Source organism: Fundulus heteroclitus, chromosome 9 (assembly GCF_011125445.2).
Source record: "Fundulus heteroclitus isolate FHET01 chromosome 9, MU-UCD_Fhet_4.1, whole genome shotgun sequence".
NCBI classification, from domain to species: domain Eukaryota; kingdom Metazoa; phylum Chordata; class Actinopteri; order Cyprinodontiformes; family Fundulidae; genus Fundulus; species Fundulus heteroclitus.
The window spans coordinates 26,995,258-27,067,346 of record NC_046369.1 but is presented as its reverse complement, the minus strand read 5'-3'; the positions used below and the strand labels follow the sequence as shown (position 1 = coordinate 27,067,346).

The 72,089-nt window shown below is 40.9% G+C and overlaps 2 protein-coding genes across 4 annotated transcripts; one reads left to right on the top strand and one right to left on the bottom strand.

The window, feature by feature from the left end:
* Positions 1 to 15,713: 15,713 nt before the first annotated feature.
* On the bottom strand, positions 15,714 to 26,947 carry atp5f1d (ATP synthase F1 subunit delta). The gene is made up of 5 exons (XM_036141368.1): positions 26,704 to 26,947; positions 24,049 to 24,202; positions 19,642 to 19,730; positions 15,934 to 16,063; positions 15,714 to 15,837 (listed from the first exon to the last, which is right to left on the bottom strand). Exons 1-4 carry the CDS (start codon positions 26,818 to 26,820, stop codon positions 15,941 to 15,943), a joined length of 483 nt encoding a protein of 160 aa, XP_035997261.1. The 5' UTR covers positions 26,821 to 26,947; the 3' UTR covers positions 15,714 to 15,837; positions 15,934 to 15,940.
* A 2,969-nt stretch (positions 26,948 to 29,916) lies between these two features.
* Positions 29,917 to 56,104, top strand: cbarpb (CACN subunit beta associated regulatory protein b). 3 transcript variants are annotated; one of them, XM_036141366.1, is made up of 11 exons: positions 29,917 to 30,142; positions 32,014 to 32,464; positions 32,995 to 33,068; positions 40,403 to 40,551; positions 44,781 to 44,839; positions 45,744 to 45,906; positions 47,750 to 47,921; positions 48,052 to 48,204; positions 48,832 to 49,075; positions 49,560 to 49,749; positions 51,248 to 56,104. In XM_036141366.1, the coding sequence occupies exons 3-11, from the start codon at positions 33,021 to 33,023 to the stop codon at positions 52,761 to 52,763; spliced, it is 2,694 nt and encodes an 897-aa protein (XP_035997259.1). In that variant the 5' UTR covers positions 29,917 to 30,142; positions 32,014 to 32,464; positions 32,995 to 33,020; the 3' UTR covers positions 52,764 to 56,104. The 3 variants fall into 3 exon arrangements, with proteins under 3 accessions (XP_035997259.1, XP_035997258.1, XP_035997260.1); XM_036141365.1 differs by lacking the exon at positions 32,014 to 32,464; XM_036141367.1 differs by lacking the exons at positions 29,917 to 30,142; positions 32,014 to 32,464; positions 32,995 to 33,068 and having other exon boundaries at positions 40,406 to 40,474.
* Positions 56,105 to 72,089: the final 15,985 nt, after the last annotated feature.

Below are 72,089 nucleotides of genomic sequence, written 5' to 3'. Positions count from 1 at the left end.
GGTGCGACATCATCAACCATCTCAAACTTGTTCCTTGAACAAAATCAAGATTTGACTTTCCTCCAGTAGCTTACATGGTCACATAGCCACGGTACATTGTACCTAATAAAGAGGCAGTTGGGTGTAAATAAATAATCTAGTTTTTTATCAACCTGATTCAAATATGTAATAATAAGCTAAAGCCTTCTGTCATCTCAGGCCCTATTATGCTTTACCTTGGACAAACTGCTTCCGTATCTTTAAATGACATACAGTTTTAGCCCATGAATAGCTGCAGGATGCAGAAGTGATTCTGCTCTGAAATTCTGCGATTTGACCTTTCCAGAGAGTTGTTTACAGTAACACTGTGGCTTGCTATTTGGAGTAATGGAACAAAGTCATCTGGCAACCCACCGCTGGAGAGAAAAACCTTCAGTAACTGCATTCAGAGCATTTCTGACCTGAGCTGAAACAATGGGAAACATGTAACGACAGCTATTTGCCACAAAGACGGTATGCTGCATCATTCCAGCACCCTGCCTTGTATGGTGCTTTGGGAAAGTATTTATACTTGTTCAACTTATCCACATAATCACAATATGTCAGTTCGTCATGTAGGAGTTCTACATGATAAAATGTGCACTTTGTTCTGATGCCACTGAATAAAATTCCCCACAACAAGCGTCCGTCAGAAGTCACCTAATTAGTAAATAGACTCTACAGCACTATTAAGTCCTTTAGCTGACCAAGCAAAGATACGGTCATTCACCTTAAATAATCGGCCTGGAAAAGGGAACCTTATTCACAGAGGACGCCTAGTGGCCAATGCTAGAGGAAATGCAGTGCTCCGCAGCTTAAGTTTGAGGTAAGTCATCATTTCTTCCTCAAATCTGGCCTTTATAGAAGAGACAGAAGGAAAAAGCTATAACAAAAAGTGCTGTTTGCAAACATGCAGGGGGGGTATAGCAACCATCTCAACGTAGATTGGTTCATCTGGTTGGATAATAACAAAATGAAGCCTTTACGGGTACGTGCTAAGTTGTTTTTGTTATGGTTTATTCATCCTGAATAAACCATAACCATGGAAACATGTCAGCTAACATGTGTATGTGGCCCTCATATGGAATTATCTTGAGCTGGATGGGTGCAAAACTGGCCTTGACTTAAAATGGGCTTTTTGGGAGGCCTAATCTGGGTGACTAAATGTGACCCATTTTGGCTAACCCAGTTGGACACCCCATCCCTGTGTTGTCTGGGTCTTAAATTAGCGAGGAACACATTCACCATTTTTACCCCCGGTTGTTTAGCATCAAATCTGTATGGCCCATTGACAGAATACAATGTAACCCATGGACAATCCTATCTCCCGTTTCATAAGCTTTTGGACCTCATACATAAACATGGGGTGGGGCGGTGGTGGCAGCATCATGGTTTGGGATTTGTAATCTTCTGCAGGGATAAGGAAGCTGGTCAGAAGGACACATGGGGGATGCAACAAAAAAATTCAGACTGAATCAGAGATTCACAATCCAGTAGGGCAACAAGCACAAAAATAGTGTCAGAACCACGACGGAGTGATTTAAATCGAAGCACATCCAGGAGTTAGAATGAAATCGAAATCCCTGGCAAGAGGTGAAAAATGATATTCACAGACGCTCTCTATCAAATCTGACTCAGCTTGTGCTATGTCAGACTAAAATTGAAAAAAAAAATGTATATCTCAAGATTTGCCAAACTGTAACAGCATGGAAACTGTGCATCGCTTCCACTTCACATTTTTGAATTGAAGTTTGTCCTGCGACGTGACAAAATGTAAAAAAAAGCTCACGGGGTCTTAATGCTTTTGCAAGGTGGTCTGTAAGTCGGAGGGGAAGAAATGAGTGTTGGATTTCTGTGGAGTAAATTACTCGGCACATAAGCGTATAACGTTGGTTATTCAAGCCTCGGCCCAGTGTCATCCAGTGCTGAGACACTGGAAAATACACGGTGGGAGGGACACTTTAGAGGGTTCGCACAGCGAGACGATGGAGGAAGGTGGAGCTGAAAGAGGAACACAGCAGGGGGACGGTTGGAATCCACTCGCCTGTTTCCTCATTTGAAAGAAAAAAAAATGTCAAAAATGTTCTAAAAGTATTAGAGAAAATTACAGCATTTCAGAAAATTGCACTCCTGTGAAGATAAAGGATTTTTATTTGAACAGTTGCAAAGGTGTAAAACAGTCCCGAAACCAACGTTTTTTTATGCCCTTTTTTCCCCCCCAAGTCCCAGTGCTCTTCTCATTACTGATTTGCCCCTCTAATTATATCCATCTGACGCCACTCAGGGACATCAGCAGTGGAATCCAGGCCAGAGGCAAAGAAGCTATTTCTGCCGGCTTTGGGCGTCCTGGGTGGAAACTAGCTTGTTGGCATATTTTCCAGCGCTGCCCCACCAGAGAGGCTTGTGACCATGAAAGCCACAGAGAGCTCTCAGTCACACTGGGTGCAGGGACAAACGTCACCCTGCACAGAAAGGATTGACTGGAATGGCAAAGGCCAAAATGAGGGGGGTGGGGTTGGGGGGGGGTTATATTTGCAAGCCAGCTGCTTCCGTAAAACACTGAAGGATATGTGAACATGAAATTCTTGACATTCTCTGACCGGAAAGTACTTTGTCGATCGAAAGAGAAAGAGAAGAGAAGACAAAAACTCTGAATGTTTTCTCAGATTCTTTGTTTCTACGTGTATGTTTTTTGCACGATGTGCAAAATTTGAAGAATTTCTCAGTCAGTTGGAAAGTTTCAAAAGAGACCCAGGTGGCTGAAGAGATTCAATGATACAGAGGTTTCAACACAAGAGGAAGGAAGGGAGCCCGGAGGTGCTGCTCTGGAGTAATTCACGCAGCTACCGCGGTTCCCCTTTTTTTTGGCATGACTGGACGCATGTGTGTGAGAAACACACAGCAGAGAGAGGGCCTTCACCTACGAGACGAGGCTTCTGCGCATTGAGTGTGCGTATGTGTGTGTGGGTCATGCGTAAATGTGTGATCTCGTGCCCAGGCACATTCAGTATGTGTTTTGGAAAGAAAAAAAAAAAACACGCGGGGCAGATCAGCCAAAGACAGGCTGCTGGAAAATGCGCGTGAAACAGCCCATAGAGACAGGGAGGGGGGGGGGAGAAAAAGTAAAACATGCCCTGGGCCTGATGCAAAGATCACATGGGACTGAGGGATCTGAACTGAGAAGAGGGAGGGGGGGAAAAAGCATGTGCGTGCGTGCGTCTTTCAGAGAGGAAAACTACATCCAGAGCACGCTTAACTTATCCGGAGCAAACAACTGTTTGGCCTTGTTAGGGCAGAGCCAAGAGTCCGCCCCAGGACCGGTTGTATTTATCCGGTTGCGTTTGCTTTGCTCCGTGAGCGCTCGACCCCCTTACGGCAGGGGCGGCATTGTGACACTTACATAAGCCGACGACGCACGTGGCAAAATGTTCCTCCTGTGTGTTCTGGCAATCAATCACCGTGTGCTGACAAGCCTGCCAGGTCATGTAAAGCATTGTCTCCAGGTTGTTCTTGATCCTCCTAAATCCCTCTCTGCTCACAGAGGCAACCATCGCGGGCTCACCTGGTGTGTGCAATACCTGTTTTTATGTGTGCAGCTGCAGCTGTGTCATTTAAAACGTCCGTCTATTTCAGGAATTCGGTTCAATGAGGGAAATGAAAGATATTCGCTGCGCACAGAGTGACATATATTTTGTTTCTCTTAGTTTTGATTGTTTTGGCTTGCAGCTAACGAAAAACCCCAAAATAATGTTTTTTTTTTTTTATTATATAGCCAAGACTGCTGAGTTAACAAGTTCTTCAGCAGGTTGTCCCTGACACCCCTGCCCACAGAGTGCTGTATCAAAGCACGTTGATGGAAAGTTGAATGGAAGGAAAAAGTGGGCCAGGAAAGGTGGAAAAGTAGCCTTGAGGGGATTTTTTTTTCCAAAGGTCAAACCCACACTGCAAAAACATAACTAAAAATAAGTTAAAATTTTCTTAAAATGAGTGTATTTGTCCTTGATTTGAGCATGTAAACATGATTATCTGCCAATGGAGAGAGTAATTTCTACCCTTAAAATAAGATAATTAGATATGCTGCACTTGAAATAAGTTGATGGAGATGAGTTCTTCCTATTTTAAGTGCAAAAATCTTATTTCATTGGCAGATTATCTTATTTAGCTGCTCAAATGAAGTACAAATACACTCATTTCAAGAACATTTTAACTTATTTTAGTTCTGTTTTTGCAGTGCACACTATACAGATTGCTTACGCACAGAGTGATTTCTCTATTCAAGGGTTAATTTGTAACGACTATGGTTTGCGGTTACTGAAAATGAATGAAAGATTCTGTTTGTGTTTATTTTAGTGCTGCGACTTAATTGTTGAGACCAACAACAAATGGATTATTTACTGAAAAAGATGTACTGTACATCCACTCTATGGCTGTAAGGCAGATTTGTTAAGGGCGGCTGTTCTTCCTCATTCATCTGTGTTCAGACTGTGACTTCCACACTGCAGTCCACACTCTGTGAATCTCTATTAAGCTCTCAAATGGGATTTGCTGCACAATCCATTCGGTTATCACTGCTGCTGCTTATACACATTTTGTTCTAATACACTTTTCCTTCCACTCAACTTTCCATATAAATGCTTGAATACAACACTATGTGAACGGCCTAATTCTCTAACCATGACCATTTCTGATTTGCAATCTTTACGGAGAATGTCAGAGACTGTCCGCCTGGCAACTGCGGGGTTATCAGTATTCTCCTTGAACCATCTCAGGTTCAGGGTCCCGAGAAAGGGTGGTGAAGTGATACCCAGCAGACTATTGTCTATGGAAGTCTCCGGTTATCCCCACACCTCTGGGGGGCGACGGTGCCGGTGTTTCTTGTGTGGGAGAAGATGCTCGCCAGCCTCACCTTTCTGCTGCTTCCGGTCTGTCAGGAAGCTGGCGATCCACTGACAGATGGAGGCCGGTACTGTGAGCTGGGTACCGGCACCATCAATATCTAGGTTGATGGTGTTGAGGGCAGAGCTGAGGTCCACAAACATGGATCCTGGTGTACTTCCCCGGGAGGTAAAAGGTGTTGCAGGATGAAGTGCAGCCCCAGAGTGACTGCATCATCTGTTTGCCCAGGAAACAAACTACAGGGTGTCCAGCACTTGACACCAGTCGCTAAAAGATCATAACATAAGATTTCTGTCTAAAAAAAATCTTATTTCTTTTTTGGTCTTGTTTTTTTTTTTTTTTTTTTACTAGCTGCTAGCCATAATCATCTAAAATAACAGAAGTAAACCTTTGAAACATTCACATTTTGTAATGATTTGCTAGGGTTGAATCCAAAGTTTAGCCGAACACAGAGCTGATGCTAAAAAAGTCTTTATTGACACAGATGATGGGTCCTCCAGGCTGACAAAAAAGGCAAAAGGCTGGGACAGACTCAAAAACAGGACAGATCATGTAGGGCAACAGACAGATAACTTAAACTGAGGCTACAAGGCTCTTACCAGGAGGTTGCGAACAGGGACAAGAAGAGATATTCCGGCAACCAACAGAAAACAAAGGCGGGCTTAAATAGGCGACAGAACAGGAGAGCAGGGCGGGGCTAATTAACAAAAACAGGTGGAGGTGATAAAAGGAGCACACTGACTGATAGACAAAAAAAAACTAAAGTAGAAAACAAGACTAAACAGACATGAGCTGAAATAAAAGCTAATGACACTAACAAGGTAAACCAAAACATTACACCAACTAAACGAGGATCCAGACAAGACAGACCAAAAACAACCAGACAATCAAAGACAGGAGAGAGGAGGAAAACTAAAACTACTAACATAAACCAGAACTAAACTCGGAATATTACACATTTATGTGTAGCAAGTCTAAACAAGTTCACCTTTTGAATTAAATGATTGAAATAAAAAGCTTTTTCAATGACGTTCTAATATATTGAGATGCACCTCTACTATAAAATTATGATTCTTGACGTTCATTCTGCATGAAAGTGACTGCAATGACAGCCTGTGGCGTGCGCCGACATTACGCTTTCTGCTTTGTTGACGATTTTGTGATGTATAATGAGAAACATATAGCCTGAATGGGCCCCTTCGTTGGCCTCACGGCTAAATATAGATCTGTGAATAGTGTCGCTGAGGTCACAGAAGGCCAAGCTTCTCCCTTCTCACTTCCTTGAACAGAACCAATATCCGATGTGTGCGTCGCTGGACCTTTGACACAGTTTCAAAGCGAGGTAAGACCATCCTTACCTTTAGGACCTGGTGCAAATATTCACGCCTCCTAAATTGGCACTGTACATGCTGTACATAGACGACGGGCCCCACCTTGCTGATGTGCACCACTGTAACACCTCCGGCTGGAATGTCAAACAGCCACAATGCTCATCGTCAGGAGCCTCCGGAGGAATAACACTTTGCACATTTGTCCTGGGCAAAGTTAATTCAGCCTCAGTCCAACATACCCTGGACAGGTTTAACACACCATGCAAGGATGTAGATTTAAAGTACCCAGCAAGACTGTTCACACACATTTAGCTTTTTTTCCTTTTTTTTTCTTTTTCTGGTCATGTTTCAAACACATTTTAAGTATTTTATTTCAACAAAAAGTAGCACATAATTGTAAAATGTAAAGAAAACAATATGTGGTTATAGACATTTGTAAAATTAAAATCTAAAAAGTGTGGCTTGCACACATGCCAGTCGAACACATGCACTTATTTTTGTCTCGCCTAATGCTTTGTGTGAAAGCCAAAAAGTACAGTTTCAGCACTCCTTTTTTTTCCAAACGCTATGTCCTCTACATGTTTTGTGGTTTACTGTAACTGGACTTTTTCTGGCTTTCTTTCCTCAGTCTTCATAACGCCGTTTGCTCACTGATGTTCTCTGAGAAACCTCTGAGGCCATCAAAGAAACAGCCAGATATATGCTGAGAATAAATCACACACAGACTGTGTGTGTACTAAATAGTTGACATCTAAAGACAGTTGATCCACCCCTCCCCAACTACTTGAGTACAGGGGGCAGAATAAAAATGTACAACACTTTTTTCTGATTTCCATTTACAAAATACCCATACACACAATTTCAAGTTAGAACTAATTGGTGTTGGTCTAAAAAAAAAATCCCAATAAAATAGCCTGAGATATTGGTTACGGCTCGACAAAGCCCACATGTACAGGAGTCTGAATATGTTTAAAATACCCCGTATGGATCACATGGCTTGAACTTCTGCAGATTTTACTCGCACCGGCTACTCAGAGTAAAGCCCACAAAATGTCAGACTGACTGTATGGGATGCTGCGGGAATAGGACACTGATATGCATCCATAGAGCTATAAAGGCAACACCTTCACACTTTATGTGACATTTTCTTCAGGAAAGAGTGTGTTGGACTTGGCCTTTTTTTTCTGACAGCCATTAAACCACTCGTTCATGTTGTTGAAAAGCTGTGCGCAAAATGTCTCCCGCTTGCTAATTGGAGACTCGAATGAACGACAAAAAAAGCAGGAATAAAAAGTGTGTGTTCTTTATCAGAAATGAGTAACCCAGTTGAGAGCGTGGAGGCACTGCGTAATGAGAAACAGACTAAGGATATGGAAAAACTCTGAGGTCAATTCAAGCAGATGTGTAGCTCTTCCTCGTCTTTCATGTAAATGTACCCCACCTGGGCTGCTTTTACGAAACAGGAGATTGCCTCTAAAGACACGGGAGTTTTACTTCTTCCTCTGTCTTTTTCTGTTTCACGGCTGAACAGATGTATTCTGAGGATACCTTTTTAACTCTCCCCCCCCCCCCCCCCTTTGATGCAGACAGCTTCTGTGCTATAGCGCTGCAACCGGCTACCCATTTGGAGTTCTTTTATAACGGCGCGCGTTTGAGTCGGCTGCTCATTTTCGGAGTGAATATGCCCAGACACTCGCATGGAAAGGACGGAAAAAGCACTTTCCTCCTCTCCCACAGAAGCACTCAGTGCAATGATTACCTGCCTTTCCACTCAGGGGGCCATTTGCTGTTACCACAAAGCTGCTTATCTCGCCCCTACAGCAGGCTGTTTGCGGCTTTGCGATTTTTTTTTTTTTTTTCTCCCAAATGCCCACACTGCTATTTGTGGAGAAATGTTACCTAGCTGGCACAGGTTAAAATCTGTTTGTGTTTCGTGTGGATGTTTGCGTCTGGCTGAGTGTTTTTTTTTTTTTTTTTTTTTTTTGCGGCGCTGCCTGGCTCTTCGTCTTTGGCAGGTGGATGGGTGGGTGTTAATGTGGAATGGAAGGCTGGAAGAATGCAGAGATGGATGACACAAACAGGGCAGAGTGGTGGGAGGCTGGTGTCAGGGCCCCTACTCCCACTGCCAGGCTGGATGCAGTATCTGACAGCTGACTGAGAGTCTGCAGGCCCCATCTTTGCACGGTCTCACCAAAAGGTCAGCACTTCAATCAGCTCCGCTCCCTGGACGCCTCTCTTTCTCTTCTAAAACCTCCTTTCACGCAAACTTGGACGCGCCTGACCGCTTTTTTTTTTTTTTTTACGCGTATAGGAGCGCCGTCCCCGCAACGTGTTTATGCAGCCGGACCACGTGACATCTACGGCGTAATAACATTTCCAAGGCAGATAATTATGCCCAATGTGTAATTTTGGAAGATTCTGGTTTGTGGAAAATTGCAGTCCTCAGAGTCATAACTGGCTCATCGCTGAGAGCATTTAAATTTTCCAGACCTTTAATTTCCTCTCGGTTCCCCTTCTCAGGTCTCTTATTTGCCTTCACACATCAGGCGCTCCTAATATCCTGAAGTTTGCCACCTGCCACGAGAAAATGATGGGCCTAAAAAAGAAAGTACTCTCACCTCTTGATTGATTTCTTCTTTCACGTTTTGTTGCGTTATTGCCAGGCTTTTATTATTTTATTTGTATTTTACATTGATAGAACTGCACATAATTGTGACATGGAAGGAAAAAGACGTGCTTTTTGTGGCACGCATTTGTATCCAACTCTACCGAATCAATATTTTATAGAACCCCATTTCACTGCAGTTACAGCTACAAGTCGATTGTGATATATCAGGTTTACAAACCAAAGATTCTTTTTTTTGGCCAATTCTTCTTTGCTAACTAATTTAAATGCATTCAGATTGGATGAAAAACATTTATTTATGTCTTTCCATACATTTATCTGTTGGACTTAGTTCTGGCTTTATGTTTAGAGTTACCACCTTGCTGGAAGGTGAACTCCTGGCCCAGTCTCAGGTCTTTTGCTGCTTCTAACAGATCTTTTCCATCAATCTCCCCATTAACCCTGAGCAGCTTCCCTGTCCAGGCATGAACAGGCAACCCCTAAGCATGATGCTGCTACACGCACGTCTCCATTGGGACGGTGTCCTAAAGAGTTAGTTTTGCAGCAAACTAGTTGCTCTGGATTTTATTCAAGGGTGAAAGAGCAAAGGGAGCTGTCACACTTTTTTTTGTAAACTATTTATTTACTGTAAACTATTTATTTTTGAAAAGGATATGTCTTTGCTTCCCAGCAAAATATTATACCTTACTTTGTTTTGGTCTAATCACCATGAAGATACCAAGTTTTTTGGGTCCAGCATGGCAAAGCCTGTCATCTTAAACTCCCAGTCAGTGTTGGCAAATGGCTGTTCGCACTGAACCAGGTTCTTCCTGTTAAAAGAAAGGCTTTCATTTTCACCATCTCCACATCCTTGAAAGCAATCGGATGGGCTTCCCATTTACATAATAAACTTAGTTAGACTGCGTCGTATCATAAGTTGGATCAAAAAGACATGAATGATTTGATTGGGTTTCCGTCCGTCTGAATGGACAGAATTAATTACATACTTCTGTATATAAATTGGATCGGGTTGTCTTAAAACTGTGTGGAGATGGCGTTTCTTGTGATGTGGCACTTTTTTTTGAATGCAATACTTTTGTAAGGTATGATATCTTTTCTGCAGAGCGAATATGCAACTCAAACATTATCAACGATGCCAAGACTGGATCGCTGTCTACAAAACAAAGCCTCCAAACAGGACGACCCAGAAAGACAGATGCATCGGCCTAACGTTCTGCTTCCTGGTCATACGCCCCATCAAAACATTACGCGATGAACATCCACTTTGAATGTGCAGCTTGGTTTGGTTTTTTTAATGGTGTTAAGATTTAATACTTGTTCATGAGTCACAGCATGTCAGTTAATGTGTCATCTGTTCCTCCTTCAGTTTTTATTTCCAAATTTTTGTTTTTTTACACTGCTACCCTTCTATTCAGCCGGTGTGAGGTGGGTAGGGTAGCCAATCAGAACGCTGATCAGCGTCCTGGCACATGACTGCAGGTGTGTTTGTAACCGCGAATTGGGTGGATGTGGCTGTTAGGCAATGCGCCCTGAGCGGTCGGCATGACTGGAAAAGAGCCTCATAAATTCTGCTCATTCACCGTTTCACTATTTTTTTTATTCCTTTAATTGTGACTGATAAATGCATGTGTCATCGACCGCCGTCGGCTGCCCTAATTATCGTTGACACCACGAGGGAAATGTCAATGCGTTTGCGCATGAAGCGTGTCCGATGATGTTCAGGACTGTGGCAAAAGCGCGGATATGAATGCGACGAGGTGCGTTTTGGGTTCAAGTATCCATTCAGAGAGTCTGATCTGCAGTTTAAGTCTCAGGAGGTTAAAATCGCTCCGTTCTCCCCAGGTCCATACAGCTGGTGACTAAGCCAGCATAAAAAAATAATAAATAACTCCCAATACACATTGGAAAATATCACACTGGCAACCAGAATGTGTCACGTTGGAGCCTTAGCCCACATATATATATATATATATATATATATATATATATATAGAAAATCTTAGGCCTTTGTTCTACTGGCTTTATGGTGAAATTTGTCATTGCCGCAGTAACGTGTTTGGGCAAAAAGCTCAACCACACTGGTTGCAACACTTGAACTCATTTTCTGTTCTCACTGCTTCAGAGGATGCCATTGCCATGAGAGTGTTAAAGCAAAATGGTAAATCAGACTTACACACATGCAGTGGGAATATGAGTAAACCTTATTACACATCTCAGTATTCAGATGATCACTTAATTTTTTGAGGGGGACAAAAATCCAAACCAACCTGTCCCTGTTTGAAAGGTAATTACCGCTTGTTTAATCTTGAACAACCTTTGATTAACCACATTTTCTGATAGTTTCAATAGCAATATCCATGCCTGATTAAGCCGTCACATAAATAGAGCCTGTGACAATATAAAGTATAGGCTAGAAGAACTTAAAAAAAAGAAAGAAAACTATGACATTCCCAGATTCAAAGACATTAATGAACAGATGAGAAACAATGTTACTGACATCTATCAGTCTGGAAAGGAAAACCTTTTAGTTTCTTTACTATAAACATGTGGAGAAAACAGAACAGACACCTTCCCAGGACTGCCATGCTTACCAAATTTATCCCAACAGTGCTTCACCAGCTCCTCCGGGACGTCTGAAAAGAACCCAGAACTACACGTAAAGCACCGCAGGCCTCGTGTGTCTCAGTTAAGGTCAGTGTTCAAGATTCAACGAGGGGGAAAAAAAAGCGGCCGAGCAAAAATAGCATCTATGGGAGAGTTCCAAGATGGAGATCACTGCTGATCAAAAAGAAAACGAAAACAAAAACCTCTTGATGACTCCCAAGATTCTTTGGAAAATATTCTATGAATTGGTGAAAGTAAAACTGTTTTCCATTACATCTGGTAAACAAAACAAACAAACAAAAAAACTATTTCAGAAAAATAACATTGTACCTACAATCTGTGTTACGCTCTGGTGCAGAATTGCTGCTTCAGGATCAGGACAACTTGACATAGTTGGTGGAACCAGGACTTCTGCTCTCCGTAACCTGGAGGAGAACGTCCGGTTGTTACTTTGTGACCATAAGCTTAAACAAACCTCCACTATGCAACAGGACACGGTTTTGCAGACACTAAAAAGCAAACTGACCAAAGGTTGCCAGATTTTTAAAACAATGTTTTCTACGTTATTCTGCAAGTCTGCGCTTTATGTCAGTATTCAGAAAAATAGGTGTAAGATGTCATTAAAACAACTAAAATAAAGTTCTAGTTCACAATATATTTGACCAAAAATACAATCAAAAGCAAAAATAGCTACCCATTTGTGGCCAAAATATTTAAAGATGATTATGACGTTATTGGTCCACCTCTAACCGTAATACTCAACTTCAAGCATTTCAGATGTAACAACAGAAACTTTGGGTCCCTGCTCAATGCTTTTTTTTATTTTTATGTTTTTTGTTCATTGTGTATCTCAAGGATTTCATTACATCTACCCATATAGATCCGGCAAAGTTGCTGTAACATCTTGGGCTGAAGTTTTGCTAAGGGTGAAGACATTTCTAGAAATTATGCTGTGGACAAGATCTAGAAAAGACAAGACCTAGAAACACTGAAGTGGATGTGTACCCAGATAAAATAAAGCTGTGTGGTTATGGCACCAAAACAAGCTCCAGCTCTGCGGTCCACATCTTCCTAACACTGGTCCAGCCACAGGTCTCTCTCTCTCTCTCAGATAGTGGGGAAAAAAAGTTTATGCAGCAATCCCAATGCAAAAATATGTTCTCTTTAGGACAATACCTATATCCACAATCTTTCTCAACTTGTTTTGCCATGTGGGGGAGTGGGGGGTGGGTTGGTTGGTGGTCAATGGTTGAGATGCAGGGTACACACACCACCACAAGGCAGGACAGAACTTACAGGACAAACAACCATGCACGCACACACAGTCACACCTACCGGCAATTTAGAGTCTGATGCCTGCAACCTGATCTGTTCAGAACCATTTTTACTACAATTAGCATCAAACTGGACTGTATTTTGAAAATGGTTCTTGGTAAACAGCTAAAGGTGATTTTACACCACAGCTGACTTTATTAACCGTTAACTCATTGGGTATGAATGTGGTTATATAGCCGGACTTTATTGGGAGGAATTAGATTCATCTGAATGAAATAGGACTGATTTGGATTTCATATACCTGGATTAATAGGACTTTTAAAATTACTAGATATGTTTTCTATAATCAGCTTTACAATATGAAGTATTTTCAAAAGGATTTAGTTAAGAAGTAGAGATACAAATTAAAACAGCCTGTCAGTCAGACTGATGTTGGCCTGTTTGTCACGTTTTGTAGCAATACTAGAGTCTAACATTGTGCTAGACTCTAGTCACTAGAGTCTAGTGCAATGCTGACAGTAGTAGTGGTAGTTTTCTCCAATTAATGTATTTGTCACAAATCTGAACGTACAACTGTTAAGTAAATATAGCAGCTTCTCACAAACACCAAGTTCAAAATACAAAATTAGCTGTCATCTGTTAAACACAAAATGCACTTTTGGCACTTTGCAGCCCAGTTATTTCCTACGTGAATAATCCTATTTATAAACATTATCTTTTTAGAGTTTGAGTGCATCCTTTTGCCACCAACACTGGTTCTCAGTTCAAATTACTTCCATATATCTAAACAAAGATCTTTGTGCTTGTACAACATTACCTTTTGGCTGATTTGTTTTTTTTTAACCCCACATTACGGCTGAGTTTCTTTGTTAGCCTTGTAAATAGTGGAGTCGAATCAAAATTCCCTACAGTTATCACTAAAAGCAGCCCAAGTGGCACATTTTGGGACCCGCGGACCCAGAGCAAATGTTGTATTACTGTTTTCAATAAGCACAAAACACACATTTTTAAGCCCAAGGGCAATAAAAGAAGAAGGGGGGGGGGGGGGGGGGGGGAAGCGTTTGATGGTTGACATCTTAAACAAAATGACTCACATGGGCTGGGCTCCATTACTCTCCATATGGTTTATTCAATAAAACGTGTTACACTGAGCTTTCCCGAAGCTGTGACTGGCTTTGTGTTAGAGTACCACTCAAAGATGACTCCATGGATTGTCATAGCCTGTATCATGTTATTCACTCCCGGGTGCAGACGGTACAGTCTTTTAATTACAGTACATGGGGTATAGACAGTGACTTATTATCCCAGGCCCTTACTCAACACCAAATGGCTCTTCAGTGAGGGCTCTCACTCAATACTCATCCCCTTTTATCAATGCGCAGCAGTTCTAAAGCGGGATGCTTTTTGCCGCCGTGCAGCACTTAGACACTCAGGTCTGAAATTCATTTCATCCGGATGACTGACTGAGGAAGACCAAAAAATAAAAAAAATAAAAAAATAAAAAGGGGGGGGGGGGCAGCGTCTTCACCTCAAATCTTTTCTTTGCTCTAAAAATACATCCACAGGCAGTCTGAGAAAGAACGGCTTCCTCAATTACAGCATCTTAAGTTTCCACGAACATCCAGCAGAGTTTAACACAAAAAAAAGGTCACTTTGCTGGAAAACACAATGTAATTTTTTATTTTGTCTTGGTTTTTTTGATGAATCAGCAAAAAAAAAAAAGTAACAAAAGAAGTGTCTATCATCCCACATAAATCTGGATCGGTGCTTTCCTGTGAACCGCTAAATCAACCGATGTTCTTTGAAATGTTACGTGTTCACCCTCTTATTGAAAACTGATAAGTGTGCACGCTTCATGAATATCTTTAGTTGGAACAAGGTTTTGATGACAGATTAGAAAGAAGAACAGAGAGAAGGATGTGAAAGGTGTCAATCACTATTATTTTTTTTTTTTTTTAAATCCAATCTTACACACTTGGGTTCCCCACTGTTACTCACCAATTCGGGTAAAAAAAGGATGACTCTATAGTAAAAGCAACTGAGAATGCAGTTTTAAATGACTTTGCAGCAATTGCCCTGTAGACAATGTTTTGCAAGAGGTGCCATACTCTTTGAACTTGTTTACATTTTTGCCACGTCACAGCCTCAACTTTGCATCAGTCTCATTTAGATTTCATCTAACAATCCAAATCATGGTTTCAATTTCTTGCCTTGTTTTGTGTCCAACTCCCTTGACTTGACACCCAAGAAATAAAATCCAGCAAAGGCCAAATTCACTATAAATACCACCTGTGTGTAACTTAATCTCTGCATAAACAGCTTCTTTGTGGGGGACTGAGGTATTTAAGAGAACATTAGGAAACAAAGCACAAAAGACAATCGAGCGCTCTCTCACTTCTTAGGTATGTCTTAGTTTCTAGAAAGCTTTGTGGAGCTGAATCCTGTGGTTACACACACAAAAAAAAGGTGTAAGGCACCGTTTTCCACAGAAAGGACAGTGGAGTAATTTTCCTGACTATGTCACTCATAGGTGCGCATTGCCAACTTTTATTGACACATGATTCTAAGTAATTCTAGCCCACACATTGACCTACTATGGTAAGTGCTGAAGGTTTAACCAAAAAGCTGAAACACGGGGAAACTTCTCACTTTTGGGATTTACTGAAGGTATGGAGAAGTGGTATTATGATACATTTAGTGAGGGATCTTTCTCTGAAATTGCTGCCAGGTAGAACAATTTTTTGGTCGACTTACAGTAAATGTGCTATTAATTGCTCTCTGCCGCCATCAAGTGGTGAAGAGTTGCTGCAAAAGAAAAGTGTTAAATCTGTGACAAGTGACTGTAATTATAGGGCATCGCTGAATTGTTTAAATATATGTGGGAGTCAATCGGATACAACAGCGCACTTTGAGCTTCAAAATAGTCCAGATCAAAAGAATAATAACAAAATAAATAAATCAGAGTAATTCCAAATAAATTTATTGTTAACTTCATCCACTGTACAAAGAAAGAATGGTATTTTCTGCACACCGACAGGTCTGAACTGAAATCCCGAGAGGACAGTTGGTTTTCATCAAACAGGTTATCTGAAACAAAGAGGAGATAAAAACACACAATAAAACGTTCAGCTTTTCCACTCAGTAAAACGAACAGGATCAGACGGAGGCGTCGACAGATCGTACCGCTGGTCTACTCCAGAGCCTTGACAATGGCCTCGTTGGCTTCTATGCTGATCTGAACCTCTGCCCTTGCTGCCTCATCAGCGATGCCGGCCAATTCGGACAGGGCTTTCTCCAGGTTGGCCTTAGCTGCCTGAAAGTGAACAAAAAAATAAAAAGAGAATGGGATGGAGCAATGAAACCACAAGATGAGGATTGCATTCTGGACCAAGTTTTCCAGTTTTTCTCTCAGTACTTCTTACCATATAAATACAAACTATGGAAACACTGAGTTTAAAGCATTTTTCTACAAAAGGTTAGACCTTAACCTGCAAAAACCACAGGACCGGGATGCATGGATGTAAACAAACTGAACACATTCAATATTATTACATCTTTCCAAGGAATTAACTCCAGAAACCCATCTTTCTTCCGTACTCCATTATTTTTTAACTGGAAACACTTTAATTCCACACATTTCCAGACTGCGTCCCCCGACAGGGACGTCCAAGTGGAACTAGTCAGTCTGAGCAGGAGGACAAAGACGAGCGGAGAAAATCCCCACTGTCTCTTTGCTCTGAAAGCTCCATTTGTCACAGTCGCGATTAGAAACGAGAAATGCCAAACATAGCTGGAAGTTAAAGGTCTCCCAGTAGGGACTTGGCACATCTGCTATAACTCGACAGTGACTGACCTTTCCCGCATTATTAACTGTGCGGGCCCATGTGCATTGTTACTATGGAGTGAAAGACAACTTGGAAAGGGGGGGAAAAAAAAGAGAAAATAACTCATTTACTGCGACAGAGTCAAGCTGACAGTCTGCAGCGCTGCCCAAAGCGAGAGACGGACGACTCTACGCCGAGTGGATAATACCACAGGCCTATCAGCGTCATGATGGCCGACATTTAATCCGGGCTTCTCTTGCGGACTGGTCAGATGGTTGGAAAAGCCAACCGTAAGAACGGCCTAGAACAGTGAGACGGTAAAAAGAGTCAACGCTCCCCTACTCGGAGAGTTAGCGGCTAAACGTACTAGACGTGCGCTTTAAGAAGCTGCCGGCTTTGACGGTGTGAACTGATGAAGTACGACGTCGGTCCCGGAGCCGCGAGCCTCCTCCGCAGACACACGCCGTCATATTAATGTCAAAAGGAGACCGGGTCCTCTGTGAAAGTCGAAATCCAAAGTCGGCCGGAGAACGACGACCAGATGGGCTCAGTGTGGCCTCCGTCAGAGGAAAACCGTCTGATTAAACCGGGTCTAGACGGGCAAAACTAAAGCTGGGGTGTATAAACTGAGGCCATTAACATTTGCACAGGCCCGGCGTCTAATAACAGAAATACTGCCGTTATTCCTTGTGAAACAAACGACTTTATGTGAATGAAGCCAGAGCGTTAGGGAGTGGCTTAGGAACAGGGCTCACTGAGGTTTTTAAAAGTTGCAATGGTTACAAGACGGACTAATTTGATCCATTTAGAAATAGTCCCAGCTAGTGAAAACACAGGCAGTCGAGGCGCAGCAGCAACAGGAGCCCCACCAATCACCTTTTATGTTTACTGGAAACATACAACTTAACTGAAGGAGCTTATTTTACCACTTTGCTCAAGTCTCAATATCAAAGAGAGAGAGAGAGAGAGAGACGGCTCTCTTTGGTCGACTACAAAGCGTCGTCTCTCAGAGCCGCGACTTTTGTGCGTGACGCACCACTATCTGCAGACATCTGTTTAAAATCCATCTTTCCGGTCCCAAATTGACATCGGGGTGGAAGGAGGGGGGGGTCAGCTGCTGCAGCAGATGTTTCCTGCTCTGGTGTTGCGGCACCGAGGACGCGCTACTATGGAATACTAAATCAGTTGTGGCGTAAACGCACCGCACGCTCTTCTTTTCCGTTAGGAATAAAACGATCCCACACTTTTTACACTGTCGTTTTTTTTTTTCCGCCTGCGTGGCTGAAGATCAAACCTGGCATCCACCTCCCAGCAGTGTAAGCCATCGTTGCTGGAAATGAGAGAGTTGTGCAAAACAAATGCGCGCCCGGCGGGAACACGGTGCTCTGAGTAGGCTGATTTTATTGAAGCCTGGAGGAATTTTGGTAATCGTGTTATTTGAATGAATCGAGGAATCTTCTCACCTCTAAAAAATGTTTGTGTTTCCAAGCTCTCATATTGTAAGACACTCAAACAGGCCTATGTCTAATTAGGGATTAAAGTTCTGTTTAAAACATGTAAAGAATCAGCGCCTCAGTCACACGGCTCGTCATCAATGCCTGTTTAGAAGAAAAGAAAAAAAAGGAATCATGACTGCAGGATGTAAATTAACTGGTCAAGTTTTTATTTCAGAGCAAGTTTGAGATATTAAACTTTACCCCACTAACTTCATCTGTCCCCTGTGACTGTATTTGTGAAGCAGACCACAATCAAGCCTTTTGTTTTCAGCGCCTCGACTGTGGCGCTGCGAATTCACAGCGAGCCGTAAAGGATATGAAAGCATGTCTAAAGATCAGGCTCTTCCCAAGAGAACAGACGGCGCTTCTGTCCGGGGCAAAACTTTCACCGCTTGGTTTTGCCGCTGCTCATCACCCAGTCCAGTGTGCCGTCAGGCCGTCAGCAGCGCAGTGACGCAGCGCTGCCTCTCAGCACCACAGAGACCAGTCACACTGGTTCAAACTTAATAAACCCAACAAAAAGGTCCTTTAAGAGCAGAGTGCACATGACCGGAGACGGAGGCACAGATAACCTTTTCAGAAAGAAACTCAAGAGAACAACTTAAACTGTTTAGCCCAGACTGCAGCTTCAATAAAACACCTGAGAACATCTAAAAAATGGCAGATCTTAGGCAGGTTCATGGCTCTTTATGTAGTTTCAAATGTGCTAAACATTTGAAACTGCTGCCTGGTTGTTGGGTTTTTAAGTCGGATTCTGGTTTTAGGACAATTAAAACAAAAATATAGACAGTACCGTTCAATCCAGAAGAAAACTAATGGATTACATTAGTAGGGTTTGAGTTTTACTGACCTCAATGGCCAAATAGAAATCAGAGAACATGTAGTTTTTTAATGCGTTTAAGTGTTTAAAAAGTGTTTTTTTTATTCAGCCACTGTACAGGAGAAAAGAAGTTGTGACTGTGCTAAGCCGACCTGCCGATCAGCAGTCAAAGCAGAAAAAGGGAAAATTAGCCCGCTTTCACCACACTCCACCCGATGATAGATCACTGCTATATACTGGAAGTTCACATGAATATCTGAAAAGCTCTTATTCTTGTTACATTTATCTTACAGCTCTGCTGAAATTTGGCAAACAAGCATGTAAAAACAGCCATCTAATAATTCAATTTAATAACCTCAAGCCACAATTTTTTCAGACTTAGGATAGAGTGTTGACGTAAAGACAATCTATTACCTAAATGTTGCCTGGAGAAGACGACAAAAGCCTTAACCCGCAAAATCTTTCACCCCTTAAACATTCAAGCTTTTAATCATAAACTTCCATCTTTTTCCAGTTAACTATTACGGGACACTGCAGTATGGTCGTAACGATTTAACGAGAGATACAAATACAAAACGGTGCAAAAATGAACAAAACTTCCGATGATAGAGGCAAGCAGGCTGGAAGCAACTGAGGGCAATTCCCTACAGCAGAGATAAAAGCTTCATATTTATAATAGTTATCATTTAACACCTTACAGCAATATACGTTGTAGTGTGTAGGTGAGTAATCAGGCAGCGCTTCTACTCACTGCAACGTCCAGCTGGTCCAGGGGAACGGCCTCCTCAGCGAGCAGCTGTACCGATGAATCAGCGTTGACCGTCACCGACCCGCTGCTCACTGCAAACATACACACACAGAAATAGCGTCGCTTGGGAAGAACTTACAAACGCATCCCAATTGATCTGTGGATGACAGGCGAAGTCAAATAACAGTGGGCATCAGAGATGTTAGAGCAGCAGGAATGGCTCTGGCCTATAGGTTCACATACAGGTGGACCTCAACAGGATCCCTGCACACCTTTCCAAGCAGGAACTTCTTGCTTTCCCAAACCCCAACTAGCGGAGGTCTCCGTTCCAAGTAGAGATGCCAAAGATTCACATGGAACTGAGAGCACTTCGCTCTCAGACTGCAGGTCTGCTGGTGGTTCCTAGAGTCTCTTAAAGTAGAATGGGAGGCAGATCCTTTAGTTATCAGGCTCCTCTCCTGTGGAACCAACTCCCAGTTTTGGTCCGTGAGGCAGACACCCTGTCTACTTTTAAGACTAATTTTAAAACTTTCCTTTTTGACAAAGCTTATAGTTAGAGTGGCTCATGTTACTCTGAGCTACCTTTATAGTTTTACTGCTATAGGCTTAGGCTACTGGAGGACATCAGGATCTAATTTTCTCACTCTATTGAGTTCTACTGTTCTTCAATTATGCACTGTGTGTTGTCATTTCAGCTTTTAACTTTTTGCTCTCTCTCTTTTTCTTCATAGTAGGTACACCTGGTCTGGCGTTCTGTTAACTGTGAAATCATCCAGAGAAGACGGCTCACCCGCCACTACCATCTAATGTAGAACAGATTACTAGATCAATGTGTGCTTCTGTGCTTTTTTTGTCTCTCTTGTTGTGTCTCTGCTCTGTCTTCTGTAACCCCCAGTCGGTCGAGGCAGATGACCGTTCATACTGAGCCCGGTTCTGCCGGAGATTTTCCTTCCCGTTAATGGGGAGTTTTTCTCCCCACTGTCGCTTCATGCTTGCTCAGTATGAGGGATTGCAGCAAAGCCATGTACAATGCAGACGACTCTCCCTGTGGCTCTACGCTTCTCCAGGAGGGAATGCTGCTTGTCGGGACTTTGATGCAATCAACTGGTTTCCTTATATAGGACATTTTTGACCAATCTGTATAATCTGACCCAATCTGTATAATATGATTGAACTTGACTTTGTAAAGTGCCTTGAGATGACATGTTTCATGAATTGGTGCTATATAAATAAAATTGAATTGAATTGAAATGGTGAAGATACCATACCGGGGAAAGGTTTTGTGTTTTTGACAAACATCTGTCTGGAACAGGACAACGGACATTTCTAAGGCTTTGAGACGCAGGCAGTCAAGGTCACCGAGGGAGAAAACACGGAACAGTGGGGAACCTTTCCAACAGTGGCAGGCCGACGGTGTGTTCGCTGGAAATGGGAAAAATGGGTGTTTCACCATTCACTCCAAAGAGGAGTGGATGCTGCCAGTCAAGGACTCAATGCAGTCTGCTGGGTTTCCATTTGACCAATCCGTCTGTATTTGGTAGAACTGACTCAGTGAAGTGGATTTAGATGACATTGGATCTATACAAGTAAAATTCTTTTTTTTAATGCTGTTAACTTGTTATATTTAGGAACATATTTATTTGTACTAACCTGTCCATTAGTAATTATTTGCTTAGGGACAAAGTGTTTTTATTATTAATTATGCCATACGGGTTTGATAAACAGTAGACAGAAATTATTTTGCCCTCTTCTGAAATTAATTTTGCTCTCTTCTGAAAAGAAACATCCAACAAAAAAAGGGGACCAGTGGACCCAGACCTTTATACATGCTGTGGCCAGAGACGTTTTATTAGGGGTCCATATACTAACAGAAAAAGATTCTGTTTCTCTAACCTGGTACCTGAAGAAGATGATTTCCTCATAACTCTCACTCTGCTTGGCATCACCATGAGCATCTAGCCTTCCCTCAGCTACAGGGGCCATGCTTATTATGAGTTGCATAATTACACGTTACAAAAAAGCATTAGCACCTCGGCATTCATTTCAACGTAGCTTTGATTTTCCTCGCCGTCCTTTTTCCTGCTTGCATTTAGAGAGCAACAAATGAACAGTAATTTGTTGCTCTCGAGGTCGTTTTGTATTAACCCCCGGCATAAATGTCTTATTTTTAATTCCAAATGTTTTGGCTATAGATGCTGAACTGCTGTAGTTCTCATGTCAAACAGTGGACAGCGCTGCAGATGACAGATTTATACAGCGCATCTCAGCGGCAAGGCGATTCAAAACTAGTACATTGCAGTGGAAGAATAACAGAAAGTAAATAGAAGCTAGATTACAGATGGAAATGAATGTTTCAGTAAATAGTTGAAACAATCAAAGGCTTTTAACTTTTATCTAAAAGAACTCAAGAGTTTCAGCATTTTGTCCGGTTTTCTGAAAGCCTGACCCACATAGTGGAGCATAACAAACAAACAACTAAATGCTCGCCGACTTTCAGTAACTCATCCGTTTGTGGTCCTTATATCTTCTGATTTTAGGAATATGGTGAAAACTGGGTTTTGCCGAACCGTCTGCACGGTTGGTACATCCTTTCACCCAACATGAAATAATCATTGCAAGCTTGGTAAAAAATGAAATGAACATTCCTCTTTAGTCAAACTTACTCAGACGTTTCTAAAGCGATTCTGCCTACCAACATGGTGGTTAGCAACAGAGAGCCCAGATATGTGACGTCGAATGAGATAAAAGCACAGTGAGTTTTTCACAATCCTGCTGAGACAATAGTTCTTTAATCCTCAAAATGTTCTTCAGGCTGACTTTGTAATTTTCTTTATGTGCCAGGTAAGAGTCCATTACTAAACCCTGATGTCAGGCCTGATCAGTGGTTTCTAGCTGTAAGAACCAAAGCTGTGTGTTGACTGTTGATTGCTCTTCCTCTGGTCCAAAAACAGTTACTTCAGTTTTTAATAATATTATGGCACATCCACACGTTGATTTATTCTACGCATCTACTCAACACCTGAATGGGTTCATAGTCACCTGGTGACAGAGCGATGTAGAGCTGGGTACCATCTGCATAGTAATGGTGACCTACCTATTTGATTTTAATAATCTGAGCTAGTAGGAGCAAGTAAATAGCAAATAGGAGGGGACCCAAGATGGAACCTTGAGGTACCTCACATGGGATTTATGTCTATTCTGACAAAATTACCCATTGACAGAAAGAAGTCTCTGACCTTGTAGTAAGACTAAAACGAGTTAATTACTCCAGAAAAAAGTCAAATCCAGTCCTCCAGTCGCTCTAGTAATATACCACGGTCAACAGACGATGTCCCTTTCTTAAAGTCAGCAGATGGAGGGGCTTAACAGATGCATATCTTCTATGATTTTGATGTTGATTTGGTAAAATTGTGTCATTTTTATCAAATTTTTTGATAGGACAAAATATTGGTACTGAAATATTCTCACATTTCTCAGAGAAGAAGTTAGCAAATTCATAGCAGCTTAGGGTAGAGCTGAGTGTAGATGCTACAGACACAGGAGGGTTTGTTAACCTATTGACCTTGGTGAACAAGGCATAAAATGTATAGTTTTTTAATGATTTCAGAAAAGGATTCCCTAGCATTCTTCAGTTCTAAGTGATATCCGTACAATGTCTCTATAGATGTCACAGTAAATGTGAAGTCCAGTCTTTCACCACCTGCGTTCAGGTTTTCAACCCTCCCTTTTACCTCTTTTTATTTCTTACCAGTGGAGCATTTCTCCACAGAGATGATGTTTGACCAGAAACAACCTTCACCTTAATGCAGGGGTGTCCAAACCTTTTGGCTTGTGGGCCAAAGTTGCAAAGTCAAAAGCACTTGAGGGACAAAAAAATGAATAAAAATAAAAGGACATAACCAAAAAGTTGATTTTTTTTTAACCTGCTGTCATTTGAACCATCTGTATTTAGCTAATTGTAATACATAAATTCTAATCAGGTCTTAATGCACCAAAATCTGTATATCAGTAGAAGTCATTAGATAGCTGTGGTCCTATTTACTAGGAAATTAAAAAGAAAAAGTGTTAAAAGTGTGGTTATTAAAAAGACAAATGTTTTGCGTTGCACCTAACATTTAATTTTAAGATTTGAAGTTGTCTGCAATAATGTTGCCCTAGTTAAACATTAAAAAGCTTCCATTTGCATGAGCCACCAGTGCTGGTCAGCCAAATCTTTCCTGAAAATAAAGATTTCCTGCCTTAATGGGAGCAATGGCGGTTATATACTACAGAAGAAATCTGTAAAAAGGATAAATATCATGTTTCACTGGTAACCAATAGTTGAATAAAGTTCCATACTTGTCCAGACTGTGCAGGGACCAGGATGTAGTTGTATATGATACAGGCCACAGTGCTTGTGTTGGAGCTTACCAAAGTATTTGGCGGCGGAGCCATCATCATTAAAGACTGTGACGACACCGGGCCGGAGCACCTGCAGGGTGGGTACGTGGGCCGGGAGGATACCGAATGCACCGGTGAGTGTGGGGACATCGACCTGCTTCACGCTGGCCTCTTTGAAGAACACCTGGGGAGGAAAACATACATACAATGAACATTGTTTTTGTCTTTTTTCAATGATTTCATTATTTATCAGTCATTTCATTGTTTAAGATCTCATATTCAACACTTTTAGAGTCTCTGCTTCATAGATTCTTTTATGTTCACCTCTACTGTCTGTGCTCCTTTAGTCCTGAAAACCAATTTCATATCAGTGACCTTAACCCTTGTCCCCACTGCTTAGCCTTATTAGCCCATTTTTTTGGTTTAAACTTTGCGTCAAGCTCTTTGTGCATGAATTTATAATAAAACACTAGTTGACTGACGAAATAGTTACAGAATTTTCAGGTGAAATTGAGACCAAAAATCAAAGAATTGATATTTGGAATATACTTATAAAGACTTCTTCAATCGGCAAGAGTTTGTTATTTTATATTTTCTTAAAAACATAGAAGCATCCATATTGGACTGCAGATGCTTTTGCTAAATCTAATTAACTTTTTAGACCTTTATGCAAACTTTCGATAAATTAGCTTTAGTCTGGGAGAAGGGCCGGGTTTCTTATTGGCCTGGAAGGCCGTCAAGTTTTAGTTATTTGTCACCCGAACCCTGAAAACCGCTGCCCATCTCTACCCGTCTACACCAACAGCTTCTTTAAATAACGCGACATGTGATGGAGAAAGGGTCAAAAGACACTTTTTTTAACGCAGTCGATGGAGCCGATGAGCCCGCTTCACATACGGCAGCATTGAGTGCTACCGTATGTGAAAATTTTAACAATATTACAGATGCTAATTTTATGCTGGTTTTCATAGTAAATGTTACAATTAGATTAAAAATTAGGTATGCTTTTTTTGGTTGTGGCTTTTTTGTGGTGTTTTAGGTATGTTTTGTCAGGTGTTGCTACCACCGCCTGCAGGTGACACAACGATCCTCATCATCTTCACTGAAGCTACTTTCACAACTTTCAGGCAAGATGTGCTAGACGCACATATCGGCTCTTTCCACCATCGCACTGGCACTGAGATGGCAGCGCAAAAGTAAACAATACAATAGCATCGAAATGTACCTTCTGTGGCTGAGATGGATTACCTAAAGCAGAGGCTCTGGAAGGTTTCTTTGAGAAACCCAGACGGATTGCATGCAGGGATCCAACATGCAGCCCGTACCAGAAACAGCAGCGGTCAAAGCACAGTACAGCATAACTCTACTTCCAGGGGATCCCCGTTTTTATTTCTTGGGCTTCAAGTGATCAGTTTGTTGGTTCCTTATTTACAATTAATTTATTATTTTATTATTTTTTAATTTTAAACGTGACCAGCATTGCTTGTGTTAAGATTTGGTGGCTAATTACAGGACAACGATTCAACTTAAGTGCAAACCATTGATGTTTGCTTTAATTTTTTAGTTTGTTAAGAAAGTATTTCAAGAGTGTGCCTTTTTGTAAGACTCCATAGTTGGTACTTAAGTATTGTTGACTATTGTGTTTTACAATAACACAATAGTCATATTTTCAAATTTCCTGTCAAATTTTTACATTTTCAATAAAAACACAGTGGACCGCCCTAGTGGGATCTACCTACAGGCTTAGCCATTTTTTTGGGGGAAACCCTGAAGGAGAGGCATTTAAATCTTTAGTGTCTTGTTTTGTGTTTTCAAATCAAATGTCTTGAAACAGTGTCTTTAGTGCTGCTGTCTGTCTCGGAGCTGACGCTTTTGAAGAAGAGGTCCTGCATCTCAAAGACTCCTTTCATGCTTAAAGATTAAATGTTAATAACATTATACTAAATATTAAGCGTCAAACCATCAAAACTGGTTTGGAGATTCTTTTAAATCCAATGTTGAGAGAATTAATTTTTTTATTTTTATTTAAACAAATCAAATTAACACCTTTACATTGCCAAGCTTAGAAAGTGTTAGATGAAGAGCTTCATTGAGTACAAAGTGTGTGAGTGAGCCCTTTAGGTTGTCCCCTTGTATCCTCATTCTTTACACTCACACGATTGTCCCGACGCAACCGGGATTCGAACTCGCGTCCCCCGTATCAAAAACGCGTTTTTACCCAAGTCGTTGAAATCAAAACGCTTTTATTGACATTAACTTCAAGGTTACAGTTCATCGCTGCACTTACTTCGTGCAAGTTGGGATTCATCAACAAATTAAAACCAAAGGTTTTTCTTTTTACCTGCAACATTTCTATCCATTACTGAAATCAATAACAAGGGTACTACAGTAACAGTGATTAAATACGAATGACACTGAACTGGCTGAAGACACCAAATGACAGCCAGGTTAGCTATCAGAGCTAGCCCCATCACCATGCTAAGCTTTGACCCAAGCTGTGTCTTCTCACTGTTGCTACATCTATTGCATTTACAACAAACCCGTCTTACGGCTCCAATCTGCACGACAACGTCAGGGATATGCAATTTAGAAAACGGGGACAATGCATTTTAATAGCAAAAATCACAACAGTTGCCAAACGGGCTGTGCTAGGCCTTCAGCCTCGCTGCTCTCGCCAGCCAATACCTGTGTCGGAGAAGCAAACGTGAAGGACATTTGCGGGGAACCGCCGGCGGCCTCAGCGTAGCAGCGAGCCTGCCTCAGCGCAGGAAGAGCCCGGCGGAGAAACCTGGCTGCCATCATGTCTGGAAGTTTTTATCAAATTCAAGTGCAGCTGAATGATAGAAATGCCCGGCCCAAGCGTGAAGGCAGTCGGTGAGCGGTTCGTAGGACAAGGACGTTGGGAGTTACCCGTCAGCCTTTGTGCTCGCGCAAAGGATACAGGGTAGCGTAGTTTCTTAAAAAAAAAAAAAATCAACGACGCTAAAATAGTTGAAATTATATTGTATACCATTCGTCATGATCATTGATAAAGGAATGTTGCAATAATAATAATAATAATAATAATAATAATAATAATAATAATAATAATAATAATAATAATAATAACTATTATTATTATTATTATTATTATTATTATTATTATTATTAGTAGTAGTAGTAGTAGTAGTAGTAGTAGTAGTAATATAAGTGAAAGAAAAAGGATATAGTTTACAATACAAAACTGAAAAGTGTGGCATGCATTCAGTCCCTTTACTCTCCTCTTTAGTTTTGGTATAAAACAGCTATTGTTTAAGGGGTTTCAAAAGTTTTTAAAGATTGTAAAATTATAAAACATTATAAAAAATAGGCTTAAAGCAGTGGTTAAGGTTAATTTTATTAATCCCCAAGGGTTAATTGAGTTGTCATTGACATGTAAAAAACACATATGTAGTTACAGGCAAAAAAAACAAGCAAACAAACAAACAAACAACAACAAAAAAAAAAAAAACACTCACACTGGGAGGAGTAATAATCCTAAACTATATTATATTCTGAAATAAGATTCCAAGCCCAAAATGTAAAAAGTATGACACACCGGCAGATCTACAAACACAGGGCTGTCTATCTAAACTGACAGGCCAAACGAAGGAGCTAAGAGGCCTGGGGTCCGTTCTTCGTACGTCGCTAACTCAGTTAGCAGGATTTCATTGTTGACGATTTGCTATGATCTTGGATCGTTTGGTTCTTCGAAAGACTTCCTGCACTTGTTGTCATAGCAACATGTGCGCCAGCTTAAGCCTGCTCCAGAGCAGGCTTATTTCATGTAAACAAGATTAGATCACGGCTGTATAAGCGGAGGAGATAGGGAAGTCTGTCGTAGCCATGTCCATTTTTGCGACTGCAACCTGTTGCGGAAGGTGCAAGAATAATTTGCAGAGTTTTTCAAATTAATCGCGTATTGCGCAATAGACAGGATCCTTTAGCGCAGCGCGACAGTGTAATTGTAGAGAGATTTTCTTGGTGGCTGTTATAAACAGACAAACACATAATTTAACAGTGGCTTTTAAAGAGGAAAAAGTGGTGTTAGAGCCATAAATCTAAAATATTTAAGTTATTTGTATGATGGTTTGCTTTTTATTTTTATCATATTCGGTAAGAAGATTTGTTCGGGCCATTTTATTGTGAAGTTTAGTTTACTTTGAAAGGCTTGCTTCTTGTCGAGCCGTATATTGTATTAGAAAAAACTATGGACGGATTATCTAGACACGGAGCAATACAGTTTTACTGTGTAAACTGTGGATGACTTGGAAAAGGAAGATTTAAATTTTTTATGGATAAAGATTTTTTTTTTTGTTAAAATTACCAGTTTGCACGTGTCCTTTACTTCCCGTCTCTAAGGAATGACACTGAAATTTGGATCTCTTGACATAACAAGTGCCTTTTTAAAATAAAGTGTAATAATTAAAGGCTACCATTTTGTAGAATATTCTTGTATTTCACTTTTACTTGTCCCCATGTTCTAGTGGGTCCCGTGGAGGCTCTGATATAAAAGAACAAAGTAAATATCAAATTATTAAAATGCAAAAATTCATGCTGTAGAAGGTGATAGAAACATCTACCATGAACAGTATTTACACATTAATTTTCTGCTACTTTTTGCCGGCCCTCTCTCCTGGCTTTAACAGATTTTGAGGTGTTTTAATTAATGACTCAAATTGGGCATAACCTTCCAAGCTCTTGTTCTGCTTGGGAGAAAAACTGTGCACGTTCTTTGGCCATGCTGAACAGCCAATAGCAGCGCTGCTGATCATTGTTTCTACTATCGATACATTTCCCCTTTTAAACAAACGCATGAACGCGCAGTTGTCTCAGATAACTCAATCCAGCCATACTAATCATAAACAACAGGTGTGTTGGAAGAACCCAATTAGCCGGATCCTGATTAGCCGGATGAAATCATCTTGGATGTGTCATTTGATCTCGGATGTTTTAAGCAACATACGAAGAACGGACCCCTGGTGGTAACTTTGGAGGAGTTGCAGAGATTCTCAGCCCTGGCAAGAATGAGGTGCCTGCCCAAAACCCATAGTGGATACAGCCAACATGTGGTCAGGGTGCTCTGCTTCAAAATGCTAACCCTCATCCTCTCCCTGACAGCACCATCTACACAGTGAAATATGGTGGAAGCAGCATTACAATATGTGGCCTGTGCAGATACTTTTCTAAACTAAAAACAAGGAAGCTGGTCATAGTTGATGAGAAGATGGATGGAGTTGAATAAGATGCATTTCTGGAGGAAAACAGCAAAAGACTTGAGACTGGGGTGGAGGTTCGCTTTCCAGCAGGCTGCTGGACAACGACTCTAAACATACAACCACACCTAAACAAAAATGATTTGTGTTTAGAATGAACTAGTCACAGTTCAGATCAACATTTATCGAAAAACTATGACATGACTTGTCACACTTAGATGGCGCTAATCCCATGTGTTTTACACAACATGACCTTTAAGGAATTGGCTCATTTTTCTGTTAAACCTTCGCAAAGAGACTGATAGCAGAGCACAAGAAGTAGTGCCTATTTTACGTTGCCTTCACTGCACTTCCTATAGCGCCTCAAAACCAGCAGGTGGCGCCAAAATCCCTTTGTTGCCAACAGACAACACGGACTCACAATTGTATTTATGCATTTGAGAAACATGGTCGAGTTGTCCGATATTAGCGCATAATGTATTTTATAAAACTGAGAGAAAACAAATATATTTTTTATAATATTGTTCCAAATAATGCGAAGCGTTTGCTTGCATTTGTAAACTGAAAGACCATACGCTACACACCCTCCTCCGTGAATGACGTATATAAGATACACTGGTTTACTTATAGCCTCTCAGGCTTTCCCCTGGCTGTGCTCCAGCTGTGATGCGCTTCGGGATAATTTGAGAGACCCTTCATCCCTCAGCTTTACCTCACTGTCTACGTCACGTGGTGCGCCTCTGACGGGGCGGTGGGCGTGTCCTAAACGGTGGGGTTTCATTCATAAATACTTATAGCTTTAAAAAGACCACATTAAAGTGCTCACAGGAGTGTTTTGTGTTGCTGCCTTCGCCCCTCCGCCTCCCGTATGGACCAGGCTGGTCGAGTAGGTGAGTGCTGCCGTAGCCGCTTTGTGTGTGTGTGTGTCTGTGTGTGTGTGTCTCTCTCTGTGTGTGTAGCCCCTTCAGATCGTGAGCCGAGCTGCTGTCTTTGCTCAAGCCTTTCCACCGGACAGATACAAAATCAGATGCGCTTGTGAGATATAAGCTACATCAGAACCTCGCTGCGCCCATCTGTATAAAATGATCCAATAATTTCCAAAGCAAAAACAAATGAGATTCCTCTGCGTCTTGCAAAAAATGATCAATCGGCAAGAGGCACGCTGTCGCTTTTGCTCAAGCCGAAATCAAGCATTTATAAGTGTTATTTTTTCCCCCCATATCTCGCTGCTAATTATCTACTTTACTGGAGATATTGTGGTAATTGGAACACAAATCTAAACCCGCTGTGAAAGATGCGCAGTGTGAGACCGGCAAATACAGCTGGTAGAAATTGAGATTTTAAGCTTGATGGGATACGGTATTGCTGGGACCCCCGTGTCTCTCCATCTGCTTTGGCAACTAATCAACAGAGCTATTTTCAGAGTTTAAAACACAGCAAACCCTCACAGTTCATGATACAGCTCCCCTATATCATAAAATAGCCAATCTCCGTATAATCTCAATGCCTGCCATCAGATTCTACTATCAATAACGAATACCCATTATTTTCCATATGATCTAAGAGAAAATTTATTTCAGATCAGTTGATGAAGGTAACTTTTTTATTATTATTTATAAAGATCTTCCCCGTATTACATTGTGTTGTTCTTAAAACTCAACCACAACATCCACCCATTACTATCCCACTTGTTTGACAATGTGCTGCGGGGGCAACAGGTCCAGGAGGGAACCCCAGACATTTTCCCAGTGACATCCTCCAGCTCATTTCTGGGGGATCCCAAGCTGCTCCCAGGCCAGACAGTATATATAGTCCTTGAAGCCGGATGATAGAGCTCCTCAGCCTATAGAAGGCTGAGCCGGGCCACCCTCCAGGGGAAGCTCATGCCTGCCACTTTCATTTGGGATCCCGTTCTTTCGGCCACGTTCTGTACCGCAGCTCAGTGGGTAGACTAGTCATCTTGTAATAGGAAGGTTGTGGGGTAAATTGCAGCTTCTCCCTGTCGCATGTACCCTGGCAGGGCACATGTGACAGGGCCTACCGATCTGCTTATCGGTGTATTAATGTGTGTGCGTCAAAGAGTGTGATTGGGTGCATGTGGATGTCGTATAAAGTGCTTTGAGTGGTCAGCATGACTAGAAAAGTGCTATATACATTCAATCCGTTTACCTTGTGACTACTGGGGAGCGTCGGAATGTGAATGGACAGATAAATCACGAGCTTTGCTTTTTGGCTCAGCGCTTTCTTTCACCCCAGCAAACACAGTTCTCTTAAATGTTGTGATGCACCGATTGGATTTCCTGGCCCCAGATAAATTATTCATTGACCAGTTGATTCATTTTCTAATTTTTGGTTTCCTCAGGACAATAAAACATCCAAGAAAATTAGATAGAGCTATTTTTTTAGAAGATTATTCAACATTTTGCATCAAAGATATGACCCTAATGTTTGTCTGTTTGTTATTAAGCTGTAATAAGAACACCTAAATACTTGCTGTTGAAAGCTGCAGTGATGAACTGAAAATCGTAGGTCCTTACTTTCGCTGCATTTATTGCATACTAGTAAAAATCCGATTTTTCAGTGTTTCACCAGCCGATCACAAACGGTGTCAGAAAAATGGCTTATTCCGATCTCTGGACTCATACCTAATCAAAGGCATCAGGACAAAGAAAACAAATGCTCAAAATAATCTTGTGGAATCCAGGTACATCATGTCAATAGTGGCATAATAATAATCATTCTGTTATCTGCCTGTTGCCAGCCATGCAGCACTTTTGTCCTCTTGCTCCGGGGCCAGTGGGCCACCCCTGAGGGGGAAGCACTGATTCTCTGGCTCGGTGGACTGAGGATGCAGCAACGGAGCTGAGGAGGAGAGTCCTGACACACACACACACACGCACACACACAAATCCAGAGCTGCTGCTGCTGCTGCGCACTGCCCTCCATCAGGGTAAGATCACTGGGCTGGCAGAAAGCAGGATGTGGTGCAGCAGTATACTGCAAAGGAAAGCGTTTCGGTCCCGGTCTGATGTGTTTTCCAGAAACAGTTTTCCTGCTCACTTGGTATAGCTGCGTATGGACATCAGCTGGCTGGCAGCGGGGGGAACTAGGTAACAGATTAAAGATTGTGTTACTGAAGTTGAGCGCTGCAGTGATTGGCTGGCAAGCACGAGGAGCTGAATGCTGCTGGCATGTTGCTTTTTCCTCGCTGGGTGAGTAGCTTCATCTGTGTGTGGGTGTTTGATGCAGCAGTAGTTGTATTAATGGGTGTGATCTGGAAGAAAGGAAAAAAAATACGAGGCAGTTGTGTTTAAAGAGCTTATGTTTTTCTATGCTCTGCGGGGAATAGATCCAGTTCTCAGGCAGCTCCAAAACTTACGGCCAAATAGCTTCAGCTTACAGACCCAATTCGATGCTTTTGCATCTGCAAAATAAATAAATAAATAACAAATGTTTAGGTGCTTCTGCCTCTTTTTGCTGTGTTTCTCTATTTTTCAAGATGCATTTAGTTTTTTTTTTTTGCTTTCACTTATACCTGCCCTTAAAATTGACAAAGTTATGGCAACAGTTACATTCTAAGGAGCCACTAAACTCCTTTCTGTCAGACTGCTTTTGGCTGACATGCCTGGATTTATTTCCTCAGATAAAACGGCACATTTGGGGGACTGACTTTGTGATTTGAAAAACAGCTCCAGTGACAGGCACTTCCTTTGTGTACTTGTGTGCTTGTGTTGTCTCTCAGGGGGGACTCTCTAATTGGCTTGGACCATGAGCAATGAGTCTACCGTCTGGAACATCCTACCAGAAAACTCCACAGTGAGTCTACTTTTCACCGCCGGCCTGTTCTCTAACCTTCTGTAAATGTGCATGTATATGTGTGTGCGCGTTATTTGCAGATCACCACCAGAGCCGTACTTTCTCCCCATATTCTCTTCTGGTCGATTGACAGGCTAATAGAGAACATCCTGACCTGGGCCTGACATAATTAAATCTCTGATCTAATCTCCGCTTTAATTTCCCTTTGCAGAGAAAATATGGCGTGATGCAAGAAGGTAGTAGACATTAACACTTGCTGTGGTGTATCTTGTAGAGCTCAAGCGATCATCAGTCTGATATCCAAAAGCCTGCCATGTTTATACAGGTTCATCTTAATAATGAAAATATCCCTGAAAAGGCAGAATCCGTTTCTCTAAATCAATTGAAACTTATACATAGATTTATTGCACAGAAAAGGATGCATTTTAGGCTACAATGTCTCTTAGTTTCAGGGAAATTATGACATAGATAATGAAAACCTGAAATAATTTTAGAATATAACATAAAACCAGTAAAGACAGGGATCTTCCATACAAAAATGTTATGTAACTACCGAGTGATTACATACATATGGAGAAAACTGAAGGAGGGAATTCACAGAGTACGAAATTCAAGTATATTAATGGAAAGTTGAATGGAAGGAAAAAGTACAGTAGAAAATAGGGCAATAGAGTAGATTGCAAAGCAAAGCTGATTCAAGAGTTTGGTTGAGATTTACAAACCGCAAATTTGAGCTGGAGTCAGAGCTTCAAGGGCCACCGCACATAAACAAATCTAGGCCACAATTGTTGTATTCCCTGAACTAGCTTCAATGTCAGAGTTGTCTTACCTTGGCTAAAGAGAGAAACGACTGGACTGCTGCTCAGTTGTTCTAAGTCAAGTTTTCAGATGAAAGAACATTGTATATTTCAAACTGTGGGGCCGTTTCCAAGGTTTCACAGTCTAGGAGAAGTAGCGTGAGGAGCCACAGAATCAGATTTGCTTGAGGTCCAATGTGAAGTTTCCACAGTAAGTGATAATTTAGGAAACCATGTCATATGCTGGTGTTGGTCGGCTGTGTTTTCTCAAGTCCAAAGTTAGCTCAGCTATTGAGAAGGAAAGTTTAATGAACTTCATGCTTCATTTTACTGACCGGTCTTAAGGAGATGCTGATTTAATGTTCTACCAGAACTTGACGCCTGCCCACATTGACAAATGTACCAACACCTTCTTTAATGACCATATTATCACTGACTGACTTAAATCTCACTGAAAGTCTGTGGAGTATTGTCAAGAGAAAACGAGAGGTATCCGACTCAACAATGCAAAAGAGCTGAAAGCCCCAATGCACTCTGGCTTCCATGCCACACTGCATTATTGCAGTGACAAAATACAAAGAGCGCATATACTGAGGTTATACAATTATGTGAAAAACATTACTTCTAAAATGGCTCTCATGTAATAATTTCATATCTGAGAAACAATTTTTGGTTTTCATTAGCTGTCAGGTAAAACCCTGTCGACAAAAAAGTATTAGTAGCAAAACCACAAGAAACACAACAACAATAGAGCACACACACACACACACACACACACACATATATATATATATATACATATATATATATATATATATATATTAAATATTAGATATTTAGCATAGGTATTTGGATATCTATGCTCTGAATCTCCTTACTCTAGATTTTGATGGTAATTTAAAGACCACACTTCAGGGTTTTCCTTTGACTTATTGAACTAATATGGACACAGATATTTTAAAAATGTAGAAGGTTTTTATGATGTCTCTGTTAATTTATGGGCCCATTTGGACATCTTCATTAAAGCATTCACTGTGTTTATGCAGACCTCTAATATTAGTTGGAATAAAGAGATTTAAAAATGTGTAATTTCCATATATTTTCACTCTTATCAAGAGAGTGTACTCAGAAATAGTAAAACCTACTGACAAAAATAGCTAAAGACCTTAGTCACTTTGTGATTAAAAAGGAACTTTTGTCCTCCTCTTTTGTAAAATGTCCTGATAAATGTGTGTGAAAAACACTTGGTAAGGGAATTAAATTGTAGCGTACACCTGTGCTGCGTGTGTGGGTAAATCCCTCAGCTGTACTCCATCCTGTGAGAATTTCCCCATTGCTAACGTGCACCTTAGACAGGTTGATAGTTCCTGGAGTTTATTGATCATTCGCACAGTTGTGTATATATAGATTCAGTTTATGCAAGCCAACCAACCGGTGGGCTCAAAATCAATCTTTAAAACTGCATGGCTGCTGTGAAGGTGTATCAGCAATAAATCTGCTCTATTATTGATGCAGCTCATGTTGCAAAGTAAATTATTTTGTACAATCTGAAAATAAAAATCTGTCGCAAGAATCAGTTTTGTCACTTTACGTTGCAGCAAAACACTAATCTACAAGATAATGCTGGCTAAGATCTTAAAAAAAATATTGAATTTGGTGTCTAATGTTTAAGAAGACAAGTTCAGAAAACATAAAAATCATTTTAAAATAAAGCAATATACACCAGGCGTTCATTCTGATAGTGTTTACTTAGTCCTTTTAGAGCCTGAAAAGACCATTGCACCAGGCGCGATCAGCAGACATAGATATTGTTGTGCCATCTGCCAGCAGTACCGAATAACTATCAGAAAACAAGATCAGAAAACAAGAGCGTCCTGCAACGCCTCACAGTAATGTGACAGCTCAGCATGGTCGAAGACCAACCCTATCTACAGGGTTGGGGTCACTTTACCAGTTTCTTTCTTTCTTTCCACTGGGCATTGTTGACTCTGTGGGCTCCATTGTTTCTTCTTGTTTATTCATTGCACGCTGACGCAATATCATACTTCTGGTCATATTGTCTTGTTATGTTAAATATACAGAAAAGCACTTTGTTTACTAATGAATAGTGCAAAAACAAAATGCAAAAGGCAGCAATAAAGTCTAATAAGCCAACATGGCCCAATAATTTACCTTATTAGCAAATCTTTGTATGCACAAGAGTGAGCTTCTGGCATAGAAATTCATAAAGTTATAGTATGTGACTAAGCCCCTTTGTATTTTGTACACTTTTGGATGCACAAAATACAAAGTTCTACCACTTACCAGATAAATCATATTCCAATGTAGTGCTTACAGAAGACAGATGTCTTCCATGGGACTTTCCCTGTTATGAACTAAGAAGAAACTACAAAATGTTGTACAAAGACAGAGCAGATAACCAAAAGCCAGAGGTAAAGTGAAAAGGCTCCAAATAAATCAAAATTCTAATTGATTTCAAGATATAGTACAAGCTGGTTTGTTTTGGTTGCAGTCACTCTTGCCTTGCAAAGCTACAGTCCTGGGATTGTATATTTGGGTTCTCTCTGGGTACTTCGGCTTCCTCCCACAATCCAAAAATAGTGATATTAGCATGATTAGTCTCTAAATTACCCATAAGAATACTGTAAGTGTGTGTGTGTGTGTGTGTGTGTGTGTGTGTGTGTCTGTCTGTGTTGCCCAGTGATGGACTGGCGACCTGTCTAGGGAGTTCCTCGCCCCAAGCACTGCTGAATCTTGGCCACAGTTCTGACAGGGTATAAGTGAGCATGTAAAATCTGGAGCAACACAATGCAAACAGATTGTACAGTAGAGCTGTTGTGAATACAATAGTTTGTGTTTAAACAAATAATTTTGGAATGTTTACCATTGAACTTAGAAGCATAGTGTTTTTCATGATCTCTGTTAGCCTTAGCTACCTAGTCTACCCTTAGACTGATTTTAATAAAAAATAAACCTTTTTGTCATTATTAGCATTTTCCACTTCTAAATAGCTGAATGTGATAAAAATGAAAAAGTAATTGCTTAAAACATTGAATGACAGGGTTGTAGAAGGATGGTCAAGCAGTTTTTGAGCAACAATGGAAGTCATTTCAGAAAAGCGAACAGCTCCCCTGAGAAGGAGTCCCTGTTTAGCGCTAATATTCCCAGTGTTAAACAAATCAAGCTCCGACCTTTTCCAGTAATTTGTGGGGATGCTGAATTTGATCTTTTTCCATCTTTTGTAATTGCCATCTATAACCATTTACTTTTACACAGCAATGTTTCAGTTGCTAAGCTAACTGTGTGCACACTCGCTCCTGAATGTATACTATAGTGTAATGCACCAACATAATCTGGAGGCCTGGTAATTTAGCCGACACAGAAAATTAACTTTTTAAAAGGTTTAATAATAATAGTAAACCGGTGTTGCTGGAACAGGAAGTGATTGGATCACACACTTGGAACCATTGTAGGGATAACAACAGGGTTTGTGGCCGAGAACAACAGAGTGGAAGTGATAGTGCACTGAATAAAAGCCACTAGCCTTCTCAGGTGTCACTGACTCTGATGACTGATGGGTGATTCGGATCACTGACAGACTGATCCAAATCACAGCGTTAGTTTGCAGGCTAAAGGCTGATGGGGGAAACGTAGTCAGTTCTGAGGTCATGTACAATGAGTCAGTCCTAGGGTGAGGTTTCCAGAAGGGCCAGGCAAGGGGCGAGAGAATCGGTAACAGGAGGCACAGTCTCAGCAGAAGTTTCAAAATGGGCAGAACCGGGAGACAGGTCCGAGGTCCAGGCTTGGGTCATTCTCGAGAGGCAGGAGACTCCAGGCCATGGCAGAGACAGGCAGGAGAATCGGGAGATAGGGAAGGTAATCAAGGAATGCTGGATGGAACCTGGAATATATAGTGCTCATCCCAGGTTCAGCAACCCCACTTAATTGGAGCTGTCGCAGGTGTAGCTGCTCAGACCTTGATTACTTGAGCAGCACAGGGAGCAGCAGCACAGCATGGCGTCTTGGAGACTAAAAACAGGGTCTTTTCAGGCAGGATCAGACAGAATCATTATATTACAATTACAGCTGACATGATGAGTCTCTCAGGAGTTGTTCGGCTCCTCTAAGTGGCTCTTCTCCATCTGTTTGATCTGACTGTACAGGTGTTTTCCTATGTTCTCAAAAAAGGCACATTATCTTCAGTTTCATTATCACCATTTATTTTACTATTGGCTCTTGCTGTTTTAAGATAAACAGAAGAAACAGCCTGAAACAACCCAACTGCATCCAGATAAATTTCAAACAACTGTCTCATCCAAAAACAGTGAGGTGTAAAAATACTTCCCATATATGTTGCTCAAGTAAATAATAAAGCTTTTACACCTGGTGAAACCTGGTGTTTTACAGCAGACGTTAGCTTGACTCCCCTATAAGACACCTTTTGACTCTCAGATCACTGAAATAACTCTGATTGCTTCTCACTGCAGCACAACAAGATACAGACTCCTGATAGCTACCCTACACGACAGCACTTCTTTGCTGTCCCTATAACCCAGGCAACAGTTCATAGATTCAACTACTATCTGTGGGGTGTCACTGAAGAACACTGATGTTACCCAAAACTCAGATCGACAGGGATCTGTTGTGCTTAGGGATGGGTTAGTTGCAGGTATCAGGGTGTGCCAGGGTTTTAAAATTTGCATTTACTGATTAAATATTTTGTTCCTAAAGGTTAAACCCTGTTGTTAAGTAGCAGAGACAAGGCTGTAGAAACTGGAGCTTTGAATGACGCATGTGTGTTTGCCACAAATGGCATTGTTTAAAACTAGCCCCCCCAAAAAAACACGATTAGACTCTTCTCCTGACACAGCTGGGGACAATAAACAGAATATCACTTTAGCAACATTTATTTATTAAAAAACAAAACTGCTGTGACTGGAGTTAGTGTCACTGGTAATGTAGCACTGGCGGTGGTAGAAATTTGCATGCAGAAGTACATATGCTCAGGTATAACGCTGCCCTTCCCCCACCTATTGCTTGCATTCAGAGCAGAGCCTAAATAATCAGTTAATTAAGATTGGCTTTTTATATTCACATTGTTTTCTATTAAGAAAAAGCAGCAAAATGGTACAATGTCACTTGAAAACCTCTATAAATAAAGATGCCTACATAAAAATAACTAATTGACAAGTCAGACTTCATTTTTCATATAACAAAATCTAACACAAAGGAGTTAAAAGGAAAATGTGGGCCAATAAAACTCAACAATCCAACCAATATCCGAAACTAAGTAAATGAAATAATAACCACCAGCAAACCAGAATATCATCTAAAAAGTAGAACTAAGGAAATGCATTAATGAAAACGAAGAATAAATCACAGATGATAATCAATAGAAAAAAACAAGGTTCTGGAAATCCAAAAAAACAGCAAAAAAAAAAGTTATTACTTTTACGTCAAGGAAAAAGCGATAAGTGCAAATTAAAAATGCAACAGAACTGAACAAAAATAAAATGAGCTGAAATCTGATAAATAACTACCACAAAATAAAGCAGAATAACTGGAATGTATGCAAAAAGAAGGCATTCATTTTGCTTTGATAAACAAAAGCACTCTACGCTGCCCCCAGGTCTTCAGGAACGGCATTCTAAATGTGAAGGCAGTATTTACTGAATGATGCCTCACTGTGAGTTTTAGATTTGATTGTTAGCATTAGGAGACGACCTTTCCCTGAAAACCTTGTGGGTCTGGGGGGCTTTCAAAAGAAAATGTAATAAATAGGTTGGAATATAAACATTAATGCCTCCAATGATCTGCAAGACACCTTCCAATAAGTACAAAAATGCACAAGCAGGCACTACCAGTGTGATGTTATCTCTCTTGGTAATGAACGGGGCACTGCTCAATGTCGAGCTGTGGATTTTCTTTTTCTCTGCAAAATAATACTGACAATAAAAAAAATTCCAAAATGCACAAAAGAATCCAAATTGTGATAGGTAACATTTTTATTATAACTAAGCGATGTATATTATTTCAGCAGCCCTCAGAATAACTGCTGCTTATCTGTTATAAACAAAATAAATAATTTAACGTGTTTGTGTGATGTCTTGAAACTGTACAACTGCTCCAACTAAATTTATCATTCTGCTCCATTGTAATTCTTACAAAAATTGCGAGCTGAGCTCCCCAAGGTCCTAACAGTTTATCTGTCCAAATGCTGAATACAATCTGTCTACAGACCTTAAAAAGCAGCGCATGGAACACGGCCCAGCAGTCCTAAAGCAACAGATAGCCACAAAGAACACAAATTAACAAAAAAAAAAAAAACACAAATTAACACCATTTTAACTGGCAACAGCAAGACTCCACAAGCTGTTGGACTTGTTCATCTGTGATCTTACTGAAAACAAAGAGTTTTACCTTTGAAGGTTTTTTTTTTTTTTTTTTACTTTTTAAGAGTAACACAGTGTTATCCTCTTTTACAGACACAAAACATATAATCAAAGGTGATGTGATTTTGTCTTTTTTACCCTTAAGGAGATCCCATTTGAAGCGGAGGAGCAGCAAGATGGCTACGTGCTCCTCCTGGTGATCCTCTCGATCTTTCTGGTAGGAACACTGGTCAGCGTCTCTGTCTTCCTGGTCGTTTGCCGTCGCTGCTGTCGAGGAGGGCAGTTCTGTGCAAGGTGCGGTGAAAAAAACTTATGTGGTGGACCCACTGTAGATCTATTATTTATTCATTCGGTTTTATATTTTTTTTTATTGCTCAACAGTTTGCTTGAGGCCACTTGTCTGGAGTTATATAAACCTTGAAATGACATGAGACTCACAGTCATAACTGATCAAATCAGAGGACATAATAAAAGCAGCAGCTGTATAATCTAATAACAAGACCCCAGTAATAAATGATAACCTCATAAAGCCCCTCGGTGCTCACTTTTTGTTGACCGTGTTTCAGCGAGGCTGATTAAAGTCTGCTGCCAACGTCGAAGCTCTAGAAGAGGGTCTTTGTATTGATTTTCATTACGATATTTTATGTTATTGTCAGAAGTCTCGGTTATCTACCAATAAACCCCCGTCCAGTCCCTTATGGTGCAGTACAGTGCACAAAAACTCCCATAAACTCAGTTCAGCACCACTCCTACACAGTTTCAGAGGGAAATAACAGGTTAGACTGCAGATCCAGGTGCATGGAAGGTTGTTGACAGACTCTACAGTTGCTAAACCCAGATGTCACAACTGTTCAGGGAGAATCTGGTGCTTTGGAGCTCATTGTGATTGGAAATGGGGGGTGAGAGGAGGTGGACAGCACTTAAGTGGGAAAGGGAAACGTACAGTGGATCTCGAAAGTGTGCACACGAATGTTTTGCTTAAAGTTGAAAGTGAGACCGCGTTAAACAAATCTCACTGGAGAGGAAAAAGCTAATACATCTTTGGACCCTTGGTTTTCAACCTCAACATTTGGTTTTCTTGGGTAGACATTTGTCAACAAATACAGGTGAATCAAATTTACCATACATGAAGCTCAGGTGTCGTCGGATTTCTGTGACATTTACTGATTTGCATCCTTCAGTTAAAGCCATAGTTTTTTAAAAAGGTGGCAAACGACAAAAAGGGTCCAAATGTACGACGGCATCAGTCAGGAAGAGGCAAAGACAAGACCGAGAAACTGGTCAGGAAACCGGCAAGCACAGGCTGTGTTCTGCATGAGACAACCACCCCCCTGTATTTTATATTCTAGATTATGAAGTAGGATTGAGGACAGAAGCGTTTTTCCTCAAAGTTAATACTCAGGCCTGGCTAAAATATTCATGATGTTCTTTTGAAGAATGTGTAAAGGTCTGATGAAACCAAGCTTATGTTTTTGTCCCACTATTCCCGAACAACACTGTGCATCACCTAAAGAGTACCATACTCAGAGTGGAGTAATGATGGTACCGTTATGACCTGGGATCTTTTTTTCCCTTCAGCTGGGACTAAGGGTTCTGTCCAGGTAAATGAAAGGATGATCAGTTCTAAAAAAGACTTTTTTGGCCCCAAACCTGTAGTGTCTGTTTAATGGACACTACAATGTTTAAATAAGAAGAGGGACGTCTTTTCTTAGCATCACAATGAGTCAAAGCATGCATCCAAATTAACAATAGAAACAAATAAAAGCAAGCCAAAGGCCAGAAACATATCAGACAGAGGGTCTTTTAGCTTACCCGAAGAAGGCAATAAACAAGAGATGTCCACACAGTCTAACCGATCTGGAGAACATTCGCAAGTTAGAGATGGCAAATATTGCCAAGTCAGGATGAAGGATGCTGACAGATTCCCACCTAACACTGAGCGCTGAAACCGAATCAGCAGATGCTTCGGCAAACTTTCCGTCTAACAGCGCGGATACTTTTGCCGCCAGTTCACTGGAGCTTTTATTGTTTTACTCTCTCCTCTAATAGCATAGGTTTTCTGCAGCTGAATTATACAAAACAGAAGGAAAGGCACGTTAAATGTGGAAAAAGACGTATTGTTTTTTTATTTATTTATATATATCTGGGGTGTGTAAATTTGAGAGCCAATGTAGTGCAAATACACAAAAACACCTCTATAATTAGGCTTTCACGGAGCCGGATTGTTGTTGTTTTTTTTTGCTGGGAGGAAACGAGCGCCAGCCTACAGAGACGTGTAAGCATGTTAAAGCATGACAGCGCAGCGTGCTCGCTCATTCTACACGGCAGCTGCTTGAATGTCAGGGCCTCCTGCGGCGCTGTTATGAAAACACCTTGTTGGAAGCACTTACGGTATTCAAGGCTCTTTATCTGTGAACGTCTGTGTTTATTCAAAGCAAAAGAACGGCTGACCCCCCTCCCCCCTCACCTTCCTCACCCCTCCTGTCTAACAGCAACACATGTAGCACCATGTACACTTGAGCACACGAGAGCTCTAGGTGCAGATAAACAGGGCGCACACAAGCTGAGGCGTGAAAAGGAGAACCGGACCGACTGGTACAAATGATGAGGGTAATGAGATTTCATAGCAGCCATCGGCGGTGATTAATGTTGCGTCTCAACCCAGCGCTGTGCTGAGGCTCCACACACACACACACACACACACACACACACACACACACACACACACACACACACACACACACACACACACACACACACACACACACACACACAAGTGCAGTCACCAGATCACACTTGTATGGCAAGGCAGGAGCCACAGAGGAAATGAAAGACAAGGAAAAGCACAGATCTGGGTGGATGGAGATGTCCCTCCAGTCACTCCACACCCACACAAGCACATGCATGCAGCTTTCAGCTCTGCACAATGAAATAAGATGGAGGAAAGGGCCTGGGGAGAGATTTCAGTTTCTTTTTTTTTTTTTTTTTTTTTTTTTTTACTCCCCTCGTCTCATCAAGCAAATCCTCTGCATGGGATTTAAGAGGCACTATAGAGGATCAGCAGCTAATAAAGATGGTAAAACAGAGAGGGTTTTAAGAAAATATCCCGATTGTGTAATAAAACCGTTGAGGAAAAAAAAAAACGTTGAGCAACTGGTGAGTGGGCGAAGAAGCTCTATTATGTCTTTTAGTGTGTGTTTTACCTGCAATCTAGAAAGTGGGTTAAAGATCCATTTAGGTTCTCCTAGATCTGAAGGTGACCCTCCAAACCTACTGTACATCCACACAGATTGGCATACAGTGCAAAGGTTACCTCCCTCACGGTCATTACTCTAACTGTATGGTATGATGTTAATATTGAAAAAAATGGGATTGGCTGTTTCACACATGTATGTCCGTTGGAAACGAACCATACTAATATTTTAAAGGTCCATATAGGTGCAATACAGAGCATCAACATGGGTTTCATGGAGCAGAAAATCTGATGTCTGGTTGCCAATAACTGTTGGTGCAAATAGTAAAACTTCAGAGACATATTATCAATAACCTTTTACTTATTATTGGAATGTAAATGCACATTCAAGCGTAGCTACAGGAATTGATGAGGGCAAAAGATGTAAGAAAACAAAACTGGACGTGAAAATGAGTGCATTGCCTTCTTATAACAATTATTCTACAATACAATGTTCTTCTATGTTTTATTCTTTTTCTTAAGTGTGTGTGTGTGTTGGGGCATTTGGCAAACAACTTGGTGCAGTACTGCCTCCAACCACAATCACTCTTTTCAGGTAGCGCTATTTATCTGAATATTTTCTTGGTTTTGTTCTTTATTGACAGGCCAGTACGGAACAGGCTTAAATAAAAAAGAAGTACTAGGACTATTTTCAAAATGTAAGGAGTAGAAAATACAGATAATTGCTTGAAAATGTTAAGAGTAGAAGTAAAAAGTAGCCTAAAAAATAATTACTACACTAAAATATAAATAACCAAAATTTCTACTTAAGTAAGGTAACAAAGTACTTTTACTTAGTTACTTGACACCTCTAAGTAAAAAAACAAAAACACTTCCCCAAATGAAAATCTGACCAGATTGGAATAGTTTTCTCAAGACCTGAAAAATAGGTGTTCTTTATCCAATCTCATCTATGGAGCTGGAGCTATTTTGTGGAGAAAGAGAGCCATACAGCGCTCACTCACGGGGGGCGGAATAGAAATGCACGCCACACTTTTTAGTTTGTTCAATACTATATTGATCTACCACAGGAAACCCCAATAAAATACCCCATGATCTGTGGCCGCCATGGTACGAAAAGTGGAAAAATGTAATTGTGGCAAAGTCTTGTACAATCACCGGTGCAATCGTTTATTCACCGCACCACCTCAGGTACTCGCTGACTAAAGGTGCTGTAGTCAGTCCTTAAACCATGTCCTTTGATTTGTTTTGCAGTCTGGGTGTCTTCATTGTCGGAAACTTTGCAGGTAATCATCTCCCAACGATAATTTGCATTTCTGTTTCCTCCCAGGGCCAACGATGACCCCGAGAAAACTGCCCCTTTCATGGGGGAGTCTCATCCCACCAATGGTAAGTAATCCAGGAACTGTCACAGTCAGCACTGGAAGATCTACAGCCATTACTGTATAATGTCGCATTATATCACCAAGCTTAATGTAACTTAACTTCAAATACGTGTCTTCAGTAATGCTGTCTCTCTAGACAGTTAATTAAGTCTTATATACACAGTCACGCCCAAAATAATTCATACTCCAGAAGGTTTAGGGTTAAAGTAATCTTTTTGTTTGTTCAACCTGCTACTTCTGACAGGATGTAAGATAAAACAAATTTTGGTCCGGATTTAAATCTGACAGAGAATCTGTGGAGAGAGCCAAAGATTAGGGTGATGGCAAAGAGGCCTTCCGAACTATAAGCAATAAATCATCAAAAACCAGTGGGAACACGCAAGATGAGTCCAATTGCTGAACTGCCAATAAAGATTTTGCCCACTGATTACAGCTATTCAAGATAATTTTATTGCAGGAATTTTTGCACATCCTTACTGGAGGGGCAATAAATATGGCCAATATTGTTATCAAATACCCTAAAAGTGAGACACAGAATCAGGCGGGTAACAAATGCCCCACTTTAAATTGATACGGTTGATTCGACTTCAATGTTAAAGACTAAATTCAACTTCCAAGATGATTCAATTCATCCCCATAAGGGCTGCAATGTTTGTCTATTTCATTGGATCAGTAAAACAGTAAAAAGGACACATGGTTGTTTCATAAGTACTGAAAAATGTAATTATCTTCAACTTTAATCAGAGTATGATTGTTGATGAAACAACTGACCAGCTAACTACCGGTCCTATTTTAATGCTTATCTGTCTTCCTTTCATCTTTTATTAAAACTGTTTTCCCCTCAGTCATCTATCAACCTGAAACTCTGGCTCTTGCTGACTTCCTTCTGTCTCTTTACATTTGGCTAGAAATCACTATCAGGGTGGATGAATCAGACTGCCTGTCCATGGCCAGCTCTCACAACCAAGAGACAGAGCGCTTCCTGTCCACCGGCCCCACAGGCCGCCGTGTCTCCTTCAATGAAGCTGCTCTCTTTGATCATGGCAAGAAAACCCAGGAGAAGGGCCGCAGGTCAGACAGCCACCACGTACACTCCGCTGCACTTTTTTTTCCCACTTTGCTTTCGGTTCACAACCTGATTCTTGCATGAAATAGCTGCTTTTTTACTGAGATCAAAGAATGTAAACAATTCACTCTGCCCAACTTTTACGCTAGTGTAGTGCTGGGAATGAATTTAAGATCCATTATCTATGCTGTGGACACAAAGAGCTCCTGCTCTTTCGGGTTTTTTTTTTTTTTTTTTTGTCCTACTTTTCCCTGAAAGCCCCTCAGCCTGAGATGCATTTTATTCTACAGAGCCTAACTTTGAGTTGTGTTCGGCCGTGAGGGCTTTGAAGCCACAGATCTTAGTTTGTTTTTTACGCAGCAATAAGATGCAACAATGCTGACTTTATAACAAATGTACGGCACTTCCTTTAACTTGCACAAGTATGTATGTTACATTGCAACCACAGTCCTCAGTGCATTTCTTTGTATTTTTTTCTAATAAGGTTTTTACAAATAAAAACCTTAAAAAGTATTTTTTTATTTAACCCCCTTGTGCCACTTCACACACCTAGAAAAAAAAGGAAAACATTTTTGCCCATTCTTCATGGTAACATGAGCAAAATAGACTAAAACAGCCTCTTCTTCTAGACAAAATAGACTTGTTGATCGCATTTGATTGCATTGCATCGCCTCTGTCAGTCTGCCCCAGGGCAGCTGTGGCTACTAACATAGCTCACCACCGTCAGGGTGTGAATGTGTGCGTGAATGGGTGAATGACTGATTGTAGTGTAAAGCGCTTTTGGGTCATTGGACTAGTTAAAACGCTATAGAAGTACAAGCCATTTACCAAACTATTAAGATCTGGACTTTGACTGGGCCACCTAAACACATCAATTGGCTTTCATCCAAGTTCAGGGTCTTTTTCCTGCTGGAAACCACTAAGTGTCATGCAGCTTCTGACAGGTTTCTTTTTACCAGGTGCACCCCTCATTTACCTCTGTCTGTCTTCACATCAAATGTGACCAGTTTCTATCATTTTGCTGCTCTGAAGCCCCTCACTGCCACTGCCGTGGTGTCATCATGGGGATAGTGTGTTCAAGGCGCTGTGCAATATTAGTTTTCGGCCACATATAGCTTATAGCCCAAAAGAGCGCCTTATTTTACAAATGTGTGTCCTCTACAGGGCTTGTGGCAAACTGCAAATGGGACTTCTTATGCGTTTCCTTCAGCAATGGCTTTTTTTCTTGCCACTCAATAAAGCCAGAATTGCAGAGTGCTCCACTAATAATAGCTCCCCTGTCGACACATTCTCTCACCTTAGCTGTGGATCTCCTCAGCTCTTCAGAGGTAACATGAGCCTCCTGGCTGCTTGTCTGATTATTCCTCTCCTTGTCAAGTCTGTCGGTTTACTTGTTAGGTTTGCAGTTGTGCCATATTGGTTTCGTCTTGAACAGGGCTCTGTCAGGCTTTCAAAATGGCTGTCTGTTCACTAATGTCCAGATCTCGGAAGCCTTAATAGAGGTGCTGCGTTAAAACTGAAATTAAATTACACTTAGGTGATCTCTGTTAACTAATAGCTGACTCCTGAAGGCCTATGTTTGCACTGCATTGGTTTATTCGGTTGCACTACATCTAAGGAGTGAAACTGGGCCTTTATTTTGGGTTGACAGAGTAAAGGGGACTACATTTTGTTCGTCTTAGCTTGAAAACCACATATCATTTTTCTTGGACTTCACTATTGCTTACTACTTTGTGTCAGGTTACCGTGGATTGTGGTTGCAACGTAACAAAATGTAGAACATTTGAAGGTATATGTAAGGCACTGTACATCGTCTGCTGCAAGCACTTATTTCCCCGTGCGCCTCAGGTACACTCTGACCGAAGGCGACTTCCACCACCTGAAGAACGCACGGCTCACGAACCTCAACATCCCCCCGCCGGCGCTCAAAATAGTCACGATTCACGAGTGTGACTCGGCAGAAAACACCATCACTGCAACGACGCGGCCTGTTGCTAAATCAGCACTTTCCATATTCCAGGTTAGAGACGTCAAATCTGCTTCGTAGGTTAGAGTTTCACTCCAAGAAAGAAAAATAAATAATAAAATCACACATGATTTAACCAACGCAGAACAAAACAAGTAGCTATATTTTTGTGCTTTCCTCTTAGCCGATGCTTTGCCCCCTGCCTCAAACGCCGCTGATCAGCTTAAGTGTGAATCCCAGCTGCGCCCTCCCTGGGGATGCCCTCAATTCTGTGGTTGACACCAGCTTCTGTGACAATTCTGCGACTCTTGGCGCCAAGGAGTCAAGCTCCAGCTCTGTAAGTAGCTTCAACCTAACATTAAGTGTAGGCAATAAAAATACTGTCACCAAAAAACACACACAGAGTAAGGAGATAAATGCTGTCTGAAGACGTTAGAAAGAAACAACAGGCAAATTAGTATAATGAAGGTCCACATGATGCAAACATGGATCACCGGTCGACTGATGAATTTCCAGCTTCCCTTTACATCACACAATACGAAAAGAACGATCGCTGAGGAGTAAACGTGAAAACGCCCCGTCAGAGAAGGGCTGTCAACACTGCAAAAACGGAACTAAAAATAAGTAATATTGTCTTGAAATAAGTATATCTGTCCTTGATTTGAGCAGGTAAATAAGATGATCTGCCAATGGAATAAGATTTTTACACTTGAAATAAGAACAATTCATCTCCATCATCTTATTTCAAGTGAGGTATATCTAATTATCTTATTTTACGGGTGAAAATACTCATTCCATTGGCAGATAATCTTATTTACCTGCTCAAATCTAGGACAAAAACACTAATTTTAAGAACATTTTTCTTATTTTTAGATCCGTTTTTGCAGTGAAAGAGGTTTCCACTCACGCTGCTGCTATCGGCAGCTTTTTGTGCGCATGACCGCATTTCTGTGTCTTTGCTTAGATTGAGATGATTCGAGCGAGGCCACGGGACAGAGGCAGCAGTGTCAGCGTCGGAGAGGCAGCGCCGGCGATGGGAAACAGTGGCATGGGCCCCGCCGGCGGCATGGCAGGAAGTCCGAGGCCTGTCTTGCAGTTCTTAACTAAACTGCGGCGCCATGCCAGTCTGGAGGGGGCCAGTCCCTACTTCAAAATAAAAAAGTGGAAGCTGGACAGCAGCCAACGAGCATCCAGCCTCGACACAAGAGGTAATTCTAATACATTATGTCTGTTCTGTTGCATCAGTCAATGTTAATTTATTTATTTATTTTTTTTTCTGTAGATTGGTCTTGTTATTTGCCTGTACTGCAGCTTTGCCAACATTCTCTCATGGCGAACAGATAGCAGTTTAGCAGGGAGCTCCAGCGACCAACTGTGAAATGCCTTTTGACTGAGCTGGATGTACACACTGAAGCATACGAGACAGATGGCTCAGTGACGTAAACTTTGGCCGTTCCAAATCATTTTCAGCCCTTGACTTAATCCTCCCCGCCGCTCACCTCATCCACCATACACCCACTCCTCCCGGTTCTTCCCAGCGCTCTTTTTTTTTTTTTTTGTCTTGCTCCAAAGAGATCACAAAATCCCAAACAGTCGGACAGAGCTTTCGGCCGAATTAACCCGCTACTTCGCTCCTGCTGTCTCGAAACTTGTAAAACTCACTGCTCTTTCTCCGTATTTGGTGCGTGCCAGGCTCTCCGAAGCGGAGGCAGTTCCAGCGCCAGCGAGCCGCCAGTGAGAGCATGGACCAGGACGACAATGACCATCACCACATAGACCTCATCCAGTACATCGCTCGCACCCAGGACGTCCCCTACTATCAGAGCCAGCCCACCACCCGCCTCCTGTCACCCCCATCCACACCACCCCCCTCCCTCGGCAGGTATCTTTAATTCCCTTGCCATTCATCCTGTCCACTGCTTTGCTGCCTTGCAACCATGTTTTATTGCAACTAGAGAAGCTATGGTGATGATTTACAGCGAACTTAAACTCTGCGTCTCAATACTCCCCCACTAAACTGCCTGGTAAGTTCTCAGAAGGCCCAGTTTCAGACATATATGCTCACACATTCTGGAAATAGGTGCAGTTTGATTCAAGGGTTTTTCAGGTCAGGAAAAATATTTAAAACACATTTGTATTTCCAGACTTTATTTCATTTTTCATTGCCTAAAGCTGTATTTATCTATTTATGTGTTCAATCATCCATCCATCCATCCATCCATCCATCCATCCATCCATCCATCCATCCATCCATCCATCCATCCATCCATCCATCCATCCATCCATCCATCCATCCATCCATCCATCCATCCATCCATCTATTGTGGATCCATCATCATATATCCATTTGTTTATCCTTTATTATTACAGTCTAGAATTTAAAAGGTTGCACATTTGTTATTCAAAATACTCTAAATGATACGCTATAGAAATAGCTGTAATAAGTTCACATTTAAGGCATACATTTTAAAATTGGGTAGAAAAGTATTAAGAAAAAAAAATCTGTCTGGAAAAGTTTGGAACTTAAGCCTGAATTTGTTTATGTATATGGATTAAAAACAAAATATGTTGACTGTTCCTTGTCTTTTTTAGAGGAACAGTTTTACTGAGATGTAATCAGATCACAACACCACACCGACTTACTGTGAAAATAGTATTTCAACATAATCCAGTCAGTTGAGTGTCAAAGTTCCAGTAAACAAGAGGTCTTTTAAACCCAATTTCATGTTTCAAACAGGATGTTGGGGATTCCCGGAGTGCTCTTCCCTCCCCCCTGAGTGGTGTGGAGAATTGGGACACAGAGTTTATTTCTGGCATAAAAACCCATTCCATTGCTGACATGGCTGGGTAATTTCACAAGGTCCTCAAACATTAGATTGTTTTCTATCTTTATATCTCAGTTATACAATTTGAGTTTCATAAAATAAAAACAATGCTCAGTACACAATTTTTGATTTCCAAGAGTTGAACATTAAATAAACGCATCAACAATGGTGCTTCCTGTGTTTGCTTGCTGATATTGTATATTGTGTAATGAATTTATTGGAAGCTGCCATGAGCAAAATCGTTTTATGAGGCTCCTGCTCAGTCACTCAAGACATATTATGCTCCATGGTACAACCTTTTTTAAGACCGACAGCAGCGTATTATCGTAGTTCCCGTAGCTTGAGAGATCTACCTCTCAGAGGACATTCAGCTGCAGCCATTGCAAGCCATAAAATCATTCTGTGCACTGTGAACATAGCAATGTCTCAGAAAACCGTGTTTCATAGGTCAATGCTCTGACACTGACACTTGTGTTGCACCTGTGTTCTTGTTTCTCCCATTTTTTTTATTATTACATTTTATTTTGTCTCCCAATCCCTGTGTCCACACTGCAGGGTAGAGGTAGAGGTGGTGGTGGAGCCCAGCTGCAGCCATGGCGGGCCAGAGGTGATTGGCTTGTCCCCTGATCCCCAAGAAGAGACCCTCTCTTTGGGGAGGAGGGAAGGTGGCTATTCCTCGGACTCCTTTCAACCCCCGGATCCACAGTCATTGTACAGAGACATCTGGACGCTGCGTGCATCACTTGAGAAGTATGCTGCTTCTGAACAGAGCAGCAACAACGACAGGAGCTCAGTTTGCAGTGATGCTGACAGTGTTTGTTCGCTGGGTGGACACACTGATGCTGATAGAGGAGGACCTCCTAGTTACCCGTCCCAGGACTTGGGGGACGAGGTAGACGGTGGAGAGGAAGACAAGGACTTCTTTGCATATACGGACGAGAAGTTGGGAATACTAGAGGCAAGAAAGAGAAAACATGGTAGCACAGAATCAGAGCGTGGGGGTAGTGATGTAGAACCAGGTACTCGTAAACTGTTGCAGATGGACAGTGGCTATGCGTCAATAGAGGCTCCATCTCGAGGTCCAGAGGACCTGAGATTGTTTAGCAGCAGCAGCATCACTGGCAGCCCTAAAGACCAAACAGCCCACGAAAAAAGACATCATTTCACCAATGCAGGGCGGAAGGGCACTATAGGCGATAGTTTTGAGTCTGATTTGTTTGAGGAGGAGCCTGAGGAGGAGGTGTCGCTGGGTGCCAGCGGAGGAGTTTCCATCGAAATAGGTGCTAGTGCTTTAAGCTGGCTGCCATATGGTCAAATGCTCACCCCTCGAGAGGCTGTGCAACCTCCAACTCAGCCGATGACCCTTCACCGGCGCGACTACAGCATAGATGAGAAAACAGACGCGCTCTTCCACGAGTTCCTCCGCCATGACCCCCAGTTTGACCTGCAGGAGTCGCCAAGAAAACATCGTTCCCGAATTCACCTTCGTAAACAGTGGCAGCGGCACAAGCAGTGGAGCGACCCTGGAGTCAGACACTTTCAGTCCTCCTTTGAGAGACACCGGATCCCTCTGCGGAGGGGGGAAAGCGTGAACTACCCCTTGGACACAAGCTACCACACTACATTGCCCCGCATAGTCAGTGCACCTGACGAGGAGACCAGCGATGGTACTGGCAGCACTCCTGACACCCCGAAGGTTGAGCCAACTGAGTCAGAAGGAAAGGACAAGAAACTCACTGTCACAGACTCAGAGGATCACACAACTTCCTCTCTTCCACCTCTTCAACCCTTCTTATCTGAAAAAGACAGAGGGCTGACTGAGCAACTTGACACTCAGGAGGAAAGCAAACAATGCGGGCACCCTTCTGAACCCCCGGAGGAGTGCTCACCCTCTCACCCGCCTGACTCGTTGGGTTATGGTCCTCAAACTATCACAGCAGAGCTCATGGACAAACTGACAGCTAACCTGGATGACAGACTGTACACGGCCCTTCGCCGGACCAAGGACACAGCTGCAGAGGGTGCAACAGTGACGGCCACACACGCCTCCCCGGACCACAGCCCAGTGTAGCAGGGCTCCAGTCATTCGCTTTGTCAGCCTCACTTTTCCTAATACAAAATGTTCATTGATTTCAGTTTGCCGTCAATGAGTCCTTGGCTGGTGCATGGCTGGACTGGTGAAATTTCAGAGCCAGGAATAAATCCCGCAAATTATGCTTTGAACCAGTCCACGGCTGAAACCTACAAACCATGAGGTCTAAAAGAAATATGCCCATTGCTAGCATTTTGAAACTGTTTAATGTTAAGATTTTTGGGGTTTTTAAATGAAGATGATTAATTACGGGACTCAATAGATTAGCAGAGTAACATGTCAAAACGTCACACTTTACGGGTGTCTGCGTTGTATTTAGCCATTTCTGTCTGGATTCAGTTTGTGTCAGCTATGATGTCTTTCCAGTAAGAATACCTGAAGGTGAGGGCAGGCACAGCCTCTGCTCACTGATCCACTGTGAAACCAGGTGCTATTAGACAAGTGGAAAGCTCTCAAACTGGGTACAACAGTTCCTCGCCAGTCATAGTTAATTAAACTAAATGATTGATTAAAATTTTAATTAACCTGTCAAAACCCAATCAGGCAAATTAATCTCCATGCTGGTTAATTCTAGGTCACTTTAAACCTTCTAGGAAAAAGCATGAAAGAAGTTCAAACAGGTTGTTCAGGAAAAAAAAATCAAGAAGAATCGTAAAGCTTACAACCTTCTCCAAGGTAAGGCGAATGTAGAATGTATTCTTTTTGAAGGGAAGCGGTTTTTATTTCCCTTTGCTGAGCCCATTCCTCAACTTTGTTGCTGATTGCTTGTTTACTTTTTGTTTTATTTAACGGGTGCGCATACATTTTAGGACACCTGGATAACTCAAAGGACAATTCAGAAGCTGTCAAGGCGTGTATGTAAGACCTCAATAAGCTTTTAGCACTTCAAGCATCGTTGATATGACGTGTCTCTGTTGTGGCAGGAAAAGTAGACCGTTTTGTTTACAGATTTACAGCCATCTTTTAGACACGTACATAAAAGCTACTGAACTTGACGGGTATTTATGGTGACTGACCTTTTCAAATCAACGCCATGCTTTCAAAATGTCATTTACCTTTGAGCACACACCCACCGATCATAACCTTATGACCACTGGCAGGTAATGCGAACAACTCTTGCTTAAACTTCCAGGCCTGGGATTTAGACACCTTTTCATCCTCTGTTTGTATTTTGTGAAAGGATCAAGGTGGTGAGGGGAGTTTTCGTCAGCCGACCGCTTGTACTCCCCCGACTCACCAAGTTAGGTAGGCACAGTTCCATGTTAGCTGACTTCTTAAAGAGTGAGCGGCTATAAGCAATTCAAGCTGGTATCTGTGGCCAGCTGGTTGGTGGATGTTAGCCAGAAAACACACTGAAACCACCTCTGTGCAGTTTGACCCATGTCGTTTCTAGCCATTAACACGCAGGACAAAGTTGCTTTGAAGTGTGGCGAGACAGAACAAATCACTAGGCTCAGCTGAGTATAGTCTTTTCAAACCGCACACCAGAGATGTGTTAGCCCCTTTTGAAATCTCTGAGATGTTATGTTGACCCTGCAGACCTTGTTTAGGTTTTTTTCTTAATGGCCCAAGAAAGCTGAGAGAGCGGCTGGTTAATGTGTGTTTTTGCCAGAACAGCTTTTTAAGGGCAGTTTATTATTATCTGTTCATCATAACACCTGAAGGTGAACCATTAAACAGTAAGTGGAGATTTTGTCCTAGAAGTTGGTGTTTTAGAAGGAGTTTGGCCAGTGATGCATAGGCATGTCTTGGCGATGAGGTCAAAGCATCTCCAAAACTGCAGCTCTTGTGAATCAGTCTTTGCCTGTATAGGTCAGTATCTATCCGATGTGGCCTAAGGAGGTGAACTGGCCACAGGGAAGTGTCTCATTAAGGCGGGTTGGGAGAAAAGGCTCACCTGTGCGGCCCAACCCAACACGCAAGCTACTGTTACCAAAACGTTTGAACATTTTAATGCTTGTGCAGAGAGAAATCGGTGAGGATACACCGTGCACTGAAGTTTGCCTCGTTCGAGGTGCCCATGCTGACCCCAACACCAAAACCGCCAACAATGGCTCATTCATGTGGATTTTGCTTTGAGATCTACCACCCACACACCATTGCTGTGCACCATGAGAAAAGAGAGAAAGCAATACAGTATGTTATTAATCCCGAGCATCTTTGTCAGCTTGATCATAAACTGGTGATGCCCATTACATTTTCCTCAGATGGGCTGTAGAGATCCCCGTCTCTCCGATGTGGGGCAGGGAGGAGCATGGCAGAAGACGGGGATGAATATCTATCATGAGAGGAGGGGGGGAAGTCCTCCATGCCTCAGTCTTTGAGGGTGTTGCCTTGCAGTAAATGCAGGAGGCTCCTTTCTCTATTTGTTTGGGTGGATGATAATAGCTCTGTCCTGTCTGCCCAGATTAGCTCTCCCCCTTCTGCATGAAAAGGGTCGTGTGCCAAAGTAGGCAAGAGTAGACTTCCTCGCCTGAATGAGATGAAAGGAGGTGCATGGAAATAAGAGAGCGGAGGGCCTTATGATTGTTGCTCTCTCCTTTCATGCACGTCACAGGCATATTGAACCATCATCTCCCAAATATGTTATATCATGAGCAAGAAGGTAATACGATAACACGTACACCAGTAGTGTAAAAGGTTTCCTATGAGAGAGGAAGACCGCTGTTTTTCCTGCACTTCAAAAGCCTAAAACATCTCTGGTCTGAGTCAATGGGAAAATACAGTTTAGAAACAACAAAGAAAATGGCTGTATTGATTAGGTGAAACAGTGCAGATGTAAAAAAAAAACATTACAGTTTGCTGTGTATTCAAGCACAATATTGCAAGAGCTAGACTAAATCAATGTTCTTCATTAGATTTAGACTGATACTGTAAAAGTGAAGTAAATGTTGTTTGTATACAATCAGTAGCCTGTCAAACGCATTGGTGCCATAGCCACATGTAGGACTGCATGAGCGTTACCATTTAACAACAGAATCTCTATTGTTTCTCAGACTTACGGTACAAAGCAATCAAGTCCATCATTTATAATCATTGTTGAAGGCAGAGACGTTTTAGCATTTTATGGGAACCACTTTTTAGAATCAAATGATGTAACCCATTAGATTTTGTGAAATTTATCTCTTAAAAAAGTAAACCTGTATTATTTGCTTGTTTGTAAACTGAATTTCTTTAGGGGAAGAAACATGACAAGCTGCCATAGAAAACTTGCTTCTGTTAAGTTGTATCTGTTTGAGCTTGAGGGACCAAATTGTTTATTAAAGTGTTATTTTAGGCTTGTTTTACAATCTGTGAATAAATGAATGAACCAAAGCTGACCAGAGTGTGCTACTTTATTTCAAAGGGAATGGCTGTGTGTCAACACAGGGGAAAAAGATAACAGCTCGGGCTGCTTCTCACAAATCTCATTTCATTTTTCCCTCTGTTGCTTTGGCTTATATTGATTTTTTTGTCTCTCCTTATCACCTCCCACAAAATTAACTGGGGAGCAAAGCCAAATAAAGTCCGTCATCAACAAAGGGGACTTCTCAAAGGGTTGTCTTCCTTGTTGCCGCCTTTCCTAGTCAGATGGAGAGTTTAACACCTTCAGATAAGAGCAGCTTAACACAGCCACACGATGAGATTTTATTCAGATGGTGACATGGCATGGTTTAAATTAAATCATATTGAAATTCTTAAATAACACCTCAAGTTATCAAAATCCATTGAAACATTAAACATGCTGACATGTTACGTTGGCTAACTTTTATCTATATCTACCCCAGCTGATTGGGATTTTGTGGTAAACTGGTTATTGGACAAATAATGGGGCCTCATTAAATGTTAAAATCTACCTGCAACTGTGCTGATTTATTAATGTAAAACATTAATCAAATTATGTCTCCAATGCCTCCCAGCACCACAAAACTTTCCACCACTATGTGTCAAAGAGCTCAATGAAATTGCAAATTGGTACTTTTATCTCAATTTCACAGCCTCAAACTGAACCTGTTAACCTTTCTTCCCCCCCCCCCCCCCCCAGACTGTAAGACACATCTAGAGGAGACATGCTTACTTTTCGCATGATGTATTCATGGTGATTTCTGACCATTCTTCCAGAAGCACATGAGTGAGATCAGGCACTGATGTTGGACAAGGTGGTCTGACTCACAGGCTGTGCTCTAAGTCATCTAAAAGGTGCTTTAGCAGCTGAAGCATTAGGGACAAATGGCCCAACTCCAGAAAAACAGCCCCTCTGGACTAAACTTTAGATAATGTGGTACTTTTTTTTCTTCTTCTAACAACTGCTAAAACCCAGACTCGTCCATTGCATAGACAAGGAGGCATGCTTTCAGCCTTTTAGAAAACACAACCCATTGCTCTAGAATCTGGTGACATTGTGATTTTCCCCATTGAGTTAAATATTGTACTTTGCATTGCACATGGTGTTAAATGGCAGGAATACAGCTTCTGAATCACCGAAACCATGAAGCTCTAAACATGATTCATGAGCAGATCTGAAAATCGCATGAAGATCTGAGGTCTACACTGTGCTCATGGGTCAACACATCCATTACCCCACCACATACCCTTAACAAACCCTTTGTTGCAGTCTTTCACACTTACTTTCACATTGTTAAAATACAGTTGATGGGGAATATTTAGTAGCATGGTAATGTGCACACTGGACCTTTTGCACAGGTGACTGCCTTTCAGGATACTCTTGCAAAATTGAGAGAACTTCTGACAGCGACCCATTCGTTCACAAAGGTCTTTAGTAACAGTCTGCATGCTTGATTTTATACACCAAGACAATGGAAGGTATTGGAACAACTTTATTCAATGATTTGGAGGGGTAACCCAATACTTTTGTCTATATAGTTTGCATGGCACTGATTTGATTGCTTAGAAAAAGTAGGGTGTAAGTCTCCTGCCAAACAATATGGGTATTGAGACTCGATGTCACAAAAAAAGTCTTAAATGACACTGATCATGAACAAAAGATCTTGATTGAGACTGTACAAAATGCAACCGTAACATCAAGCATTTTGAGCTTTACCAACTCAAAATAAAATCAAACAGGGAAAAGACACAATACCATAATATAATTATACCTACTCCCAGTTTAACACATGGAGTCTTCCTTACTTGTGAGATCTGGGCATGACTGCTGCACTGGAACAAACCAGCGGTAAGCAAAACAGACCACTTTGGAAAATGTGGACATGGAGAATATTTTAAATGGAACCGAAGAGTTAATGTCAACCATTGAGAAAATATTAAAATATTTTCTTTAAGATCTCAAATGGCAACCTTATCTTGACACTATGTACGATTTCAATGGCCAAGGTGGCCTCATAAGCAATACATGATAAAATGCCTGTTCAAAATTAGACGGGATTGTAGGTAGTTTTGGATGAGGTCAATTAAAAGAAATATTGCCATACACAGTTTTAAACTGCTGCCTTGAATACATATATGTAGATTGCATGTGGTATGTCTGGCCAAGTGTTTAAATGTTTTACTATGTCTCCTCAGTAAAAGAGGCACTTGAAAGGTCACTTTGTTAACTTTATGTTATCTCTTTTGAATACAAGATGCATTTTCCCAAGTAATTCTGTAGTTTCTGTTTTCTAACTGTGTTTCTTTCCTGAGCAAGGCCGTTGAAGGACTTATTATTATTATTATTATTATTATTATTATTATTTATGTGCCTGTATTCTGTCTTCTCACCTAACTAAACCAGGCTACGTTGGAGATTTCTTGCTTTTAAAATAAGTTGTTTCTTCCCCCTGTAGGCTTGCTAAAGATAAAAGATTGCTGAAATATCAATTACTCAATGCAATCTTCATGTAGTTTCCTCTGTAGAGGGGACAGACCGCTGCTCCCACTGCAGAAAAGAAAGTTCCCTGAATGAATTTCACACAGACTGAGAAATAATCAGTGTTGCACATAAGTGTTAACGTTTTGCTCCGTTTATTAAATATCCATTAATATAGAAACAGAGGAAAAACAACAACAAAATAGGAACAGGCCTGAAATGATAGAAGATTAGGTATTCAGACTGACTTGAAATGTATACCCATCCACCTCTGGCCATTCAAATTCATGCAATTTGTTTATAAAAATAATAATAATTATTATTATAATAATAATAAAAATGATAACAGAAAAATAATTGTCAGCCCACTGAATTCATACACTTCTTTGTATCACTCTCTGAATGACTGCTGGATAAAAAGAGCTGGCCACCGAAAGCTAAATTCATTCATTAAAAAGTGGGAGGTGGATGAAGGGCTTTGGGGAGTCTGACATTAATCTTTCCTGACGGAGGGAGACAGCTACAGTCTCCTACAGCCTTCTGTGGGATTTTATGTCACTCTTTTGCATCATACCAAGGTTTATCTCCAACACAGTCTCTATTGTCTGCCAGCCAGTAACAAAGGCGGACGCCTCGCTAGGCAGCCAGTGGCAGAAAAGAACCGGTTTCTGTCCTTCACAAGGTGTGGAGACGTCATCATTGTCATCATCAGAGCGGCAAATCAGGAGTAACTTCCATTCTGGTTGTTTACATGCAGTGTTCGTCATCCTCTCCAGCTCAGTTCAGCCTACAAGAAGAGGAAAAAATATGAACTTTAAAGCTAATGGTCATTTTTTTTCATGTAATGTGTTTTTAATACTATATACTGTAATAATATGTAGTGCTGGGGAAACTAAGAGCCTGTTGTCTTTAAACAAAAAGAGATTTCCTGCTGTTGCTCCTGCTATTATATCTGCACAAGGTATCCTGTTTTAATTTTGTTTTTTGATAAACCTCTTAGTATTTTCTTTTAAGTCACATATTGTACAATTTCTAAAAGATCTCCGACAGGAATCATAGCTTTTTTTATAGAAATAAGTCATGTTTTTCTTTTTACATGAAAACTTTCAAAGCCACTTTCTTATCTGACTCATTATATTTACAATAATTACCATAACATAATTATCATTATTATAAAATTACTTGCATAAATGTTGCTGTTGTTGCTTTACAATGTGCACATATCATTCGTATTAATGTTCTTTACTAACATTTTACTAATTATGGTTCTGTGTACTGTAGCCACTGTCTTATATATATATATATATATATATATATATATATATATATATATATATATATATATATATATATATATATATGTGTGTATATATGTGTGTGTGTATATATATATATATATATATATATATATATATATATATATATATATATATATATATATATATATTAAAAAAATAGTATGTCAGTATATATTTGTACTATGTTTTTACTATCAAGTGTTGCAAATGTACTCTATTTTTCCCACTAACTGTTTATTTCAACACTCATTGTATGTATGTATGTTGTGTTTATGAATAGTCTTTCCATGCTTTTACATCACGTTGCCATGGGACTGCGGATGAGAATTAGCCCGTATGGCTAAATCTGGCATATTTACATGTTGAACCTTGTTGTGAGCCTGTCAATGAATATGCATTGTCCCATTTTAAATAAAGAAACTTGAAACTCTATGTTCCTTGAGGGGGGACTACAGCCTACTGCTGTGCAGTTTAACTGAACTGAGGGGTTTTGAACATATTTTAAGGATACTGGAGAAATTATTATTTCATACCGCTTCCATGTTCTCAATGTTTCAATGCTACAGTCTTAATTTACATTTTTTTCAGTTAATTATTTGAATGAATTGTACTTACTATTGTCTGTTTTAACACACATATTGTTTTGTATGTCTGTTTAGAACAGGTAGCTTTTGAAAATGAGACCTTGCGTATCAATCTGATTTACCTATATGAATAAAGATGGAAAAAATTCCCAAAGCCAGGGGGCAATTTTTTTTTTTTTTTTCTTTTTTCTTTTTTTCCTTTTTTCTCAGGATCTTCGGGTATCTATAGAATAATTAAATGTATTCATCAATGACTGGTTTTTGTATTCATTTGTTTAAGTATTATAATAATTAATGTTGATTTAAACTCAAACAAAACAAAAATCTTTCAGGGTTGCATGCTGGGTACAAAACAGTACCGGGTTAGCAACAATAACCATAGATTAGATTGTTTGTCATCCAGTAGCTTTTAACAGAGTAATTCCAAATTTCTTAATGGATCAATCCAATTAGTAAAAGTTCCTCATTCAAAATTACATGGACTGGTACAGTCTAGAACCTCAAATAGAAATGGTGTTGCTTTTTTTGTGCCTTTATTCACAAACCCACCCACGAGTTGCACATTTGAAGTCTACCCCACACGCATGAATGAACACATCTGCAATCCCTTCCGCCTCCTCTCCTCCACCTCCCAACCCGTTCCCCCTAAGCTGTTGCGGAGATACTCAGTATTCAGGGGATGCTTCTGACAGGAAAACCCCATCTCTACCTCTGTCTTTCTCTCTCTCTTTTTCTCTCTCTCTCTCACCTCATCCCTTTCCTTCACCACAATTACCACCTGCTCCTCCATTGCCCCTCCACCCACACATTCCCCTGCCTCTTCCCTCAAGCTCCGGATTGCCTTTTAGAGGAGCAGCACCAGGCGCGGTTCGAACGCGCAAGAGATGCCGATGACTCATCGGCTACTCTTTGCTCATCATCAGACGACTCCTCGTTTTCTCACTCATTATGTGAAGCTTATTTAATGTGATGCTGAACGCTGATGAGTGTGAAACAGGGTTTACTGAGCAGACCTCAGCAGAATGTGAGATCATAATGAAGCAAAACAAAAAAAGGATTTATTTTGTGACTTGGTTTGAGAAATAGCATCCAGACAAATCACTGCTCCTATTGTTCATATATTTGTTTCCAGCTTGGGAAAATAGTTGACATGAGATGTCATGTCTCCAGAGACTAGCAGAGGCAAAAGGAAATTATATTTTTATTAATTTCCAAATGTGTGAATTCTAAAACAAAGGTGTCCCATTGACACATCTATATTTGCTAAATGAGTCATTCCGGGTAAAAGAGTGAAAGGAGAAGAAAAGTGTGAAAAATGTGAAGGGACAATAGCATTTTTTTTGTAAAAGGAGAGACGATCAGGCAGAAATGGAAAGGGCTGACAGAAATGAAGAGGCTATTTAGAAAAAAAAAGAGTGAAAGAAGTAAAGAGGAAAGCAGGAGAAAGCCCTAGAAAGCTGATTATGCAGCATCTCCTTCCCACGCAGTCTGCCTACGCTTCCTCTTCTCCACCTCCTCATCCTCCTGCTCCTCTTCCTCCTCTCCTTGTTGGGGATTCTACTCAAGGCATCCCACCCTTTCCTTTCTCGGCTGCGTCATCCAGCTCTTCATTGTGCACACACCCCCCGCTCTCCTCCTACCTCTCTGGGGACGGCGCAAACCCCCAATCCCGTCCTCCCAGGTTTTGCAGGGATGTGATATACAAACTGAGGCTGTCAGGCTTTCTTCTACAGTAGTTATGCTTCATGATGAGCTGAAAGAAAAACAATACACCCACACATATGCAGACATTATTCCAAACACTAGAGAATTTGCACAGGCATGTTTCACTAGAGGGTTGTTTATTCATCGACTAGCCCTGTAAAATCCCTCCAATTTAACTGTAAGCATTTGTCCCAAAGCTTAGTCAAAGATCTCAGTCAGACTTTTAACGATAATATTCATGATTGGTTTCAAAGGCCAGGGCACAACCAAAGCAATATTTAAGAAGCAATGTGCCCACATTTGTGTAAAAACATCTTTCTGTGTGTGTGTGTGTGTGTGTGTGTGTGTGTGTGTGTGTGTGTGTGTGTGTGTGTGTGTGTGATGACTGTGTAAATCTCTTTAATCCACCTTGGTCACCCTGGGGTGACAAGCGGGTCAACACTGAAGCAAATTAAAGATGAGTGACTCACTACATCTCCAGACATCAAATTGAAAGTATCTACCCAACCACGGGGACATGGCTGGAAAGTCATGTCTCAAATTATCCCCATTATTAGAATAACAGCACACATCCGAATCAGGCGGAGCAAGAATGACTGAGCCGGTGTACCGTTCGAAACTGCTTGACTTTTTTTTTCTGCTTGTGTCCGTGAGATACACGTCTGACAGAAGTAACAGAGGACATCTAAAACAGAAAAATAAATCCACGTTTTGTTGTATGAAGCCATGTTGTTGACTGTGTTGGGCAGTATTTGTTTTTTTATTTTGGGGTCTTGTGAAGAATTTCTATACCGTGTTACATTATGGTACCATTGGTCTTGAAAGTCTTGTGAAGTTGCTTTGTTTCTGCAGGCAGTTCAGGGCTAAAATATCTCCTAAAATGTCTTAAGGTTAATTTACTACATTTATGCCATCTGGACTGAGGTATTTGTCTATTTACAACACCAATATTTATACTGTACCATGCCTCGTGGCGGGGCATAAGCAAAACCATTGTTTAACTGTATTGTAGCCTTTCCAGATCTGGTGTTAAAGCTATAGTTGGTAGTCCTATTCAGAAACACTTTTTGTTGTACTGGGTAAAATTGTCCTTCATTCCTGAAAGTAGTTAATACATTATGTATTCAGAAAAAAGGAGGTTAAAAAAATCAATCTATGTGGGAGCTGCAGGCCTGTAAAAACGCTGACCTTCGGTGCACATAGCAGGGATTTGTCAGAGTTTTGTTCTTGTTCTTGCTCTCACTCTCCTCTGTCCCTCAAGTTCGGGGACAGATAAGGCAAATGGCCTTATTTATTGGTTGTCCCACATGCCAATCATTCTGCCGCGCTCACGTAACGCCAGTCTACGTGCATGTTCCTTGTTAGTTACTGCTTGCTGGTTGCGCATGCACACTTCTAGCGTTTATGTATATGGTTAGCTTAGCGGTTAGCTTAGCGGTTAGCTTCGGTGTTAGTCGTTCATTGTAGCTCCGCTGCTCTCACATTATACTTAGAACATCACCGTAATGTCAAGCTAAGCGTTTTCCTTCTTCTTGATTTTGCTCCTTCTTGAGATGACCATATCATCTACTCTTCTTTACCACCAGGTGTGACATCAAGCATCAAGCCTTGTCTATTGACGGACTGAATCTGAAGGTTCTACTGGATTTTAATCTTGTCATTCCCTACCAATCTGTGTGACTTGCAGTCCATACTTAAAAACAGATGTTTCTGTGTACAATTGAAACAATTTGATTGTGATGTTCATCTTAAGCTTTGCTTGCTTGCACCCTATTATGTGTGAACCTTCTCATAGATAGTGTGAGGAGTAATGATATGGAAACCGGGAAGGTTGTCATTTTTTATTGTCCCTTTCATTTATGTGGATGTGGTTGGGGGCAACATATGAGCTGCATTGTACAGCCACCCGCCATCTGGATATAGACACTTTGGGCAGTGTCCGAGTCTTTGGTTTCAGATGGAAATATGATTCCAAAGCTAAAACATCATGAAATTGATGAATTGAAAGTGAAAGGATTGACGTGACCTGGGTCAGTTACTTAATTAAACCCAATATTTACTTCCTCTAAAGGCTTTCCTTAGTTGGGCACACCCATTACAAGCATTCTTTCTACATGTTTTCCATATATGTTGCACATTTACGAGGTAATGGTGCATACTATAGTAACTGAAGTCTGAGAACTGCTTGAGGTCACCATCTTAGGCATCTCCTGGTGAAACTAAATTAATGTCATTTCCTTTGGTAGAACATGGGACAGATGTTTGTGGGAGCAGGTACACAGAGTAGTTTGTCTTCCTCGTCATAGCAAAACAATGTCCAAGCTCCCTTAAGAGACAATGAGGCATCTGATGATTCACTCCTAAAGCAGAGGTGTGGCGTAAAACATCAGAGCTGTGAAGTCTTTTTATAGCCAAACAGTAAGCAAAGACTCACAGAATTGATCATACAAATAAAACAGAAATCATGACAAAGGAAAATAAAATCAACTTTCAACAAAATTACACTCTTTTAATCAGCGCTAACAAGTGCTGTTGGAAAAGAATGAGTGTTAGTTGCCCCCAGCCTCTCAGTGCCTCCCTCATCTCCTCTCACGCCTCCCCGTCTTTTTCACAGTGGGCTTCTCAACTGTAGGTTTACTGATTAGCCTGCTCCATAAATAAGTAATCAAAGTGAGAGCAGCGATATTCCCCTCGCCCTTATTACCACTTGCTTGCACACATCACAAACGTACACGCTTTCAATGCATCTCATGATAACAATTTTCCCTCACTTTACAGGGCGCTATAGAAAATGTGGGATTATTAAGAGATCAAATTTAGGCCACTTCTTAACCTTGATGTGTGATTGAAATCGTAAAGCTGCACGGCAAGATTTCCTATGAGTGTGTTTGTGCGGTTGTGAAGGACGGCGAGGCATAGGGACAGTGAGATGGAAAGAACTGGAGGAGAGGGAAACATACAGTCGGTGTAAGTGTGACTAAACTGACTGCAGCAGAATGACTCACCCTGTTGCCACAGCAACCCAAAGACACACTCTCCTCTTCTCTGATGTGCGATTTCAACAACTTGTCGAAAAGGTGGCTGAGGGGGGAGAAATGTACATTTATGGAAATCATTAGGGTAAAGGAGGGGGTGGTAGAGGCCCGAGCATGGGTGCACACAACAAGCATAAAAGCCTTTTCAAAAACAGCAACCGTTAACAACAACAAAAAAACAAGCTTGCAGCCCTGTTACTCTGTGTGTGTGTGTGTGTGTGTGTGTGTGTGTCTGTGTGTGTGTGTGTGTGTGTGTGTCTGTGTCTGTGTGTGTCTATAATGCTGCAGTATAGAAGCCAGCGGCACTCTCTTCTCGACCAGAATGGACAAATGTGTGGGAGTTTAGAAGGACTTTAATAAATAATTTCTGTTGGTAAAAAGTGGAAAGCCTGGCCTCTGACCACCAAACTAAAACCCCTGTTTGGATTTCATTTGCAAAGACTGGCCACCTTTAGATCAGTTTCCTCAGTCAGATCATGCTTTAAATAATTACACTGCTATTGTCGGGCAGCAAAATCTAATTGTGTTGTAATTTCACAATTTTATCAAGTTTATTTTTTTTGTATTTCTTGAACTAATCTGTTCTGTTTTTTAATGCTACTTTGGTGAAATGACAATGGTTTTAAATGCGCTTTAGGAATAAAGTGACACGTGATGTTCCTGGTTCTATATCACATCTTGAGCTATTTTTTTTTGTCACATCTAAATGTTTGTTTCAACGACAAAGACATTTATGAGACAAAGATCACCTGTGTAAATACAAAAATAAGTTTTGAAATGATTAACTCATTGATTAAAGCAGCACCATGTAAGTTTACAGTGGCCTTCCTGGGCGCTAAAACCTTGAAGTTACAGGTCTAGCGCCCCTAGTGGCCACACGTTACACGGTGGTGCTGTGAGGCGTGAAAGCTAGCCAACTTGGAAAATGAATAATTAATACTAATCAATTCCGTAACTAACAATGAGTCATTTGCTTCACCTTTGATGATTGATTTTTCCTGGAATGACAAAAAAAGGAAAGAAAAATATTGTGCGAGGGCAACAGAAGAATCTTGCCCTGAGCCAAGCAACCAGGAAGCTTAAATACTGTGGGATGTGACTATTGAATTGGAAACCAGGTGAGATTAATCAGCAGAAGGAATGTCATCTAACCCCCCCCCCCCCCCCCCCAATAAATGAAATCCTCATTTCAAAGCTGCATTCTTGGTGTACTAACGGTACCTTTGTCTGATATTAAAATTTGTTTTATCACAAACAATTAAGTGCGACAAAGAGACAATAAAAGAAGAAATTAGTAAGGGGGATCCCTTTTCACAGGGCTGTATATGTGTCATCAGTTTAGATGTAAAAGAAAATCATTTAATTTCTCTCCACATATAAGCATTAGCCTGACATATTCAACCTCCAATTAACTGGTAAGTGACAGAGACTCCATCCGTGTACCTCCCCCCATCCGTCCACCCAGGAGGTGACAGGAACACCAAATACACAAGCGAGGGGAGAGAAGAATGATGATCTTTATAGTTCACTTAATTGGGTCCTGTGTGGACACATTCTCAGTTCAAGGCAGCTCATTAAGCTCCTCTGCAGAAAAAAACAACAACAAATGTTCCAATTCGAAGAGTAACACAATTAAAGAAGATAAGCTCATAAATAAATGGATATAATTTCCCACAAGGCTCAAAGGACCTGTCTAACTTGTGGTTGTGGTCTGTAGAGAAGGGAAGGAAAGCTCAAATAAAATGATGTTTTCCTCGGCTTCATTGTGCCTGCAGTCTCTGTGTCTGCGATTGAAGGAGCTTGATTAAAGTTCGGAGGGTGACTACCGCATGGTGGCCTTTTCTTATCACGTTTGACTCACTAAAGCGTCACTGAACAGAGAGCGGGAGGGAATAAAATGTTGTTTTGGACAAATTATAATAAAGAAGGTACAGCTAAAAAAAAAAAAAAACAACTTCCTCTTTACACATGCACTATACAAGTACCATACCTGAACAAATTATAAGACATGCAATGAATGTTTGTACAGCCACTGCTTTGTTTTTTCCCCATCCTAATTAATATAGGAAAGTGTGGCTTGTGTTAAATGAACGTTAAACGAATCTCTTTGCTTCCTTCCCATTAAATTGTTAAATTTCCTGTTGTTCATTGATCCTTCAGGATGGCTTTTAGGAAACAAAGGATAAGCATTCCATGTAGGTTTGGGGGGTCCATTTAACAGAATATATATTTGACTCGGTTTTGACATTTAACTGTCCCTTAACTGTCAACTTTTTATTTCTTTGGTTTCTGCAGATTTATTTGTCTTTTCATTTCCTAATAACATAATTATGAATGAAAATGTTTTGATCTACACTTTCTGTGACTTTGAGGTCTTTGAAAAGGGTTGTGCAATATAAATGAAATCTTCTAGCTACGCAAGTAATCATGAGGTCATGCATCATGATTCAGGCATGACTGACTGACTTGTTCGTTTATGTGTGATGCGTGTGTGGGAATGTGTCCATGGGTGTGTGAGTATGTGTTTGTGAGAGAATATCAGCTTGCTGGATGGTTGACACTGGCACCATGCAGTAATTCACCAAACAAGAGACAGTGACATATTGAGCCCTGCTAGCACCTTCTGTTAGTCGGCCTGCAAATCTCTTTTCAGGCCATTGCTACCGTCAAAACTACAGGATCAATCTGAACAGAGTTGCATATTAATGTTATGTGACATTAAAATATATTTTAAAATATATAAATATATTTATTATATATTTATTTTATATTTTTTGCATATAGGGCCACTCATTTTTTGAACAGAGTTATACTGTTTTCTCCATGACTAAATATAAATGACCGCCGCAAGCAATTGCATCACTTAACAGCATGTTATTGGAGAGTTGTAACCTGCAAATATTTGGAGAAACAAACTTTCTGTGCTTTATGCCGATGAAAGCTGCAGCACTTTCCCTCTATGGTCCGATCATGGTGGCAGCTCTGTGTCAAACTCAATGTTATTGTCATTTATATAGCACGTCAACAAAGGTGACCGAAGTGTTTCAAAAGGTTAAAAAAAAGCAGTGAAGATGAAAAAAAGTTAAATAAAATCTAAAATTAATTAAATGGACACAATAACATATAGAATTAAAAAGGGATACGACAAGTAGACCCCACAACATAACAGAGCTGGAGGAACACAAACAGAACTCATTTTAATTATTCAATTCTTTATCAAGAAATGTCGACACATTTCTTTCTTAAAAAGAAATGTGTCGACTTGCAGACTATTATCTGTACATACACAAAGACCTCTTTTAAAGAGTTTACAAAATAATGCGCTGCTATTTCAATCTCACCTTGGTGTTCACTTTTACATCAACAGTCAGGAGGAGCACACCAGACTGAACGCCTGAGATTTAAACAGCGCAAAACTCGTTCAAAATGTGGTGAAATTAAGCTAATCATGTGCAGCAGCTGATGTCATATCCCTGTGTGTAATTTTAGCCACTTTAAGTGGGATCAAATGTGTTTGTGTGTGTGTGTGTGTGTGTGTGTGTGTGTGTGTGTGTGTATGGTGGAGTATGTCATAATTTATTCCTCCACAGAAATTAACTTTTTTATTTTATTTTACATACATTTTTTAATGGGCTTTTTATGACTTTGTTTTTCCAGTATTATTCAAATTGTGCCTAGATATCAATGTATTCCAAATATGTTTTAAAAACAGAAAGGCTGTTATTAAACCTAAATCCTATACTACACTGCGTGTGTATAGCAACACACCTGCTAACAGTTATGCAAGGCCAAATGGCATCACTCTCCCTGGAGAGATGCTGATCCTCCTCCTCCGCTTCTTTCACTTCACACACCAGAAGAAAAAATAAAAATAAAATGTTTACAGAGATGTACATACATTTTTTTTAATATCCGAACTAAAAAAAAGTGCTTCTTCTACTGTTCCTAAATCTAAAATCTTTCAAATTGTGACGTCGTTTTATGAGTTTTTAAAGCTGCTCCTTGAAGATGAAAGTGACGCATCTTCCCTCTGACGGTCTGATAGTACGGGAGCAAAAAGTTCAAAGAAGCACAAATGACCTACCATCAAACACGGGTATGTTCATGTGCTTGGGTTGTTGAGATGCTCTGTGAAACACACGTACAAACACAGAGACACAAACCTGGTCGTGACCACTGTCCTTCTTTTATGGAGTGTGCCCACTTTTTGTCACACATTTCAATCAGTGCAGTCGTGACGCAAACACTCAAACACACACACACACACAGTTACGAAGCTATTGTGGGCCTAATTAAGGGTTGATGGAAACGACTGGCAGCCATTCAGATTCTTCTGCCTCTCTCGCATGAATATTAACGGTGTCATTCATGAAGCTCAAAATCTATTTGAAATTCAGAGCATTATTCAAACTGTTCATTTATATTTGTTAGCTGCAACACTTTTACGTGCATAAAAATGAATTGGTGAACATGTTTTTCTAACTGCTTTTCTTTCTGATCTGAATATACAGAGATTTGAAAAAGTATTTGCCCCTTCACAGATTTATTTTGCTTTTACATTTTAATATCAAACAGGGATCTGATTAAATACAAAATATAGGCCTGATCACTGCCTGACCTGTTATACAAAGGGATTATTTAAAGGAGCTATAAGTAAGATATTTACTGTAAAATCAACCTAAATCCTTTTCATTTCTCACTTGGGATGGAAGTAACATTCCCTATAAACAATTGTTCCTTTCCAGCAACAATGTCTTAGTCACGTTTTTCTCCTTTCAAACATAGAGGTACAGTGCGGAACAACGTCGGTTCAGAGTGTAGCCCGTGTTTACTTCCTGGTTCCTGAGCAAATCATATGAAAGTTTCCAGAGTTCCCAAAAAGGACCGCAGCATTTGGTATTTTATTTTGGCAAACGAGCGGCAGCCTGCAAACATGGAACCCAGTAAGAGAAGCGGCTCAGAATTAGAACTGAATACAACATCATGTACCTATCCTGCGTAAGTACAAATTCAGTGGCATTTCACTGCAGCAACGGACCATTGAGTAAATGGCTGGTCTCCAAGAAAGGCATTGTGTATATGTTGTTTGGATTTTAACCACTAAGTGTCATTGTTACTTAAAGCACTTTTAAAGTAACAGGATGTAACTTATTTGGTTTTTAATTAGCAAAAATAGAGTATTGCTTTTATAAATACATATTTTAGCAAAGTCTGATAAAATCACATCAAAAATGAAAGCGTTCTCATAACTTTGAATTAGTTGTTTATAAATACATATGTGTCAGTGTTGCTATTTCTGATTTCAGTAGCCGAAACGGGCCAAACTTATCAGCCATACGTGTTTTCCCCTATCTGTCTGAAGACATACTGTAGGTGAAGGAGTATAAAACAAACAAAGATGACTGTTCATTCTATTTGCTGCTTTCTTTTGAAATGGCGCAGCTTTGGAGTCGGCGCAGCTATTATTACCAGGTGGAGATCATTCTTGAGGGAGCAGGGATTTAAAATGGATGTGGAGGTTGCAGACTTTCTGCTGGGCTGAGAAGTTTAATATAACAGTGAAGTTTATTTTTGCTTTATGTTAGAAACAGGGCAGTGTGGTCCAGCAACTAGTCTGTCCTCCCAGCAGACATGGCTCCTTTTTCGTCTCTCTTCTCTATGTGTGTACGCGGAGTGGCGGAGGGATATTTCAACCAGTGGGTTCACGTTTTTTGTTGCACAACAGCAGAAACGGGACTCTTTACTTGTATTTATAGTCGCTAATTTTAGAGCCCCAATAAGCGACTGCACATTCAGGAAAGAGCACGTAAAACCGTGACTTACGGAATTTACAAACAATTTTAGGAAAAAAGCAAGCGGACTTGGCAACAGTGCCAAAGACCATTTCACACGATGACCGTAGCTATTAGCTATTAGCAGTTGCCAATACATGGAGGACATGCTTACATTGTCACATTTATTATACTCCGCGGCTCCTGCTGTAGTTATAACGGCGAGTTCTTTGTAATTTATTTAACATATGAAAATCTTACACACAGGGGATTTAAACAGCACTTGTCTCACAACATGAAGTAGGCTAAAGGAATTTAAAAAGCAACACCTCATGCTGTGATGAAAAGAAACTCTAGAACACCTGACATACAAGGTCAATGACCCTTTCCAATCAGCAAAGAAAGGGTTACAAAGCTAACTCTGATGTGCCGTTTAGACCAAATGTATTTTGAGCGTCAGTGGCATCTGGTTTACAGGCATAGTCTATGGTGGATGCACATCTTGGTGCTTCGAGAGGTTCTATGGTGCTTTTCACCCGTCGGGTGTGCCTTGTTTTGAGCTTTCAAGTGTCTGAGCCTCCAAAGGAGCAGACGCTAGAACTTTTTAGTTCATCAACCAATCAGAGAGACCCCACTGTGTGATGTATTGGCAGATGTTCCAACGGGATTGAAGGGCCATGAAAAACCGGGAAGTCGATAATGGAGGACAAACGTATCGTTGCTGTTTGTGCCCCTCCTATTATCTATGGTCAGTTGAGCTGTCATTACAGAGACAGTGAAGGACCTGGCCTGGATGAGGATCAGCGAGGAAGTTAGGATCTCGGATGAGTTATAAAACTTTTCATGTAGGGCCAGGGATGGTTTGGATTGATTTATTTTCTTGATAAATGAAAATATCATTTAAAAACTGCATTTTGTACTTATTTGGGTTATCATTGTCAGAAATAGAACCTAATTTTCATGACCAGAAGCATATAGGGCTGTCAACAAAACTAAACACAGAAGTAATCTTTAATTGGGAAAACACTATGTCACAGCACTGGAGAAAACTCTGGTGATGTAACTAGTTGGCATATATAATACATTTGAAATATATTGACACATTTAGAT

Coding starts and splice junctions, on each gene's coding strand:
- atp5f1d (XM_036141368.1), bottom strand. CDS start 26,820: ATGATGGCAGCCAGGTTTCTCCGCCGGGCTCTTCCTGCGCTGAGGCAG. Junction 24,203..26,703: donor CGTTTGCTTCTCCGACACAG/GTATTGGCTGGC, acceptor TTTCCTCCCCAG/GTGTTCTTCAAAGAGGCCAG. Junction 16,064..19,641: donor TGGACCAGCTGGACGTTGCA/GTGAGTAGAAGC, acceptor GTTCACTTTCAG/GCAGCTAAGGCCAACCTGGA.
- cbarpb (XM_036141365.1), top strand. CDS start 33,021: ATGAGCAATGAGTCTACCGTCTGGAACATCCTACCAGAAAACTCCACA. Junction 33,069..40,402: donor TCCTACCAGAAAACTCCACA/GTGAGTCTACTT, acceptor TTTACCCTTAAG/GAGATCCCATTTGAAGCGGA. Junction 49,750..51,247: donor CCACCCCCCTCCCTCGGCAG/GTATCTTTAATT, acceptor TCCACACTGCAG/GGTAGAGGTAGAGGTGGTGG.